Genomic DNA, 72089 nt, shown 5'->3' with positions numbered 1-72089 from the left:
GGTGTTCCTGGGCATAAATCAAAGTTGGTTCTAACCCGTATAGGAAAGATGAGTTTTCGCAAGGGCTAACTGAAAATCCTTGATAAAGCAAGTCACCATTTAATGAAAGTGAAGAATGAGTCACATATTCTTAATGTCAGTCCAGATTATCACATAGAGGATTTACTTAAATAGCACAATTAAAAAAGGTTAGAAAAGGACACTTTCTTCAATTAGTTACAATTTACATCAAAATAACCCATTTTGGTTCGTTTGCCTTTTTGTTTTAAATTATGGTATTTGGGAAATGAACAACCTTAATAAGTCGGAACTATTAATTAGTATCTCTACAGATGTTGAGACCGAGGCTCTGAGATACATTTATGGTTCTCAAATTGTAGTCTCTGCATCAGTGGTATTAGCATCACCTGGAAATTTATTAAAAATGCTAAATATTGGGTTCTATCTCACACCTACTTAGAAAATTTGAGAGTGGCCCAGTAATCTGTATTTTAACAAAGCTTCCAAGTGATTCAGATACACTGGAAAGTTTTAGAACAGTAGCACAAAACAAATAACTGAGCCAGGATTTGAACGTAGAGTATCTTACTTCCAGAGAGAGAAAATGGAGCATTTAACCAGCATGTTAAACTGACCCCCATCCCCCCATAAACAGAGTTTCTAGATAAAACAAACTAGAAAAATGTATTACACTTTTCATCATTATAAGAAAGAATACTAGGGGCACCTGGGTGGCACAGTTAAGCGCCCCATTCTTGGTTTCAGCTCAGATTGTGATCTCAGGTTTGTGAGATCGAGCCCCGTGTCAGGGTCTGCGCTCAGTGTAGAGTCTGCATGAGATTCTCTCTCCCTCCTCCCCTGCCCCTCCCCATTGTGTGCACTCTCTCTCTAAAATAAATTAAATCTTTAAAAAAGAAGAATACTTATATTGGGTAAGAAGTCAGTCTATGACAGAGCAAAGCACTACCATTTTTGTATCCATATTTCACTCTTGACTCTGTTGCCATGATAAATATGATCCATATGAATTAAGAAGGTGATGAATTATAGTCACCCATTTGGCCACACTGTGATCTGGGTGCACCAGCCTCACTTTCAGACATGGAATTGAGAGGTGTGGAGGACTGAGTTCCTAAGTGAAGCAGACCCTGGGTTTCAATTTACTGAAGTCCTTTTGGTAATTTCACATTCAAATGATCCGATACAGAATTAAATGAAAGAGATGAATCATGAGATGACTGTGGGTTACTTGAATAGATACTTTTATAATGATTACAGGCATACACAACACCACATTCTTGAAATTATATTGCCTTGTGTTACAAAGAGCTTATTCTTCCCATAATGGCATCTTGATAGAATGTGGGTGGGCTGAATAGCTCCCAGGGCATTAGCAAAGCAATGACATAAAATCATTGTTTTATTTTCTGTAGCTCCTCTGGATAGCTTGAGGGAAATTATGTGACTGCTCTACAAATGATGGGTAACTCTGAATTCCAGAGAAATGAGTCAAGGGATTGCATGACATCATCAATTCAGAATGGACAGAGTTTGGGTCCTATTTCATGCAATCAGGACCTTATAGTCTATTTTCTTTATCGTTTCCAGATAATTCCTTTGTGAGCTACGTAATTATTTTTGCCAAAGTTACATGCATCTTACTTTCTTTTCACTTTTTTTTCCCATTTTCACAGTAAAATTGTAAGAAGTAACCACTCTCGGGTTTTTTTTTTTTTTTTTTTTTAGAGAGGAGTCAGGAGGGGCAGAGGGAGTGGGAGTGAGAGAATCTTAAGCAGGCTCCACACCCAGCATGGAGCCCACTGCCAGGCTTGATCTCACAACCCTGAGATCATGACCTGAGCTAAGACCAAGAGTCGGGTGCTTAACCCACCCATGTGCCCACCACTCTCTCTTTTAATACTTATTACATGGAAATAATAGCAGAACAGCAAATTGAGGAATTTGTTGTATATACCAGCAAACTATTTAGGATTTTATTCCATTGTATGTCATCTATTTACTTGAAAATAAAACTGATGTCTGTTCAGCATGATGAACCACATCCTGGGCTTGACAGCTCCACATTTACTGTCTAGTGATCCAGAGTCAACTACATACCTTGTTTAAGCTTCAGTTGCCTGATCTATAAAATGGGGAGATGCTGGAGGGGAGAGGGGAGGGAGGGAGAGAAGGATGGGGTAACTGGGTGATGGACATTGAGGAAGGTATGTGTTGTAATGAGCACTGGGTATTATATAAGACTGATGAATCACAGACCTGTACCCCTGAAACAAATAATATATTATACGTTAATTAATTGAATTTCGATAAAAAATAAATAAATTGATTAAATAAAATAAAATGGGGATAATAATGTGACCAGATAGGAATATTTAAGGTTTGATAAGGTAATATATTTAAGTCACTGACCCCATGGCTGACTCTTGGATAGTAACCAGTATGTACTATTTTCATTCTTATTTCCTCATCCCTCATTATCATTATCATGGTAAAGATAATTTGAAAAATATATGAATGACTGCATTTTTTAGCAAGTTTGTACAAACGTTTTTCTGAGAATTTCTGTCACTTTTGTGAAATTCTCAGAGGAGTCTGACTTTTAACAGAAGTTGTAAGTCCCACAGCAGAAGTTGTATATTAATCACCATATCCCCAAAACATTGGTTATTACCAACATTAAACATGTTGAACAACTAAGCTAGCTTATCTAAAACTACTTGCTTTTGGGGAAATGTATGAGAATACTTCTTTTTCTATGTCTTAGTTAAATAAAGGTAGAATCACAGATTTTCTTTATAGTTGTAGATACAGATATTTCTTTTTGCCAAATGTTTTCTAAGCAAGGTATGTTAATTGCTTTTTTAAATCGTAGCATTTTGCAACACTTTCTGTTTTATGAAGACTTGAAATGTAAAACACCGCCAAGATAACATTGAAATTGCACACGCATTGTTATCTAGCATCCTGGCTGACTCTGGTTGTGCCTTCTGTGCCTGAATTGAGGCAGCTGGTTGTTTAGAACCAGGCTGAGATTGCAGAGTCGACTTGGTCTTATTAATCACCTCCCCTCCCCATGCATCCCACCCTTCACCTTAGGAGTAAATGAAGGAGGTGGGAGAGTCTGAGTGGCGCCATGACCACAGCTGAAATGCTGGTCCGAGAGTTTGTCACTCAAGAATCTTACCTTTGTGCACTTCAGGGCTGGACGTTTAAAAAATAAAACCAGGTTGTTTCCTTTGCTCAGAATAACTGGAGGGAAATGACAGGCATACCTCGTTTTATTGTGCTGCACTTTATTACACTTTGCAGATTTTTACAAATTGAAGGTTTCTGACAACCCTGCTTTGAGCAAGTCTACTAGCACCATTTTTCCAACAGCCCTTTCTCACTTCGTGTCTTTGTGTCACATTTTGGTCATTCTTGGAATATTTCAAACATTTGCATTATTATTGTATTTGTGACCTTTGATGTTACTGTGGTAATTATTTTGGGGCACCATGAATTGTGCCCATGTAAGACAGCAAACTTAACAAATGTTTATGTTCTCATTGCTTCACTGACTGGCCATTCCCCATCTTTCTTCCTCTCCTTGGCTTCCCTATTCCTTGAGACACAATAATGAAATTAGGCCAGGTGATAGCCCTACGATGGCCTCTAAGTGTTTAAGAAAAGCAAGAGCTGCGTGTTTGCCCCTTTAAAACAAAAGCTAGAAATGCTTGAGCTTAGTGAGAAAGGCATGTCGAAAGCCAAGAGGCCAGAAGTTAGGCCTGTTGCATCTAACAGGTGGCCAAGGTGTGAAGGCAAAAGAAAAGTTCCTGAAGGAAATTAAAAGTGCTGCTTATGAATACATAAATGGTAAGAAAGAGAACAGCCTTGTTGCTGATATGAAGAAAGTTTCAGTGGTCTGGTTAGAAGATCAAACCAGCCACAATATTTCCTAAAGCCAGAGCCTACTCCAGAGCGAGGCCTGAACTCTCTTCAATTCTATGAAGGTTGAGAGGTGAGGAGGCTACAGAAGAAAATTTTGAAGCTACAGAGGTTGGTTCATGAGGTTTAAGGAAAGAAACCATCTCCAAAATAGAAAGTGCAAGGGAGGGGTGCCTGGGTGGCTCAGTTGGTTAAGCTTCTGCCTTCTGCTCAAGTCATGAGCAGGGAGCCTGCTTCTCCCTCTGCCTCTGCCCACCGCTCCCCCTGCTTGTGCTCTTTCTCTCTCTGTCCAAAGAATAAATAAAATCTTTTTTTTAGAAAGTGCAAGGAGAAGCAGCAAGTGCTGATGTAGAAGCTGCAGCAAGTTATCCAGAAGATCTAGCAAAGATCACTCACGAAGATGGCTCCACCAAACAGCAGATTTTCAATGTAGATGAAACAGCCCTCTACTGGAAGAAGATGCCATCTAGGACTTTCATAGCTAGAGAGGAGAAGTCAGTGCCTGGCTTCAAAGTGTCAAAGGGCAGGGTGACTCTTGCTAGGGGCTAATGCAGCTGATGACTATTAAGCTGAAGCCAATGCTCACTGACCATTCTGAAAATCCTAGGGCCTTAAGAAATATGCTAAATCTATTCTGCCTGTGTTTTATAAATGGAATAACAAAACTGAGATAAAAGCACATCTGTTTACAACATGGTTTGTTGAATAGTTTAAGCCCACTGCTGAGACCTACCGCTCAGGTAAAAAAAGGTTCCTTTCCAAATATGACTGCTCTTTGACAATACACCTGGTCACCCAAGAATACTTGGGTGGATGGAAATGGGCAATGAGATTAATGTTATTTTCATGTCTGCTAACATAGCATCCATTCTACAGCCTGTGGGTTAAGGAGTCATTTCCACTTTTGAGTGTTATTGTTTAAGAAATACATTTCCTAAGGCTATGACTGCCATGGACAAGATTCCTCTGATGGCTCTGGGCAAAGTAAATTGAAAACCTCCTGGAAAAGAGTCCATCGTTCTAGATGCCATTAAGAACATTGGTGATTCATGGGAAAAGGTCAAAATATCAAGATGCACAGGAGTTGGAAGTTGATTCCATTTCTCATGGATGACTTTGAGGGGTTCAAGACTTCAGTGGAGGAAGTCAGGACTGATGTGGTGGAAACAGCAAGAGAACTAGAATTAGAAGTAGAGCCTGAAGATAGGACCAAGTTGCTGCAGTCTTCTAATAGAACTTGAATGAATAAAGAGTGGTTCTTATGGATGAGCAAAGAAAGTGGTTTCTTGACATAGAATCTACTCCTGGTGAAGATGATATGAAGATTGTTCAAATGACAACAAAAGATTTAGAATATGACATACACTTAGTTAATACAGCAGTAGCAGGGTTTGAGAGGACTAACTCCAATTCTGAAAGTTCAGCTGTGGGTAAATGTTACGTTGGTGTTCAACAGCACCAAATGCTACTGAGAAACCATTCGTGAAAGGAAGAGTAAATTGATGTGGCAAACCTAATTGTCGTCTCATCTTAAGAACTTACCACAAAAGCCACCCGCCCTTCAGCAACCACCACCCTGATCAATTAGCAGCCTTCCACATGGAGGAAGGCCTCTAGCAAAAAAATGACTCGCTGAAAGCGTAGATGATGGTTAGCAATTTTTAGTGATAAAGTATTTTTTAATTAAGGTATGTACATTGTGGGGTTTTTTTCTATAATGCCACTGCAGACTACAGTATAATGTAAACATAACTTTTATGTGAACTGGGAACCCAAAAGATTCATTTGACTCACTTTACTGTGATACTTGTGTTATTGGTTTGGAACCAAACCCACAGTATCTCTGAGGTATGCCTGGGTGTGTGAATGTTTAAAAATAGTAACTGTGAATTGTCAAGAAATATGCCAAGCACAGTTTCTGGGTGAAATGATTTTGTGAAGTCGTTGTCATTACACAACAATGATGAACACTAATCACCTCTACGCTGGATGGAGAACACCATGAGCTTATCTGTGATAGTTAAGCTAAGGTTCTTTAATTTTTTTGTAGGCATTCATTGGAATTCATTAGAATTAATTAAGTAAACTTAACAAGATGGGTGTGATGGCTAATTTTATGTTTCAACTTGACCTAGCCACAGGGTGCCCAGATATTTGGTTGTATGTTACTCTGAATGTGTCCGGGAGGGTGTTTCCAGATGAGGTTAGCATTTGAATCAGTAGACTGAGTAAAGATTACCCTCACCATTGTGGCTGGGCTTCATGCAATCCAGCCAGAGCCTAACTAGAACAGAACAGTGGAGGAAGGGATAATTCACTCTGTGCATGACTGTTAGGGCTGGGACTTCTAGTTTCTTCTGTCCTAGGTCTGGATATTACACCATTGGTTATCCTGGTCCTCAGGCCTTCAAACTTGGAATGGGACTAACCTACCTTCTTTCCCAGGTCTCCATCTTACAGACGTGAAACTTCTCAGCCTCCATAATCAAATAGACAATTCCTTATGATAAATATGTTGGTTCTGTTTCTCTGGAGATGACTAATACAATTGAGATATTTATTATGCATAATAATTCCAATTTTTAATTTCATCAACTGAGAAGGAATCTATATCCTTTTTAATTAATGACAGCTCACTGTGGTTTTCTTTTTTTTTTTAAGATATTTATTTATTTATTTATTTGAGAGAGAGTGCAGGAGCCGGGGGAGGGGGGGGAGCAAAGGGAGAGGGAGAAGCAGGATCTCCACCGAGCAGGGAGCCCAATGCAGGACTCAATCCCAGGACCCTGGAATCATGACCTGAGCTGAAGGCAGACGCTTAACTGACTGAGCCACCCAGACATCCTTGTGGTTTTCTTAATACATAAAATTCAGATTTATTGTATAAAAAGATAAAGTTGTCTAAATTAAGGCACAAAGACAAAGGTAAAAAATACCTGTCCTCCTACTGTCTAGAGATCATTAACACATTGCTTTTAAACTCATATGGATATATATATACATCTTTAATGTAAGTAGAATGTTACCTAGATGCTGTTTTTAGATTAATTCTACATACCTTTTTCATAGAAGTTTTATGTAAGTATTAACATGCATGCAAAAAGTACACAATTCAGAGTAAATATACTCATGGAGGCAACACCCATTTCTAGAAATAGAAGATGGCCAATATCCAAGAAGTTCCCTCATGCTCACTCTCAGTAACTACCCCCGCTAGGGTGATCTCAGCCTAACCTATAACATCCTGAATTACTTCTGTGTGTTTCTGTTTTCTGTATAATTAGAACCATACAGTACATATTCTTATGTACCTGACTTTTTTTGCTCAGTGTTCTGTTTGTGAGATTATCCATGTCTTCGTGTTTTTTATTTTTATTGCTATATAAGATTCTGTTGTTGTATCTCCTATTTTTAATTGAATTTTTAATTTAATGACAGCATTTCTATAGCAATCAATATTCAAAAAACATTTTCCAGCACTTATGTCCAGGGCTCTGTATTAGATATTTAAAACATCACTTTAAACGTCTGGAATTTTTTTCACTTTATGAATGGACTATTCACTTTGTTTTTAATGATCCTTAACCGCTGTGGGAGAAAAAACAATATCCTGGTTCCATGCTTAGAATTGTAGGAAGGAGTTTGTGCTTCATTGAAACATTCTGCACTGACTGGACTCTAAAGAATATTCCTCAGGGTTATCTAATTGTGATTCCACTGAAACAGTTTTACAGTTAAGTATAAATTGTGAATATCTTCCAGGAAAAAAGAAAGTAATTCTTATCTATAGACATAAAAATTATGTCCTGTAGAAAATAACTGACTTTCCCCTCCACACCTCCAAAACCAGTTTTTTTTTTTTTTTAAAGATTTTCTTTATATATATGACAGAGAGAGGCACAGTGAGAGAGGGAACGCAAGCAGGGGGAGTGGGAGAGGGAGAAGGAGGCTGCCCACCAAGCAGGGAGCCCAATGTGGGGCTCGATCCCAGGACCCTGGGATGATGACCCGAGCCAAAGGCAGACGCTTAACGACTGAGCCACCCAGGCGCCCCCAAAACCAGTTTTGTTCTGCATTTGTACATACATTGCAATATTTCTGATCTCTAAGTGTGTCTGTTCTTAAGTTTCTCTTTTGAGCCAATTATAAAATCTGCTTGGTTCCCTCATTAATTAATAAATAGAATTAAATTTTTAACACATTCCTTTTTATGTTTTTATGACAGTCATGATTTTACCTTTTTCTGAAAATTCGCTTTTTGCAGAATTTTACAGTTTTTTTTTTCCGTAACAAATAACCTAATTGATGCTACACAAAAGCCCGAAGTCTTTTTTTAATTATAAAGATAAAATAGCTGCCTGAGGTGGGCCACAGGGGATCTGTTTAACCTTGCTGACTTAAATATTTTTCCTATTTCATGGTCTATCATGGTTGGTTGAAATCAATTGAAATATCTTCCACCTATTACCTGCAGAATTCAAACAAGTCACACACTGAATTGTTCACTTCAGACATTTCACACATTCTTTCTTATTTCATGCACATTCCACTTCACATCATTGTATATTGATTACTCCCTGTGTCAGGAATTCAATCTTAGATCCTATCAGCCAGTCCCCATTACCATGAATGGGATGCCCTTGTTCTCCTTGGTTTCCCTCTGATGAGACTCATTCCAGTCATTTTAAGTTAGTTTATGACATCCTTCTCCTCATGTTTCATTCTCCTTTATATCTACCCCAGCACAGAGCTGGGCACACAGTAACTTATTTGTGAATGAATGAATAAGCAAATGTCAAAATTGCTACCAATCTGTTTTTCTGAAATAGAAATTATTAGATAGGGTTGTATCATGATTTCTAAAAAGCAGGAGTTGAGCTCTTGAGGGGATCCTAAAATAAATTTGTGAATGTTCAATTAACATAACAAATGCATGTAAAAATCAAAATATTGTTTACAGTGAAAGAAAAGCCTAACCATAGTCATTTTTAATTCAATATTAAAGAGTCTTAAAACCCAGGAAACTTACATTCTAAAACTCTAATAGAAAATATGGACATAGGGTTGGTTTTTCCTTTTCCTAAGTTTACTAGTTTAAGACTAGAAAAACCAAGGTGAGCCCAAAATCTTGCCCCTCATTTTCCTGAGAGTTTAGTCTCTAGACTGTAAGCTTCAAAAGAACATAAGTGTGAGAATCATTACAGTAGATTTATAATATCTCTAGCAGCATGCCTGTCATAAATGAATGAATCTAAACACTTCATTCATACTTGCATTTATATTTGTAAAAAATGTGTGTATGAGTGTGTGTGTGTGTGTGTGTGTGTGTATACCATACTGTGGATGAGTATAGCTGCAGGATTTCTTCTCTCTGAGGCTAAAGCATTGAAATAGGGGAATAATATTATGAATTCAACTCTGAGGGTGCCAGTATTTGGCCAAGGATGATGTTGACCCCTTACTCTCTGAATCAGTGACAAATCAAGAATTAAGTTTACTTCTTTAATACAGTGATCCTAGTCATCCTATTCATCCTTCTTTACTTTTTGTTTACATAGTAATTTTAGCTGCAGACATCTGTTACAGCCAGAAGGACTTAGCTGGAATCAGGAGGTGGATGTGTGGGGTAAACTGTATTTGGTTGCTCACGTTGAATTACACACCTAGAGAGGCATTGCCAAGTAAACTGTCACTCGGGTCAAAAAAAGTAAATCCAGGAGAATGCAACCAATGTATTGAAAGTGTTACTGAGCATGTCTAAGCAATCTGCAGGTGGAAGACTGTTCCATATATCACAAGTTCATAGGAAAGAAGCTTCCATAGGTATACTCTCTGCACAACAATTGGTGGCCTCCTGAAGGCAGTCAGAACAACTTGGCCTCCAGCTTCCACTCCCAATTGCAGGAGGATGGATGGTTTTTGTCTCCTCTTTCTCATTAACTAGCCGAACATCTTAATTCCCCCTGCACCTTCACAAAGTAAGGCCCAGGAGTGGCTTTAGAGGTCTGACTTGAAAATTAAATCATAACAAAGTCAAAAGAATGAGGGAGTCCATTCAGAGGGATTTCAGAACTTCTATTTGCTTCATTCTAATGTCTCTGTGTATAAATACATCTACTTAGAGATCCCTGTGTTCCCTTCCCATCAGGCCCGGCTTTAACCTAGGACCATGCCTTCTTCCTTGATTGCTTTCTCCTGTGTTGAGAGCTTGCGGTCTTTTGAGATAAAACCAGCAGGGAATTTAAAAATTGGTATGTAAATGTTCATACATATTCAAGTATAGAGCCAAAAAGTAAATATGGTTTTAGCTTTGCTGGCCATACAGCCCCTATCAGAGCTACTCAATTCGACCAGTGTAGAGTGAAAACAGCCATAAACAATGTCCGTGAATGAGCACGGCTGTGTTCCAAGAAAACTTAACTGACAAAAACAGTCAGGGGGCCAGAGTCGGCCTATGGGCCATGGGTTGCCAACTCCTGAGCAAGAAGGTTTTAGAAACTAAGAAATTTGGCTTAGTAGGTAGGCAGGTAAGTAGATAGGTAGACATATCATTATGTAAACATATAAAATATGTAGGGGGGATTGCACCCTGTTATAAACTGACATAGCCAGTTTAATAGACGTCAAGAGCTGCATGTGGTTACAGGGAATGAGGTCTCCCGCCCTCTGATCACAACCCCTCTCTGAGATTATAATGAAAGCTGGTCCCTGACAGAATTCAGCAACACTTAGATTTACTAGCAAGTAGACACAAAAAGTTATGCAATCTGAATAAAGTCCAATCTCTATGTCCTTTTTAGTACTGGAAAAAAAAAAATAAACATGAAACAAATGTGATCATTTGACAGCTGTCGGATGCAAATGATCATATATTAGAGTCTGGTGATCAAAATTTTCTAAATCTCCAGTGGGACACAGGATTAATTGACAATCAAGCTTGAGGTACCAATTGAGTTTTGAACTTGTATTCATGCCTGCATTGGGAAAGAGAGGGGGATGTGAAGGCATTTCTACAGTATCTTGGGTCCCACTAAATTTGCCAAAGAGAACCTGTTTCAGGGATCTCTTTTTGCTAATTAACAACCCACTAACTTCACCAATGAGAAGCAATTCTTAACTTTTATTATGCAAATATTCCTAAACCTCCAGTATAAATCAATTCTGAAGAGAGTTGAGGCTCTTAGAGAATCCACCTGTACCCAGTGAAACTTTTGATTAAATGCCACCTGACCACCGCTGTCCTGGGAACTCCTGATTAGAACATCTGACTACCTTTCAGATACAGATGGAAATTAACACGCACACATACCACCATCAGACACGAGAACTATCCAATTTTTTTTTAAGTGGCTTGTTCTGTATAGAGTACAACTAGCTGGGCTCTGTTGGAGTTTACCCCCGGGCAGGAAGTAAAAGTACTCCTCAAAGGGTAGGCTGGAATATGAAAGTGTTCCAGGGAGGAGAAGGTGGTAACCAGGGTAGCAAAAACTGCTAATAAGAGTCAGGCAGGTTTGGGAAGGGGACAAAGGGGGAATTCCAATTAGAAGACAGGAACATGGCTTCAGATACACAGAATGAAGATGATGAGGTGCCTGGTTATTCCCAGAAGTCTTTCCCAATAGGATGGATTTGACGGGAACTAATGGGCCAGTAGGCCCAGCAAATCAATCAGGTGGCTGCTTGAGAGACTCAGTGAGACAGGGCATAGCGATCCTGTGTGTTAAGAAGTAGAAGGAAGAGGGGTACCTGGGTGGCTCAGTCATGAAGCGTCTGCCATCAGCTCAGGTCTTGATCCCAGGATCCTGGGATTGAGCCCCACATCGGGCTCCCTGCTCAGCAGGGAGCCTGCTTCTCCCTCTCCCACTCCCCCTGCTTGTGTTCCCTCTCTCGCTGTATCTCTCTCTGTCAAATAAATAAATAAATACAATCTAAAAAAAAAAAAAGAAATAGAAGAAAAAGAAGCTGACACACACAAGGGGCAGGCACCTGTCCCCAGGTAAGAGCAGTGGTAAGAACTGAAAAAGAGGTCCTTGGTATTTGCTCCGTTGCTTTGTCACTGGGCTAGAAGAGCAAAGAAACTTGCTAGGGCCTTCAGTTTGATTTCTATGAGCTGGACTTTAACCAGATAGGTGTGCCAAGTTCAGAAAAAAATTGTCCAATGACTATAGACTTTAAGATAATTCATTGAATTAAGATTAAAAACTGAGGTTATGCCAGGTAAAATTGGGGTCTCAGTAGCTTTTCCTAGTTTACAAAGACATCTCCAAATCTCTTTTCCCCCCAGATTCCTTCAAATCTGTCTACGGTGTTTAGTATTCTGCTTAGCTCACAGTCAAGGTGAGTCCATGTCTGTAGTATTCTAAAGCTCCTTTCAAAGCGTGTCGACAGCTTCATGTCATTTTGCCAGTCTCAGAAGGGACTCGGTTGGTCATTTATGGATGGGAGTCCAAAGAGGCAGTTTTCCTTGCATAGGCTATAACTGGAACTAAGTGAACCCCAGTGTTCCACAAATATTGCAGTTCTAGAAAGGATCCCCAAAGCATTATACAATGCAGTAAAACTCAAGTGCAATGAAAAATTGTGGATATTTTGTTGCAAGTATTTGTAGCTCTCTCTGAAGTGAGTTTAATACAAGTGCCCAAACACACAGGAAGTGAAGAGATCATCACATGATGCATTCTTGAAGTGATGACTTCTTTAAATAAACCTTATCATTAAAAATCTCAAAAATCGACAAGAATAGAAATAATAGTACAATAAACTCCAATGTTCCCAGAACCCAGATCCAATCATTATTCTAGGGTTTGTCACATTTATTTTGTCCATTTTTTTTTTTTTTGCGGCAGCTGGTGACATATTCATGACTCCACAAGGGAAGTCAGTGTTTCTCATTATTTAGAATTAGTTTTCCATTTTTCTGAAGGCTTCTTCTAAGAAAGTATGTCAGTATTTTGATTTGTTCAACTACCTTGAATTTCTAGCAACAAGTATTGAACACCCTCTGTGTATCAGGCTCCATGTACTTGAACTTCTGCCTTCAGCTCTTAACGTGTCAAAGCAGTTCTGGAAATGTCAGACATCTTTCTAGATGTATTTATCTCCCTGCGTACATGGCTTCCCTGCGACAGAGATACAGAAAGTAATCTAGCCAAGTTGTGTAGATAATAATAGGCCAGTATATTGGTACTTAATTTCCGTTCAAGAGCATTTGCCTTCTACCACTTTCTTCCAAAGCAATATTGTGTTGTTTTAATATTGTTAAATTAGAATAATAAAAGATATTGCTAATTATTTTTTATTTTGTTTGCATATCATTATAACTGTGCCCCGTGCCTATAAAAAAGGAGCTAACAAATAGTTGGAAACTGCAAATGTAACCACAGTTTGGAATAAAATAATCCCCAGCTCCTTTTAACTGCTTAGGCCCTGGTCCAGGATACACGTCGCCGTCTCTGGTAGTTTGCTGCATTTTGAAAGTCATGGCGGCTGGTAGTGCTGGAGTTAAGAATCTGTCAGCATCTTCAGTCTGACCTCTTGATTCATGGGTTTATAACTCAGCTGTTTAAATTTGCCCTGAGCCAGAACTTAATATAAAGTTTTCACCTGAGGAACATATGCGTGTCTTTGAGTGTGTGCTAAAGTCCTATGTTATTTTTCCTCTTTACAGTAAGTTCATCAAAAATATATGTGCATGACCACTTAGCCATTTGGGGCTGTGTCGAATAATTGAAGAATTTGTTCTAAAGCTGATCGACTTTTACCTGCATAAATAATAGAATTTAAGAAAGCCTTTCCTTGAGAAAGGAGACTCTGCAATTCCTAAGGCCAGGAAATTGGAGACTTTTAAAAATAAAAAAATAAAATAGATTGAAAAAAAGAGAGAGAAAATGGAGCATTGGCTTCTTAGAACTTGAAAATGTGCTCCTACTCATCTAGTCTTTCCCTGTGTCTGTTTACCGTAGGAACATTTTGAAATTTGGTATAATGACATTAAATAACCACAATTGAGACAAACATTCTATAAGGGACTGTTATGGGTTGCCTCTAATGTGGTAATAGATGTCATTTTAGAAATGCAACTGTACTGTCTGGATGAAAGACAGTGACTCCTAACACATTGGTTACAGACAATTGAATATTACAGCCATCTTCCTCCTGACTTGATGTTATCATTTTATGGAATGTAACCAGTGTTGGATTGGCATGGAATTCTTATGGGATCAAAGAAAGCTCCCATTCAGAAAACTCTCATGTTCACTATGAAACAGGCAATAAATCTACAAGACTAAAGATGTGCTTGCCTTCAGTACCTTTACGAAAGAACCCTTATATACTCATTTCTGAAATCTGGTGAGTGTCCCCGAGTTCAAGAATGCACTCAACTTCTCTAAGTCCCAATGTCCTTTTCTGTGTAGTGGGGATTCTAATACCTCACAGAGTGATTATAAAAGGCACAAGGGTAGAAACATACAAGATGCACCTACTTCATTGTTTATTTCCTGCCTCCTAGAAATAGAACTCATTTGCCCCGAATTAAGTTCTCCCTTTGTACCTTGCACTGTTCTGGGCACTATAGAAGTAACATAAATTTTACCCTGCAATCTCCTGAATGTAATTACATTCAACTTACATGTTAATGTAAGATGAGTCAATATACTTCCATCATTTAACAACATCACTCGTCCAGTCCTGAGCTAAGATTTGGCTCCTCATCTATCCAGTTTTATTGTTATTATTATTTCTTAGAGTAGTTTTATCACTTTCTATACAGAAGTTGCACATATTTCTTTGAAAGGCAATCCCTGGAAGATCTATAGGTTTTATTTTTATGAACAATGAAATTTCTTTTTTGTCACTCTATGTTCTAACTACACAGTGTTTGGAAATATCTAGATATTTGTATATTCATCTTGTATTCAGGTGCTTTGCTGAGTCTTACAAACTATGAAGATTTTTCAGGAAATTATTTTGACACTTTTAGGTAATAATCCTCTTCTGAAGTACTTACACCATTTATTTTTATTGCATGTCTTATTATGTAGGTCACAACTTCCACAATATAACAAGGAATAATGATAATGGTCAGTGTTGTTATACTCCAGCCTAAAGAGATGTTTCAAGTGCTTAATTAAATATTGTATTAAGTATTGTGTTGGCTAGGGATTAGAAATATATTCTCACATTAAAGACAAATTCTGCTATTCTGTTACTTAAATTTGTGCCCAGACATCACCATTATATAAAACAAGGTATTCTTGAACCTCAGAATGCAGACCCGTAAGTGAATGCACCCCTGAAAGAAAAGTGGCCTACCTACCCCCCTCCCAAGAGGCCTTCCCATTTCCTGATTAAAAGAATTTTAAATCTTTTTAGAGGAAACTCTAATGTCTATTTCCACAGAGAGGATGAGATAGGCTTCCAAAGTCCCATATTCTCAAGTGCTAGAGTCTTCTATGCTGAATCACACCAGACATGGCACCCTGTCCAAGCAGGACTCTACCAAACCCATCCAGGAATCTCCTCACCTGTCTCTTCTCCAGGTGAGTGAAAAGCTCACATTCTTCACTGGATTGATGGATCCTCCCATATCTCCCCAAAACGGTCTATCATTTTTAGTGCAAGTCCAATTTAAATATGTATCTTAAAATAAAACAGCCCCTAAATTTGAAGATACACATATTTACGATACTAAAAATAACATTTCAAGGTTCATCTCTACTTTCAGGGTGATGGGCACGTCAAAACTTTTTTCAAGAACAGTATGAGAATCTATGTACCCATATCTACACCATGCCTTACAGCTCCCTCAGCCCTTCTCCCATTTACATATCCTTCTTCTCTTGGCAGATATCACCTTCTAACATACCACATCATTTCCATATTTATTCTGGCATTTTCCCTCTCCCCCATCAAGATGTGATCTCCACCGGGACAGGAATCTTGTCTGTCTTGTTCACTAATAGATCCCCAAATCTGGAACAATGCTCACCATAAAATAGTCATTCAATATTTTAAATCAGTGAGTGGAAAAAAAAAAAAAACCAGATGCTGATACTTTTGCTAAAACAAAGGAAAGCTTTTATGAAAGGGAATGGATGTTGTCATTTTTAGAAGCAGAAAATTAATAACACTTTTCAAATTATTTCTCTCCAACCTGGAAAGGTAAAATTTTATCTCTTCAGGCGCCATTTAAAAAAATATTATAGATGTTTGATGAAAAATACACAATAAGGGAAGTAGTGTTTAATAAAAAAAAAAAAAAAAAAAGAATCTAAATAAAAAGACAGAAGTATCAACACTAACCACCACATATGGTGATGAGATGACCGGGAGGCAGAAACCATTCTCACTGGCCCAGAATGATGGCAGCGATGTAATGAGCGCTTCACAAACGTTTACTGAATACACGAGTGAGCAAATAAATGAACAAATGAGTAGCACTCTAATGATGTAAAAAAGTAATGTGTGAGAATGTTCATGGGAATCCTGGAAAGCCAATGCCTTCCCACCAAGAGGTAAACCTTTCAAAGGTGGTTTAGGATCGGAGGTCAGGAGAAGACTTGGGATAATGAAATCGTTCTAGGAAATTCAAATTACCCTAGAGACCTACTAATCACACTCTGAGCCTGAATCCTAATGATGCCTAATGGAAGAAAGAGGCAAAACCAAATCCAGAGTTTCATACCCATTAAACAAACCAGCCATTCTGACAGTGCTCACTTTTCCTTCTTCACCTCCCCGCTCAGCAACCTTGAATTTGAATGTGACGTGTGTATGAGTCAAGGAACAAAACAAGTATTAACTGTGTACTGAGACATACCCGTTTATATGCAAGAGCCTCTATTCTTCCAGGCAAAAATCCCATCTCCTGCTCAGCGGCCATCACTGCCCACCCCCCATATTAGGGTGCCAAATGAAGGCTGTTTGGTGATTGTGATTTAGAATTCCTGGCATTTACTACCCAGCTAATTGTAGCTTCCAACTAGTCTTTCCTGAGAAGGAGATGCATTGCTTCCTCACCGATGTGATCTTGTGCTCTGCACAAATTGGTATGCAGAAACAGATTACAGCTTTGTGTTGCTGCAGCATTTTATTGAACTAAATCTGAAATTCAGAAGGGAATTTTCAGCCCTCGTTTTCCTAATATTGCTTCCACCTTAATTTTGCAATTACTACAAATCATGCTCATCGGGAAGGAGTATGAGTCTTCAGTGGGGTGCCCTCTGGTCAATTTTCCTGGGACTTTCCTAATGGCTTTGGTATTTCACAGGAATGCACATTTCATCAGATGTAGTCTTTGTGTCCTACACACAGATATATAGACTCCACAACAATTTTATAGCTCTTTCAATACACAGTTTCAAGGGCATTTAAGGTGGGAATCTTTGGGGCATGCGGCTGGCTCAGTCTGTAGAACATGACACTCTCAATTTCAGGGTCGTGAGTTCAAGCCCCACAATGGGCTTGGAGCCTACTTTAAAAAAGAGGGGGTGATCTTTTTAAGGGAAGAGGAGCTTCATGAGAGGTTTCCTCTTGTTAAGGGACACCAAAACTGTGGTTCTTGGAGTATGGTCCCCAGAAGAGAAGCTTCAGGATCACTTGAGAACTTGTTAATAATGCAAATTGTCAGGGGACATGGGTGGCTCAGTTCTTAAGTGTCTACCTTCAGCTCAGGTCATGATCCCAGGGTCCTGGGATCGAGCCCCACATCGGGCTCTCTGCTCAGTGGGAAGCCTGCTTCTCCCTCTCCCACTCCCCCTCCTCATGTTCCCTCTCTCTCTGTGTCTCTCTCTGTCAAATAAATAAATAAAATCTTAAAAAATAATAATAATGCAAATTGTCAGGCCACACACCAGGGGTCCTGAATCAGAAACTCGAAAAATGGACCTAGCAATCAGTGCCTTATAAGCCCTGTAGGTGATTCTGATACAAGGCCAAGTTTAAAAACCAAATGTTCAGGAGCGCCTGGGTGGCTCTGTTGGTTTAGCTTCCAGTTCGGTTTAGGCTCAGGTCATGATCTCAGGGTCCTAAGATGGAGCCCCACATATGCCCAATGCGGGGTCTGCTTGAGATTCTCTCTCTTCCTTTCCCTCTGCCGCTCCCCCACCTCTAAAATAAGCAAATAAATCCTAAAAAAAATAAAACCCAAACGTTCAAAGAGATTATTGAGGAGATGTTGTCAAAGACCAATGGTTCTCACACTTCAGTGCATGAGAATTTGGACACTTTGAGAAACCCTGCAGAAAATTTAATCTTTTACTTCCGTGCAATCTGTTGTAGTGTTACTTCATAGTGTACTTTCTGCGTAAAACAAACAAAGCCTAACAGAACCCTTGCACTCAGTAGGATTCCATGGTCTCAGAAAATTTTAAATTACAGAACTAAATGGAAAACGCCAAGAGTTTTTAAGAGGCCAGAGGGAGAGGAGACTTGCTTCTGTTGCTCTAGCTTTGAAAGAAATCTTGAGTAAATTAGATAATCTGGAAATGCACTAGAAGTTTGTATAGCACAGGACATAGATACTTACTTGGTTTTCTGTGAGGCAGTTTGGACTGGAGAGATATTTTCTATCCCTTATGGAGAATAACCATAGCACTAAGGAACTACAAAGAATAAAGAATCAGAGATTTAAAAGATGACCCTCACTACCATCCTGTGACTAACATTTATGGTGAACACATTTTTAACCTCCCAGAAATCTGTTTCTCCTCCATAAAATTAGTTTAACAAGTATGCATTGAATAGTCTGTGCAAAACACCAAACTTTATGTTGCTGAAGAGATGGAGATGAATTAGACATTTTCCCAGTGAAAGACATGCATGCAAATAGTTAAAGTAGATGGTAGAAAGTGACAGTGTCACTGAGGAATGCACCATAAATACTATGAAGTGATGGTTCCTGTCACTACATCTTAATGATTCTTCCATTATCTGGGCCCTGGGCTTGATCATCAGACTCATCTTCTCCTTCCTCCTTGATTTCTACTAGTGCCTCAGAGTTTTATTGATCTTCCCTTTGACATTTCTCTCAGCATGGTCTCCTCTCTCCTCCACAGCCTCGGGTCCTTCTCAGAACTTGTCACTTCCATCCACAATTTCTGCAGTAGCCCCACATCACTCTCGACGCCTGCCATCTTCTTTCTAAGACATCCCACGGCCCGTTACCAGAATCATCTCTAGCATGCTTTTATTCTCCTGCCTCAACTCTGCCTTTCTTTATCAGTTCCTGCTGAAACTGCTCTAGGCATTCAGGAATCCTCAGGAATCACCTCTCTCTCCCACGAGCCTCCATCTGCCTTTCTTTCCCAGCACTGCTCCTCAGGGTGTCTAGACCTGGTTCTCGCCTGTCTCACAAACATACTGCATGCATCAAAGCTGTGAGCCTTTACCAATGCTTCCCTAGTCTCTTGCAAGATCCTGTCCCACCTTCCACGTTTGGTCCATCCTTCCAGACCACCCCCACCCCAAGGGCTTTCTCAGTTCTCCAATCACAGAGTTTTCTCCTACTCGGAATTTCTGCCACCTGTATCAACAAGTTCATCACAGAGTCCTTGTTCTTTACTGTTTTTAGAGCCTACAGATGTCTCTCTTTGGAGCGGAGGGATTAGGTCTTTTACTTTTGAATTTCTTCCTTCCTGCTGTGCCCATTGCTCTGCTGTTAGTCATGCACACTCTTGGTTGCTCACACACAGAGTCAGTGCAAGGAGCACAGCAGAAACTCAGGAAATGTTTGGTGGATGAGTTAAGTAAAGCAATAGACATCTGTTGCTTTCTTTTTGCCAGACTGGCATGTATTCACCCTCCTGATTTCCTTATGGTTCTGGTGTTGCTAGGAAATGTGGCCCCGGCCTGGCTAATTGCAATTCTGGATTCACTGGCCAGCCGTACTCACTCATGGGTGATGAAGTGGCTCAAGTCAGGCCAAGGAGACTCAACAGACCAATGAGACTCAACTTAGAGCCTTTGTCATAACTGCAGGATTAAAGAAACTCTACCTGTTATTCTTGAAGATAATTGGATACTTATCTAGAAACACTGGCAGACATCTTCGTAGAGAAAGCCAGCCTCTGAAAAATATCAACCCGGAGGAAAGAGAAATGGAGAGATGGGGAAACTCTGTTTCCTAATGCCACGCTGCTCACCTGAGTTCAACTGTGCTGAAAGCCAGTGCCCTCAACTTTTCATAAGCCAGTAAAAACCTTGTTTTCCTTAAGCTAGTTTGATTTGGTTTCTATCGTTTACTGTCAAGAGAAATGGACAAATCTGAATAAAAATAATAAAAGCTGGCACACTGTGCTAAGTACTTAGAGTAAAAAATGAATTCAATCTTTTAATAAAAGATCTTTTCTAAATAATTGTGGTGAGTCAATAATGGTGGGTGATTTTTTTTTTTCTGGTTGAAATAAGATAACGATAGCAAACTTTGTATACCAGATAATATTACCTATCTCTCATGATAGATTTTCTAATCCTAAAATGTGTGGGAAAGTGTTGGAGAAAATGTCATAAACTACATCTGTAGCTACTGAGCTGTGTTTTAGAGCACTTGCAGCTGCCAATCACATCTTTACTCCATGTAATAAGACCATTTAATTCATAAAAGAGTTGTATGAGTATTCCTTATGGAATATGTATTTCCACAGTTCAATTTTTTTCTGAATATAATTAATCCATTAAGTATGTGACAGTTAATATATATTATCTTTTTAAAAGCAATGGAAATGGGGCACCTGGGTGGCTCAGTCTTTAAGCGTCTGCCTTCGGCTTAGGTCAAATGGGATCGAGCCCCACATCGGGCTCCCTGCTCAGTGGGAGCCTGCTTTTCCCTCAGCATGCCGCTCCCCTTGCTTGTGTGTGCACTCTCTCTCTCTCTGGCAAATAAAATCTTAAAAAAAAAAAAAAAGCATTAGAAATATTTGACAAAAAATATGTTTTCAAAATATAGTGGAACTAAAATAAGATTTTGGATATAAATATAGATTTAGGATCTTCTGATCTAAAAGCCAGAGTCAAGCATCTTTTATAAGAGATTGAACCTAGAACTAGTACATACACACAGATACAAATTTATAAGATTTAAAGATTTTATTTATTTATTTGAGAGAGAGAGAATGAGAGACAGAGAGCATGAGAGGGAGGAGGGTCAGCGGGAGAAGCAGACTCCCCGCTGAGCAGAGAGCCCGATGTGGGACTCGATCCTGGGACTCCAAGACCATGACCTGAGCCGAAGGCAGTTGCTTAACCAACTGAGCCACCCAGGTGCCCACAAACTTATAAGATTTATAAGGAGTGTTTTGGCTCACTGGAAGGCTTGGATTCCTGCTATATTTATTGCTATAATTACTTTTAGACTTGGGTTCTATGTGTAATCTCCTTAAATGTAATTACTTTATGCATGTGGACATGTGGTGTAAATGGGAACAAAGCAAAGCTATGGCTGGGATTTTAAGGTCATAAAATAAAGTATTTTTGCAGAAAAAAAGTATTGATAAAATGCCTTTAAGTCATACTCAGGGAACTACCAGAGTTTTGTTTTTTAGCTATTTTCAACAATGGCTTGCTAACTGAAAAAATTCCGTGTTTGTCTTATTACAACTATTTGGTTTGCCTACTGTCATCTTTTTGCCTACTGCAAACTTTTGTTTGCCTAGTGTCATCTACACCATTAAGTTTGAAACTTGGGGTCAGTTCACTTGTCCATTATTCAAGAAAAAAATGTATCTCCTCTGTTAGGACACAGTTTCTGATTCTTGAGGAAGTCTACGCCTGGGGAGCCCCATCTCAGCATGATGAGAGAAGCCCTCTTCCATCATCAACAGGTACCCATACCCAGACTTGTAAAAAGAACAAGAAAATAGAAACCAAAGAAGGGAGGGAAGAAAGGGCGAGGAGAGAGATGAGGAACGGAAAGCATTTTGCTGTGATACAATAGGGAGAGAACCCTGGCTGGCAAAGTCCTTCCCTGGGCTGATGGTGGGCTTGCATACCCTTGCCCGTCTGTGTTTCTCCCCTTCTCCCTGGCGACCAGTAGAAGCATCACTTGGTGGGGGGGGCGGAGCAAGATGGCAGAGGAGTAGGAGACCTGGGTTTCATCTGGTCTCAGGAATTCAGCTGGATAGGGATCAAACCATTCTGAACACCTACGAACTCAACAGGAGATCAAAGAAAAGAATAGCAACAATTCTCTGAACAGAAAAGCGACCACTTTCTGGAAGGTAGGACGTGCGGAGAAGTGAATCTGAGTCAATATTCGGGAAGCTAGACGGCAGGGGAGGGGGCCTCAGACAGCCATTTCTGGCAAGTGATAGAGCCCCGGAGCACAAAATCGGAAATTTTAGAGTCAGTTCCGCTGAGGGACATCACTCCAGTGGCTAAGTGGGGGGTGGAACCCTCATGGGGCAGTGTGGTCTCAGGACCCTCGAGGTCACAGAAAGACCGGGGGTGCCTGAGTGCGGCAGAGTTCCCAGATATTGGAGCGGGGAAGCCGGCTGCAGAGATGGAGCCGAGGCCCGGGCTCTCAGCTCGGGTTGCCATAAATGGTGATCCATGGCACAGTCGGGCCACTGCTCCTCCAGCAGGGACCCGACAAGCGGCAGATCCGGGGAGACTCATCTTCCTCCCCCAGGAGGAGCAGCGGCAAGTGAACTGCAGGGCCCTGCTGGGTTTGGGGACTCCACCCGGGGTCGGGGGCCAGAGATAGAAACGCGTGGTCACAGGCCGGGTGAGCACAGAGTGCGGCCGGAGGCCAGGGAGACGGGAGTGACTGACGGCTTTTCTCTGGGGGCTCACTGAGGAGTGGGGCCCCGAATTCTCGGCTCCTCCGGGCTGGAGATTGGGAGGCCGCCATTTTCACTCTCGTCCTCCAAAGCTGTACGGAAAGCTTGCAGGGAACAAAAGCTCCGGAGAGCAAAACAGAGCAGATTACTTAGCCCAGACCGGCAAGGGCGGGGCAATTCCACCTCCGGCAAAGACATTTGGAAACCATGGCAACAGGCCCCTCCCCCAGAAGATCAGCAAGAACCGCCAGCCAAGACCAAGTTTACCGATCAATGAGAACAGCAGAACTCCAGCGCTAGGGGAATACTGCACATAGAATTCATGGCTTTTTTACCATGATTCTTTAGTCTTTCAAAGTTAATTTTTTTTTTGAATTTTTCTTTTTCCCTTTTTCAACCAACATCTTATCAATCCCTTTTTTAAAAAACATTTTTATTTTTCATTTTTAGAGTCATGTTCTATCCCTTCATAGTAGTTACCCTTATTTTTGGCATATATATATATATATATATATATATATCTTTAAAATTTTGAGATACAGTTTCTTCTAACAGATCAAAATATACCCTAAATCTCTAGTGTATGGCTTTGTTCTAGTCTCCTGCCTAATCACATTCTCTCCCTTTTTTTTCTTTTTTTTTTAAATCCTCTTCTTTCTTTTTTCAATCAACTTCTTATCAGTTCCTTTTACAAAGTCTTTTATAATTATCATCTTTATAGTCATAGTCCATCCCTTCATTGTATTAACCCTTATTTTTGTACATATCTAAGTTTTTCTTACTTTAAAATTTTGGGAGGCACTTTCTTCTAACAGACAAAAATACACCCAAAATCTAGTGTGTGGCACTGATCTATGCACCAACCTGATCATATTCTGGGGTTTTTTTATTTGTTCTCTTTTTGTTTGTTTTTATCTTTTTCTTTTTCTTTTTTTCTCTTTTTCCTTTTCTTTCTTTCCCTTTCTTTTTCTCTGATTTCAGGTCTTTTCTGATTTGTTTAGAGTATATTTTCTGGGGACGTTGTTACCCTGTTAGCATTTTGTTCTCTCATTCATCTATTCTCCTCTGGACAAAATGACAAGATGGAAAAAAATCACCTTAACAAAAAGAACAAGAGGCAGTACTGACTGCCAGGGACCTACTCAATACGGACATTAGTACAATGTCAGAACTAGAGTTCAGAATGATGATTTTAAAGATACTAGCTGGGCTTAAAAAAAGCATGGAAGTCATTAGAGAAACACTTTCTGGAGAAATAAAAGAACTAAAATCTAACCAAGTGGAAATCAAAAAAGCTATTAATGAGATGCAATCAAAAATGGGGGCTCTGCTAGGATAAATGAGGCAGAAGAGAGAATTAGCAATACAGAAGACAAAATGATGGAAAATAAAGAAGCTGAGAAAAAGAGAGCTAAACAACTATTGGATCACGAGGGCTAGAATTTGAGAGATAAGTGATACCATAACACGAAACAACATTAAAATAATTGGGATCCCAGAAGAAGAAGAAGAGAGAGAGGGGCAGAAGGTATATTGGAGCAAATTACAGCAGAGAACTTCCCTAATTTGGAGAAGGAAATAGGCATCAAAATCCAGGAGGCACAGAGAACCCCTCTCAAAATCAATAAAAATAGGTCAACACCCCGACATCTAATAGTAAAACTTATGAGTCTCAGAGACAGAGAAAATCCTGAAAGAAGCTCAGGACAAGAGATATGTAACCTACAATGGAAGAAACATTAGATTGGCAACAGACCTATCCACAGAGACCTGGCAGGCCAGAAAGGACTGGCAGGATATATTCAGAGCACTAAATGGAAAAATATGCAGCCAAGAATACTCTATCCAGCTAGGCTGTCATTGAAAATAGAAGGAGAGATAAAAAGCTTCCAGGACAAACAAAAACTAAAGGAATTTGCAAACACGAAACCAGCCCTACAAGAAATATTGAAAGGGCTCCTCAAAGCAAAGAGAGAGCCTAAAAGCAACATAGACCAGAAAGGAACACAGACAATATACAGTAATAGTCACCTTACAGGCAATACAATAGTTATCCTGAATGTAAATGGGCTAAATGCCCCAATCAAAAGACACAGGCTATCAGATTGGATAAAAAACAAGACCCATCGATATGCTGTCTGCAAGAGACTCATTTTAGAACCAAACACCCCCAGATTGAAAGTGAGGGGGTTGAAAACCATTTACCATACTAATGGACACCAAAAGAAAGCTGGGATGGCAATCCTTATACCAGGCAAATTAGATTTTAAACCAAAGACTGTAATAAGAGATGAGGAAGGACACTATATCATACTTAAAGGGTCTATCCAACAAGAAGATCTAACAATTGTAAATATCTATGCCCCTAACATGGGAGTGGCCGATTATATAAGGCAATTAACAACAAAAGCAAAGAAACACATCGACAACAATACAATAATAGTGCAGGACTTGAATACCTCCCTCACTGAAATGGACAGATCATCTAAGCAAAAGATCAACAAGGAAATAAAGACTTTAAATGAGACACTGGACCAAATGGACTTCACAGATATATTCAGAACATTCCATCCCAAAGCAACAGAATACACATTCTTCTCTAGTGCCCATGGAACATTCTCCAGAATAGATCACATCCTAGGTCACAAATCAGGTCTCAACTGGTACCAAAAGATTGGGATCATTGCCTGCCTATTTTCAGACCACAGTGCTTTGAAACTAGAACTCAATCACAAGAGGAAAGTCAGAAAGAACTCAAATACATGGAGGCTAAAGAGCATCCTACCAAAGAATGAATGGGTCAACCAGGAAATTAAAGAAGAATTTAAAAAATTCATGGAAACCAATGAAAATGAAAACACAACTGTTCAAAGTCTTTGGGATGCAACAAAGGCAGTCCTAAGAGGAAAGTATATAGCAATACAAGCCTTTCTCAAGAAATAAGAAAGGTCTCAAATACGCAACCTAACCTCACACCTAGAGGAGCTGGAGAAAGAACAGCAAATAAAGCCTAAACCCAGCAGGAGAAGAGAAATAATAAAGATCAGAGCAGAAATCAATGAAATAGAAACCAAAAGAACAGTAGAACAGATCAACAAAACTAGGAGTTGGTTCTTTGAAAGAATGAACAGGATTGATAAACCCCTGGCCAGACTTATCAAAAAGAGAAATGACCCAAATAAATAAAATCATGAATGAAAGAGGAGAGATCACAATCAACACCCAAGAAATACAAACAATTATAAGAACATATTATGAACAGCTCTATGCCAGCAAATTCGATAACCTGGAAGAAATGGATGCATTCCTAGAGATGTATCAACTACCAAAACTGAACCAGGAAGAAATAGAAAACCTGAACAGACCTATAACCACTAAGGAAGTTGAAGCAGTCATCAAAAATCTCCCAACAAACAAAAGCCCAGGGCCAGATGGCTTCCCAGGGGAATTCTACCAAACATTTCAAGAAGAATTAATACCTATCCTTCTGAAACTGTTCCCAAAAATAGAAATGGAAGGAAAACTTCCAAACTCGTTTTATGAGGCCTCCATTACCTTGATCCCCAAACCAGACAAAGACCCCATCAAAAAGGAGAATTACAGACCAATATCCTTGATGAACACGGATGCAAAAATTCTCACCAACATACTAGGCAATAGGATCCAACAGTACATTAAAAGGATTATTCACCACGACCAAGTGGGATTTATCCCTGGGCTGCAAGGTTGGTTCAACATCCACAAATCAATCAATGCGATACAATACATTAATAAATGAAAGAACAAGAACCATATGATCCTCTCAATAGATGCAGAAAAAGCATGTGACAAAGTACAGCATCCTTTCTTGATCAAAACTCTTCAGAGTCTAGGGATAGAGGGTCCAGACCTCAACATCATAAAAGCCATCTATGAAAAACCCACAGCGAATATCATTCTCAATGGGGGGATACCAAGAGCTTTCCCCCTAAGGTCAGGAACACGGCAGGGATGTCCACTATCACCACTGCTATTCAACATAGTACTAGAAGTCCTAGCCACAGCAATCAGACAACAAAAAGAAATCAAAGGCATCCAAATCGGCAAAGAAGAAGTCAAACTGTCACTGTTTGCAGATGATATGATACTTTACGTGGAAAACCAAAAAGACTCCACCCCCAAACTGCTAGACCTCATACGGGAATTCAGTAAAGTGGCAGGCTATAAAATCAATACACAGAAATCAGTGGCATTTCTATACACCAACAACAAGACAGAAGAAAGAGAAATTAAGGAGTCGATCCCATTTACAACTGCACCCAAAACCATAAGATACTCAGGAATAAATCTAACCAAAGAGGCAAAGAATCTGTACTCAGAAAACTATAAAATACTCATGGAAGAAATTGAGGAAGACAAAGAGAAATGGAAAAACATTCCATGCTCATGGATTGGAAGAACAAATATTGTGAAGATGTCAATGCTACCTAGAGCAATCTACACATTCAATGCAATCCCCATCAAAATAACATCCATTTTTTTCAAAGAAATGGAACAAATGATCCTAAAATTTGTATGGAACCAGAAAAGACCCCGCATAGCCAGAGGAATGTTGAAAAAGAAAAGCAAAGCTGGTGGCATCACAATTCCGGACTTCCAACTCTATTACAAAGCTGTCATCATCAAGACAGTATGGTACTGGCACAAAAACAGACACGTAGGTCAATGGAACAGAATAGAGAGCCCAGAAATGGACCTCAGCTCTATGGCCAACTAATCTTTGACAAAGCAGGAAAGAATGTCCAATGGAAAAAAGACAGTCTCTTCAACAAACGGTGTTGGGAAAATTGGACAGCCACATGCAGGAGAATGAAACTGGACCATTTCCTTACACTACACACAAAAATAGACTCAAAATGGTTGAAAGACCTAAATGTGAGACAGGAGTCCATCAACATCCTAAAGGAGAACACAGGCAGCAACCTCTTCGACCTCAGCCGCAGCAACTTCTTCCTAGAAACATCGCCAAAGGCAAGGGAAGCAAGGGCAAAAATGAACTATTGGGACCTCATCAAGATAAAAGGCTTTTGCACAGCAAAAGAAACAGTCAACAAAACCCAAAGACAACCGACAGAATGGGAGACGATATTTGCAAATGACATAGCAGATAAAGGGCTAGTATCCAAAATGTATAAAGAACTTAGTGAACTCAACATTCAAAGAACAAATGATCCAATCAAGAAATGGGCAGAAGACATGAACAGACATTTTGCCAAAGAAGACATCCAAATGGCCAACAGACACATGAAAAAGTGCTCAACATCGCTCGGCATCAGGGAAATCCAAATCAAAACCTCAATGAGATATCACCTCACACCCATCAGAATGGCTAAAATTAACAAGTCAGGAAACGACAGATGTTGGTGGGGATGCAGAGAAAGGGGAACCCGCCTACAGTGTTGGTGGGAATGCAAGCTGGTGCAGCCACTCTGGAAAATAGTATGGAGTTTCCTCAAAAAGTTGAAAATAGAGGTACCATACGATCCAGGAATTGCACTACTGGGTATTTACCCCAAAGATACAAATGTAGGGATCCAAAGGGTTACGTGCACCCCGATGTTTATAGCAGCAGTGTCCACAATAGCCAAACTGTGGAAAGAGCCAAGATGTCCATCAACAGATGAATGGATAAAGTTGTGGTATGTATATACAATGGAATATTATGCAGCCATCAAAAAGAATGAAACCTTGCCATTTGCAACGACATGGATGGAACTGAAGGGTAATATGCTGAGCGACATAAGTCAATCAGAGAAAGACATGTATCATATGACCTCACTGATATGAGGAATTCTTAATCTCAGGAAACAAATGGAGGTTTGCTAGAGTGGTGGGGGGTGGGAGGGATGGGGTGACTGGGTGATAGGCATTGGGGAGGGTATGTGCTATGGTGAGCGCTGTGAAGTGTGCAAGACTGTTGAATCACAGATCTGTACCTCTGAAGCAAATAATACATTATATGTTTAAAAAAAAAAAAAGAAGAAGAAGAAGAAGATAGCAGGAGGGGAAGAATGAAGGGGGGAAATCAGAAGGGGAGACGAACCATGAGAGACTATGGACTCTGAAAAACAAACTGAGGGTTCTAGAGGGGAGGGGGGTGGGAGGATGTGTTAGCCTGGTGATGGGTATTAAAGAGGGCATGTTCTGCATGGAGCACTGGGTGTTATATGCAAACAAGGAATCATGGAACACTACATCAAAAGCTAATGATGTGATGTATGGGGATTAACATAACATAAAAAAAAGAGGGGGGGAGAAAAGAAGCATCACTTGTGTTCAGAACAAAGACCTCTGAAAGACCAGGCTGTTCTGCAGCTGAGATTAACAAACCTGAGACCAAACATAACTTTAAATTCCTTCACTTTTAGAAAAGGAAAAGAACCTTATGATCATGATATAAAGTCATACTAGGGAAATCTGAAAAACATTTGATTCCCAAATGCTTCCAAACGCGCCAAATTTCTTCAGTGTAGGCGGCAAGCCGGGAAGAAACGATGAAATCTATTCTCAATCAGGATCAGGCTCTGGCTGTGAATGTAATATTAGAGCAAGCCACAACGAAATAATCAGGGACCTGTTTGCGGTAAGGATCAGTCACTGAAAACTCTAAAAGACTCAAAATGCAAGATGACATTAGTTCGCAGGCCATTCCGGACATGGCAGATCACTCTGCAGTGTGGAAGCAGCAGAATTTGGATCCACTAGCTGAGCCACGCGGAGGTCCAAACGGGTGGCTGTCTTTTGTCCGAGCCAGGAAAATAATGGCAAAAGAAACCCACAGTCAGAGGTCAGAGAATAGCAGCTTCAGGAAGCGGACCCCTAGGAGGGAGCCAGAGCCTATACCTGCCCTAAAGAGGGTCCACCTCTGAAAGAACCCGGCAGGTGTTTGAAACTCGAGAATGTACAATGAGGGATATCTTGTTCAGTGGTCCTGTAGCTGAAGACGGGGGCGTTTTTCCTGACATTGATCATCAGAATGGAAATAAAGAGGTTGCGCTGGAACTTGACTCAAGAAAAAAAAAAAAATGTTGTAATCTCTGAGTCCAGCTAGAACTTACAAATATTTATTTGTATTGTGTCATGTCTCGAATTATCATTGTGCTGGAATAGAATAAACGATAGAACGCTGGGGATAACCAGCCCTGCAATGTGCACAGAGTTTAGAGCCGTAGCAAACATGCCAAGTCTGGCTAAGGCAAGGACTAGGATTTTCATTTATTTTTCAAATTAAAAAAAAAATCTGAATTAAAAATGTCAAGGGATCTGATGGCAATAAAAGGACTTGCCAAACAGGCTTATTTAAATTTTATTGAGTATGTTTTGCATCGTGCTAGAAAACCATGGGGACAAAAGGAAATCAAAGAGCTTGATTTTTCTGGGGATACAAGATGCACACGACAGGTAACAGTTACGCAATCATTCAAAGCCATGATTGAAGTGATGTCACAAAACTGAAATTGGTGCTAAGGGGCCTCAAGTCACTGTTGGAGAGTTCCGTCCCTTTACCGTCACTGTACCATAATGGGTCCCCACTTTATTTGAATATGTGACCTTTTATCAGCCATGAAACTCCCCTGATTCTCAAGGTTTGCATTTTTAAGATGTTGGACTTTTTAAGGTGTTGGACTTGAGACTCCCCTCCCCTCAAATCTCTGTGGATCTTGGATGATTTTCAAAAACCTGTATGGACACTTCCTTCTTCTCCAGACTTTCTTCTTTTCCTCTTTTCTTTTCCAAGTAGGAAACCAACTAAAGTTGAAATACTGAAGATCTAAGAGGAAACCAGGGGTGGTAAAAGTAAAGGAGCCAAATGAACCTTCCTTTAACACAGTATCTATTTATGCTTGATCAACCAGTGTCCCTAGTCTCACAAGTGAGAATTAAATGTTTAGAATCTAGTCAGTCCACCTCTGGCCTTTTAACCTTAGAATCTCTATAAGTCATTAAGGGTTTAATATTTGAACCGGAAGGTGAAATAAAGAAATATAATTCCTGATTAAATAAAACAGAAAATATAGAAATTGTTTCAAATAAAAAAGATATAATATAAAAAATAAAAACTTCACTTATTTAATATGGTTTTTGCTCCACCCCTTTGATTTGAAATGGTATGAATGATTATTGTCAATGGCAACTGATGTAGATCTTAAACAATACTCTGTCATTCAAGAATAAAAACTAGAGCATTGTTATTCAGCAGTTGTAATCCTGTTAGGCTAGTTTTGGGGGTTTCATTTAGGACTGATTCCATGGCATTTAATATTGAGCTAATTCCTTCAAATTATCATACTGACTCCACTAGAGTAGTATCTTTTTTTTCCACCTTAACTAATAGATTTGATAAAGTTGGGGTGTCTATTTCCTTTCTCCCACTTGCACTGACAAGAGTAGTAATCATATTACATGTGTAATGCTATGGGAGGAGATGTTCATATTTTTTTATATTGCACTATCTCTCTTGAGTTATTGTGCTAGGCAAGAGCCAATGGTAGAATGATAGGCATAACCAGCCCATGACATGTGCACAGAGAGTTTTTATTGTAGTATATACAAGAGAAAACTAGGGTGCAGAAAATTAAGGAGACTTAACAAAGTGACTCTGTCAGTCTTATTTTCTAGGCTGTTGCTGTAAATATAGGAACATGTGAGCTTTGGAATAACAAAGCACACTATCAGAATCTAGTTTCATCCTGTAACTTTCTACACACCAGTGCTTTGGCAAATAATTTACGAATAGACACATGACTGTAACTCTAAGGTATAGAACTCTCTTTTTTCATACCAATCATTCACTTCTTAGTGTAACCTCTCTTTTATTATTGGAGCATTTTCAGCTGTAGTCCTTCCATTGATGAGGCTAATCCCGAAGTGCATTTGTATCTCAGAAATTCACTCTGGCATTTTGATGTGATGTTGAAGAATTAGAATGTGCTTATAACTAAAGTAATTGAGCACAACTTCCACTTTAAGAGTTTCACAGGGAGGAAGGGAGGAAGAATTTGTAGCCAAGTAAAAAGAAAGTGAAATATCTTAGCTTCTTCGACCATAGCTAACAATTTTCTCAAAATTATTAGATTATGTTAGAACATTTTTCGAAGTCGGCTGATTGTATCTTCTTACTCATCTTTGTGGCTTTATGTAATACCCATAAGCGTTTCTGCAGTAATTTTAAGTAGCACATGTGAAGTGTGTCTTTGAGAATTTATGGGTGCTATTTATTGGAGTCACTGGGTTGTCTCCATGAGATTTCCAACAACTATAAGCTCACAAATGATCTACAAGGATCTCAGCTGCTAGAATTCTGAAAGTTACAGTGAAACTAAACTATTCAAAATCAGTAGGGTTAGATGTATATTTGGCTATAGAAAGGTAATGGTTAAGTTTTGTCAACTTGACAGGGCCATGGGATGCCCAGATATCTGTTTAAACGTTATTTCTAGGTGTTTCCAAATGAGATTAGTGTTTGAATTGATAAACTTAGTAAAGCAGATGGCTCTCTCCAGTGAGGGTGGTGCATCATCCAAGCCACTGAGAGCCTGAAGAAAACAAAAAGGTAGAGGAAGGTTGATGTCATTCTCAGCCTGACAGTTTGACCTGGACTTTGAGCTTCTCCTGCCCTTTGTGTTTCTGGTTCTCAGGCTTTCGGATTGGAACTAGAATATACACCATTGACTCTCTAGTTCTCAGCCCTTTGAACTTCTCTTCCCTGCATCGCTACTTTGAAGATGGCAGATCACGGGACATCTCAACCTCCAAAATCATGTGAGTCAATTCCTTTTTATATATATATCCTATTGGTTCAGTTTCTCCGGAGAACCCTGGCTAATACAAGAGGAAAGAGGAATCTAGGTAATTCAAAGGTTTGTCGTAGAGCTCCCTGATTTGCCTAGAGATGAAACTCTTAGGTCTTCTATGGTGGAAGAGTATTCTGCTTCCTAATAGCTAGAGGCCTCCCCTCCTCCCTCTACAAACTAAATGCATGTAGTTTGTACTTTCAGTAAGCTTACTGTTGAAAATCTACTGGGCATCATGCTAGTCCCTAATGATAACAAAAAAAAAAAAAAAAAGAGTGGCTCTCTTTAGGAACCTACTGTCAGAGTTCTAAGATGACTCATTCTCTTCCTTAATTGAAGGTGATAGAGGAAGTATGCATTCATGCCATCATTTGAGGATTAATTAGCTACCTAATATCTTAAAGGCTCTGTGCTATGTGATGTGTATAGACTAGTGTACAAGGCAGATTTGGCTTTTGCTCTCCTAGTTTTTGCTAAGGGAAGATAGACAAGCAGATGTTTCATCACTATCATTACATGTGTGCAAAGAGAAGGGGTGAACAGAGAGGATGTGAGAAAGCCGACACCTGGTGGGTTGGGAAGGGGAGGTGGAGGTGAATGCTGAACCATCTAAACGATAAGTTTAAAGGTCACTCAGGGAAATGGAGAGGGATTTGTGAAAGAACATTTGCAATAGCCAGCCGTGAGGCAGAAACAGAAAGGTCAAGGTGATGATATGGTAAAGAGAGGAAGAGGGGAGTTCTATGAGGTGAAGACAGAGAAATGAGGCCAGCTATCACAGGGCCCCACAGGCCATGCACAGGATTTCTGTCTTGGCCTAACAGTCTTAGATCTGAAGCAGACCGATGGGATCCGATGTTTGCATTACTAACAAATTTTCCTGCCTAGTCTGTGGAGAATGGATTAGAGGTCAGAGGTACAAAACTACTGTTAGAAGTCCAGGTAATAGTGATGGAGGAGGTGGAGTAAAAAAAAAAAAAGCACATATTCAGGAGCTATTTAGGAAGAAAAATAGAAATGAGTAAAAGATTGAACATGGGAGATAAGGAAAAGTCTGATAACCAAGGCTGACTTCCAGGCTCCTGGCTTGGGCACAGAATGGTTGGTACAACCTTTCACTAGAATGGAGGAAAATGGGGGAAAATTAAGATTGGGACAAGGTGAGCTATGGCAGATCAGAAGGAGGATGATATTAAGGGTGACTCAGGAACGTGCATCTAGGCAACTGGTACATGTAGTGAAAGTAAAGACTACATGAATGTGTGTTTAAGCCTTTTGAGGGAGGGTGCATGTTTAATCATTGTCAAGGATCACAATACCATTTAAAAATTTGTGTGCATTCATGACTCTCTACCATAGATCAAGGATTTAAATAACTTAATGTGTAGCATGGCAATATTTGTCACTCGGTTATTAATACAGCATTGTTTATTTAATCTCTCTTCCCTCCTCTCCCTGGTTTACTTCCCCACAATCTCTGTCCTCTGTTGATCCAGATGATGGTATTGAAAGAGATGGTCAGTGGGGTCAGATTCCATAATTCAAATCCTGATATTCCTTCTTGCTAGTTGTAGGATTCTGGCAAATTGGCCAAACTCTCCATACATGTTATATTATATTATATTACATCACGTTACATTACATTATATAGGTTACTTATATTATGATATTATTCACCTATAATACTACTGCAGGAGATTTGTGACATTTTAATAGGAAAATCTATCTAAAAGGTCTGGTACACTACTTAGTCTATGGCAGATGCTCAAAAAAATAAAATGACCACTGCCCTATAGTATCAGAATGCCCTTGTTTCTATCCTGACACTCTCTCACCTGGCAAACCAAGGTGGTAGGTGGGTTCTCCTACTCCACCCTTTGGTGAGAATAGAAGATGGGTATCATTCTCAGTTTAGCTTAATATCTGTGTCACCATCACAGGGAAGCCTCCCCACTTCCCTCTCCCGCTGCTTGGCTTGACCCTCTCCAAAGAGCAAGAGGGCCTACCCCTCAAGACTACCACTGAGGCCAAGAATTTCCTCCTTACGTTTCTGCTATTTCCACTTACTCACCTTCAAAAACAAAAGGTGAGGAGTTCTTTTCATATACACGGGGGCACATTAAAGTTTCCTCAGGTTCCATCTGTGTGGGTTGGAGGTAGCCTCCTGCCTGCGCAGCTTTCCCTTTTAGCAGTACACAGACCCAGAAATAATGTCCTGGCCTTGGGTGCCCAACATGCTTTTGACGGAAACATTTGAGTAGTTGTTTATGTGGACATAGTGCTAGTTTCAGCTGCCAATTTTAGGATGAAATGGCTTATATTACTACAAAATGTTAGCAGAACATGTTTTCCAAAATAAATATCATTAAATCTACACTCCCACCAACTGATTAGAGACTTGAACTCAGAAAATATGGCAAAAACAGCACAACAGCAAAAGCAAGAAAAACACACGCTCACTTCATATGGTAAAAATGACCCCTCCCATCGTCTCTGGGAAGCACATCCACTCGGTGGATGAGAACAGTGAATTCGGCTCCCTCCGCACATAGGGAAATCCTACAAGGTTCCTGTCTGTCTCTTTCTAGCTCACAGTGCATTAAATGTTTTACTGAATTTACATTTTCGTGACTTGAGTTTACACTTTTAAATTAACACCAACTCTTTATTTTTTATTTATAATTTAAAAATAAACCTGATCAGAAATCCCTGAAGAACAGTTTTGGTTAGTCTGAGGAGCAGTATGCCTGAGGAAAGTTTCACTAAGAGCCTCAAATATACTTAAGTATTGTCTTCTGGAGCTCAGGGTCCTACCTATCTTCAGAGAAGTTATCTTTATAGTTCTGAGAGTTAATGAGCCATGAAGGGATCATTTAAGCGCTGAAGTCACAGCGGTGGCCATATGAGTTTGTCATTGTGATGACACTTTTTAGAAAATCATCTCAATTTGTACCCTGTACTTTGAGAAGAGGGAAAAAAAAATTATACCTTATTCTTACCCATTACCTCCATCTGGGATACAAGCAATGTCGGATTAAACATATGGCATATAAACAGTAATTTAATTAAATGTGAACAAAGCCTTTTCATGCACCATATTTAAATTTTGAAATGTTGCCCAGTTTTCTTTCTATTTGAAATACATGAAACAACAGCAAAAAAAAAAAAAAAAAAGAAAGAAAGAAAAAAGTCACATACTTAATGACAGATGTGATGTTGACATGTAAAGTACTCTTGCTATGTGATAGGGCTTGACTCTGTCAATAAAAGGTAAGCTATGTGAAGTATGCTCCACCTTGGCACTCAATAGGACTGAGTGTTTTTGTCCCATCCAACCTATCATTTTAATAAAATTGCTAGCATAACTTCCTTGTGATTTTATCCAATTGTAGCACCAGAAATATTTTGATTTAAATCATGCTAGTGTGTTTTAAATAAAGTCCATTCACAAGCTAGTCAGGAAGCACTTATATAAACTTATAGGTTGTCTTAGAAGTTCCCGGGCACATCAGGAAATAAATACAGGTTTAAAAAAAGATGAGTTTGTGAATACTGCCTGTACAGAAGATTTGAAATTTGTTTAGTTAGCGGCGCCTGGGTGGCTCAGTTAGTTAAGCGTCTGCCTTTGGGTAGGGTCATGATCCCAGAGTCCTGGGATGGACTCCCACATCGGGATCCTTGCTCAGCCGGGAGCCTGCTTCTCCCTGTTCTTCTTCCCCTCCCCCTTTCTCATGCTCTCACTCTCTCTCTCTCTCTCAAATAAATAAATTAAAAATCTTTTAAAAAATTTATTTAGCTAATTATGGAGTGATTCCTACAACAAAACCAAAGAATTTGACTAAAGACTCCCATAATATTAGTAAAATAATTACCAAATATCCTCCATGATATTAATAGAATAATTATTAATAGAAGAATGAATAAAATAATAGAACAGAATCCATCAAGTTGGCCAAAAAGGCAAAAATGAAAACAGATTATGAGATCCTCAAATATTTATTTTTCTTGATGGAAATCATCAGAATTCTACAAAGATCCTACCTCTTACTGCACAAAGTAAAATGTCTGAGGCAGATAAAATGGTATATATGAAAGATCATCCAATAGACTGCTTTTGGAAAGCCTTCACATTTTTTTTTTAAAGATTTATTTATTTGACAGATAGAGACACAGCGAGAGAGGGAACACAAGCAGTGGGAGTAGGAGAGGCAGAAGCAGGCTTCCTGTGGGGCAGGGAGCCCGATGCAGGGCTCGATCCCGGGACTCTGGGATCATGACCTGAGCCGCAGGCAGACGCTTAACGGCTGAGCCACCCGGGCACCCCAAGCCTTCACATTTTAAACAAAGTCATTTATTATCTCTTGTATTCTAATTGCCCAATTACTACCTTTATTCAAGCATTACACTACTTATGAAATGGATTCCTCACAGCCCCATCCCTGATTCTCGTACAATAAGTTCAGATAAAAATCTGCCTGGAAACTTGTGTTAGTAATATAATTAAGTCAACCAGTGGAAGTATAACAAGGCTTTCAGAAAGAGAGCTCTGGGGCTGGATGTTCCTACTCCTCCATCTGACAGTGTCATGTGCTATACACACGTTTTAAAACTCATGATGGCTTTCGATTCAGTTGTCTTCACATTCTTCAGCTTCCATCTTCTAGAGGAAAAAAGACCAATAAAGTTCAAAACGTGTTGTGCCGAGCACGTTTTTCCATTAATTTTTAAAACCAGGCATCTGGCGAGGAAATAAAATCCGAGTGTTGCCGACTCATTTACACTTAACTCACCAAAATGTTCCTTTTGAGAAGAGAAGTGACATCCAACAAGTCTTCTGAACCTTTTTCTTCTTTTACATATTAGTCCCATCATGTCAACTCCCAGTTCCCAAGGTTCAAGGTTGGTTCACAGCTTTGAACCCATTTGCTGAGAATGAGCATGGAACCTCACAAAACAAACACACGTTGCTGTGACCCCCTTGGGGAACACTTCCACTTGAGCTTTAGGTGTGACATTTTGTCACTGCTACTTCAATCTCAAGTTACACTGGGAATGAATGAGGCAAGTGGGGGGAAAAAAAGAAACTTTAAAAAGAAGAAGGGAAACTGGAAATGACTAACTCACTTGGATGTGGTGCAGGGACAGGACGCTGAGCAGGAAGTAGATAGAGGCCCCACAGTCGCTCTGCCCAGCTCCGACACTAGCTGGGGCATAGACAGGGCAAACCAATGCCCATCTAGTCTGAGCAGTGAAATCCACAATTATAAAAATGAGAGTGTTAGAATTGATAAAGTTGAATGAGATGATTATTGTGTTCCCTTCTGCCCCTGATACTTGTACTATTTTATGAATTTATCCCTGAAGAGGGAAGCAAGCCAGACCACTTCATGAGTTCATGATCATGATCGTGCCCCAAACTGGCCCTTCCCCTCCTGCTGTATCTGTCTGTGCCCTCTCCACTCCCCAAACTGCTCCCAGAACATTCCCCAGTCCCTTGGCTGCTCCCATCCCTCTAGCGTCAGGTTCCTATTGATCCACTTCTATTTCATGTTCCTATTGATTCATTTCTAGTTCATGTTCCTATGGATCTACTTCTCTGAATCTTGAATCTTCTGCTTCCTTCTGTGGCCATTCTTGGACATGACTTGGTTCCTCTCATACTTACATGGGATTTGGCCTCAGAACACCTTCCATGGTTTGCAGTCGGGTCTCTGAACCCCTTGCTGTCTTCAGTCACAAAAGGCCAGCTTCCTGCATCAGACAGCTCTCAGAATGTGTGTGTATCATGAGAATTGTTCTAGATTTGACTGAAGCTTTCGTCAGGTGTAAGAGCAGACAATCAAACATTAATCTGTGACAACTTACTCAAGTGCTCTGGTCTAGAAACATATTCAAGTTGGGGGGAAAGAAAAAATATTTCCAGCCTACCTCTGTGAAGACAGAGGAGCTGTTTCATGGATATGCGTTTAATACATTTTACTGAAAAGGAAAGGAGGTCATTGGGTCATCAGAAGTCCTGAAAAGTTTCCTCGGTCCTTTCTCGTAGAAAAATTAACGTATTGACTTCTACACAGTGTTTAGTACACATGGACTAATGTGGGGCTGTTTGTGCTGACCTCAAAGTTCTTTTATTTGAGGAACATTATACAAATTAATGATGATCTATATTAATATGACGTACATTGCAAGTCCCCTAACTAAACATCTTCACGTTCTAAAAATTCCCATTTTGCTTGTGATGATTTTGATGTTTTTTGCTCACTTCTTGTGTTTTTCCCTTTAAAGATCTTGTCACCATGTTTGTGGGGGTTAGTTTTCCGAGTTTCAAACTCCTTGGACTCTCCTCAGTTCTCCATTCAGAATCAGGCTTAAGCTCTTCCAGGTTCTGTTTACTGCTAGCTGATGATGACTTCCTTATCCAAATGGGGAAAAGACTTTTGAACATATATTAAAATGTGTGTATGATTTCTGAGACATCACATAGCTGGAATGACAAGTCAACATTTTGAGGAGTTAAGTGTAAATTAACTCAAAACACATGTAGTAAATTCTCCTTGAAGCACAGATGGTTTGAGAAACCTACAAGTGCTTGGGAAAAATATGGCTTTTATTTTTGTGACCCCCCCCCAAGTTGGAAAAGTAATTGGAGGTTAATTTCCATCTCTTTCCAGTTGTTGCTTTACGTTTTTAGTGGATTATATCCTTTTCTTTTGTTTTTAACCTGAATAATCTGAGGAATGAAAGTCCTTTCTTTTTCCCTCTTCTTTTTCTTTCCTACTTAAGGATGAGTGGGCATCAGGGGCAAGAAACCCATCTTCCAAGGGTAGAGAGTGCTAATCTGATAAATATCAAGACACTGGTCAGCCATGTTTTCTTATGGAGGAAACCTTGGAAGTACATACAGATAAACCTATTTGGGGCTCTGCTTTACCCCTTTTTCCTTTGTTTTGGCAGAGGTATCTTTTTTACTATTACATGGCTAGGTGTTGATCTTCTAGTGTAGACGTAGAAATGTAGCATGGCCTGTCTTCATCCTGCTTCATTTCTGGGCCCTAGGTTTCCATTGGATCAAGCGAAAAGAAGGCCGTGGGTGGTGAGGTGAGTTCAGGGTTGCAGAACTGGTGTTGAGGCTGATGCCCAGTTAATAATCAAGTGATATTTTCTTTAGCCTTCTTCGAACACATCTCTCCTGAACGAATCTTCTAAAAAGAAAGAATAGTGAAACCAAAGCAAGATGCCAGCTCTCTAGACCAAAGAAATAAAATGAAATAAAGGCAGAATATTATCGAGCATCATCTAACACCACTCCATTATTACTACTTCTGATGCTTAGAATATTGATATTGTACCAATATTCAGAGTACCTCCTCCTAAAGTCATTAAACTTTATATGACAATAGTAAGGTATTTTCTATAACACTTGTTCATCCAATCATTTATTTTTTCCATTTTAGTGTGTTTTATTCACTTTTTTAAATTATAAAAGTAATATATACATGTTTACCATGGTGTATAAATTCTAAAGGAAAACATGATCATATCACCAAATCATATCACTACTAATAATCACATCCCTACTCATGGAAGCATTTTTACTAGGCTGATGTATTATCTCAAGCCCGTTTTCATGTTTGTGCATGTGTGTGAGTAGTTTTTGATGTTTTTCACAGAAAAAAAATAAGTCCACACTATACCACATTATTTCTCAACTTGGTATCTTCATTCAAAAGCCCATTCCGAAAGTCTGTCTAGTTCAAACACATCTTTTTAAATAAGAGCTTAATCTTCTATATCATTGTTACCTGTGATATGTTCAGTCATTTCATAACTGACAGACTTTTGGGTCGTTTCCAGTTTCTCACCACACTGAAGAGTTTTGCTCTACAAATCCTTGCACATATGTCCTTGCATTCTGGGGTTTTGATCTATGCAGTATTGGTGCTCAAAAAAGGGATTGCTCAGCCAACTAGTATGGATATGTTTAATTTATAAAAGATATAACTACATTATTGAGAAGGAAGGGAAAAATGAAGGGGGGGAAATTGGAGGGGGAGACGAACCATGAGAGACTATGGACTCCGAGAAACAAACTGAGGGTTTTAGAGGGGAGAGAGTGGGGGGATGGGTTAGCCCGGTGATGGGTATTAAAGAGGCCACGTTCTGCATGGAGCACTGGGTGTTATATGCAAACAATGAATCGTGGAACACTACATCAAAAACTAATGACGTACTGTATGGTGACTAACATAACATAATAATAATAAAAAAAAGAAATGTAGAAATGTTGAGAACATCCACTTCTCTATATACTCTTTTTATTTTTGTATATTTGATGAATAAAAATCGTTTCTTTGTTTTTCTGAGTTACTTTCTAATCCATTAATTTCAGTTTTGTATTGCTGAATTTTTTATCAGTGTTTATTTCTGTAATTTAACATAATAATGATAATAAATTCCATAAAGAGAACATTGCTAATGCAAAAATTTAACACAAATCAAAAAAGAATGAGTGAGACCACGTGTTAACATGGGAAGATGTCCACCACAAACTAAGTAATAAAATCAAGATGCAAAACAAAATGAGTAATATAAATATTACTATATAAAGCAAAACAAAACATCCCTCTTAGACTAATTTTGAAACAGTGCTCACCAAAATGATAACTGTACTGCTTCTGAGTACTCTCTTTGGAGAGAAAAACTTCCAAATTTTACTCTGAAGACACATTTCTACTGTGTACATTTGCATGTGTGTATATTATTTTGTACCTAAAAAATGACATAAAACCTTTAGTTGATAAAAAGTAGCTGATTGCAGTATGACCTATAATGATATGCTGCTTTCTCTGGGCCATAACACCTCCATTTTCTCCCCATGGTCGCTATTAATATGTTGTACTGAATTTGACCTTGTCTCCTAAAAACTGTCAGGCTCAAGCTGGTATTCTCCAGATAGGATTAATGTCGGTGCGAAATTCTTCTGGCTCTGTAGTCCCAACACAATCTAATTAAGAGCAGCGAGTGTAGGTCACATTATTCAGGTAAGAAAATCAACATCAAGATCACACTTCCAAGTGGAAATGTTGTACCTGTTAAAACACTATCTCAATTGCTAAGTTGCAGTTCTCTTAAACTTCATCTAGATGTTGGTATTTGTCAGACCCTTCTGACAACTTTTGACATGAACCATGCTCAATATTTAGCAATGACATATATACGAGAGTAATTTCCAAGTTGGTTCTGTGGCATAATTTTCTTCTTTGAGGATATTACTGTCATTTGTAATTTTTCATTCTGGGTGAAGTATGACCTGCTCTAGTTAATTAGGTGTTTTAATCACTTAAGTTCAAAATGCAGTAACATGAACAAAAAGCCAACTCTCTTCTTTCTTTAGTTAATTACTGAAATATTTAAAGTTGTATTGTACTGGTAAATGATTATACAAAATGATCAGTAAAATGAATAGAAATTCCAGAAATAAACATTATATTTTAAATTATATTATATCATGTATTTCTATTTGATATTATATAATATCATAAAATTCACATCTCAAATAAGTGGGAAAAATGCATTATTGAATAAGTGGTCACCATCTGGGAAAAATTTAATTTCTACCTTGTACATTATACTAAAACAAATTCCAAATGGATCAAACATTTCAACATAAATGAAACCATAGAATTACTAATAGCATGGGAGAATTATTTTTATAATCTCAGAGTAGAGTAGGCTTTGCTAATATGCCATAAAACTAAAAATTAAAAAATGATTAATTAGATAACAATAAATTTCTATGTATCAAAGTACACCATACACAGGCCAAAAGACAAATAACAAACAAATAAAATATAATATCAAAATAGCATATCCCAAATTAAGAGCTAATCCTCTTAATTCGTGAAAAGCCCCTGAAAATCAGTAAGACCAACAAATTGAGACAAAAATGGAAAAACAGGATAAAACCAAACAAAAATTTAGAAGACTCTTAAAAACTTACACAGGACTCAATTTCACTTATAAGAACAGAAATGCAAATTAAAGCTTTGAAACACCGTTTTTTACTTCCCACCGTCAAAGATCAAGTTTATACAATCTGCTGGGAAAGGCAACAGGAAGCAGACATTCCTATTTATATTGATAAGACTCTAAGAGCCATTCTGTTGCAAAGAATTTGGCCATATCTATCCTAATGAAAAATTATATTTGATACAGCAATTGCACTTTGAAGAATTTATTCCACAGATTAACCTGGGCATGTTCAAAGTAAGGCATATGGCAAGATAGTCATTATAGCATTGTTTGCAAGAAAAAAAAAAAAAATACTGAAACAACCAAAAGAGGTCAGGAGGGCCTGGTTAAATGAATTGTGTTACTTTGTTATATTTGAATAGTATGCAGCCATGAAGAAGAGTAAGACAGCTGTCTGGGTAGTGATATGAACTGATAAAGGGATTTTAAGTAAAAAAAAAAAAAAAAAAATGAAAGGTACAGAACAGTGTGCCTAATATGCTACAAATTGTTTTTAGAAGGAAAGAAACTACATATACCTACATGGTTAGGCATAGAAACCTTAGAATATAGATATGACCCTGGAGACAGTGATTATCTCTGTAGCTGAGTGCCCAAGGGACACTTAGGGTAGAATAAAGACTTATCTTTTACCATTTACCTTCTTACATCTTGAACTGCATCCTTTCCCCGGTATTCCAAATGTTGGAAGTCTTCCAAGAAGGGTCCTTTTTCCTATTTAAGGGTACCACCTCCCCCTCCTACTTCCCAAATTACTGATTGGATGCAGAGGAATGAGCTTTTCAAAGCACTAAAACATTCCCTCCACTTACTCAGGACTAAACCTGGGAAACTGAGATCATCAGGTTTTATGGTCATCCATATCATAGAGGTAATGGGAGAATGTGAAGTAGGGAGAATTCCTATAAGACAGGAAGCAAAAAGAGAAGCACATTCTGGGGCTTGGGAAAAAGCCAAGGAGAAGAGAATAAAGAGTGAGAGTGTGGTCATGGGGTCAAAACCCCAAGAGAATGGATAGAAACATCCAGATGCCATCGGGGAAATTCCAGATTACCAAATTCCAAATTCCTTGGTTCTGGTTTGTTTTTTGTTTTGATTCAGTTTGGTTTTGGTTCATTGGGCTTGGCCTGAGAAATTTCTATGCCTCTTAGAGAGATCCCATGGTCATTATAGTACCTCAACCACAGGGAGCTATCTGAGCAGGTGGGCTTGTAATATAACAACACAGCTTCCTCTGGCCCATTTGTAGCAAGTTGAGGATCCACATCTTCCCCTATTCTCCACTGGGAGGACAGTAAAGTTGAAAGTAAACTCATAAACCTGAAGTTGACTGAGGTAGTGCAAAGGAGGGTACAGGGATCCTAGGACCAGACTCAGGGAAGGGACCGTGAACTCAGAAGTCGATGCTAAGGCCAGGCCAAAGGGACCCAGCAGGACCAGTCATTTGCAGGGAACACCAGCTCAGGAAACCCAGCACAAGACCTGATCAACCACTCTGCCATGGGGAGCACTGGGGAGCCAGCTAACACTTCATAACATAGACCTTCCTCCTGCGTTCATGAGAACACCTGCGAAATCCGGCCTTTAAGAGTACGGACTGAAAAGTATATGTTGACACTCTGTGATAAACTGTGTCTTCTGTGTTGTAGGTGAGATCTGTCCTCACCATAAAGGAAAGAATGCCTTGATACAATGGATAGGGAGTCTCCAGGCATGTGGGGATTGTAAAATACGTTGATTTGGTACATCATTCCTCTTACATCAGTGTAGTATTGGTTTATTTGTTTGTCTGCTGTAAATCACCTAAAGTTCTGTTAGTCGTAAGTAAATATATGGATATATTCTGAATGTAATGTTATAAAAATCAATAGTTTTGGTCAAGAGCTAACAAATATTGCATATTTGCAAATGAGAATTATATTTTCCCCTAAATATTTATTTGGTAGGCGGAAATGGCATAGGAAACATCTGTACTTGCTCTTTGTTGGGATCCACTTCTCTCTGACCTTGAACATGCTGCCAAGACTCTAGTAAAATCTCCATTTTTAGCTTCAACTGCTCTGAAAGCATCAACAAGTCATTTATCCAAAGCAGGGACAAAGTGTGTGTGTGTGTGTGTGTGTGTGTGTGTGTGTAAGTTATATATCTAAAGCCGCAAAAAAAGTCTTCAGGTAAAGCAGCAATCAACTATTTATAATCTTTCAAATCTATTTCCAAATGTACTATGAATATTCTTGGAAGCCCCCAAAGTATTTCTTGACTTGTATATTCATCAAAGTGCTGGAAAATTACATGAGAGCAATCAGATAAGGCAGTTAATATGGCTGGCACCAATATGACTGCTTAACTCCTCCCTCTATGATTAATTACAACTAAATTGATGTTACCAGCAATGATTAATTTACATCTTAAGTGCAAAGTAAATGAACTAAGCAAATTGGAATTGGCACTAACAATTTCTCGAGCCTCAGCGAAGCACCCAAATCATGGTAAGCTATTATGCACAGACTAATTTCTCCCCCCAAAATGGTTAAAAGGCGTAGGTACAGACTTTCTTTTTGTATGTAGGTGTATTTTCATATGTCTTTTGAAGCAAAGTTTAAATATAAAAAATAACCTTAGATTTTATTTTTGGTTTGGATATACAGCATATATATGCATGGTGAGGCAAATGTCTCAGGTCTCATTTACGCAAAATAAATGCAAAATGGTTTCTTCCATCCTGATCTTTTAGTATTCAGTTTTCAGAGCTCAGATTGGGTTATATGCAGACACAAACCGACACCTGGCCCAGTTGTGTGTATCCAGTTTTCTCTTACTAAATATGAAGAGAACTATAACTATTTTACAAAGCTCTTAAATGGAATAATAGCTGAGATGCCCTGGTACACAGCAGGCTTCTTATAAGATGGCCCCGTAGTTTCCAGTATGTTCTCCTGAACAGAGTAGAGGCAGTCTCCTAGAGGCTTCCACACCCTGCCAATGCACCTGCATATTTACTTACAGATCCAAGTGCAGAGGAGAATAAAAGCCTAAGGGAGGCTTTTTCTTCCAAGTGAACTGAGATAACAGGAACATGTATGGAAGATGACTTTGTACCGAAATGGCATTGAGACAGAGCATGCAAATATATAATCTCTTCGCAGAGGGAGGATGTATTTCCAATCAATCAGATATTTTGAAGAAACAGAGCAACATAGTTATTAGAGTCATTAACATTCATCTGAGTGTAACACATGGTTTTACTGTAAGAACCCTGGGAGAAATTGACTGAAGCATAGAGGGGCAGACTAGGAGCCAGAACTAGGCTCTGGCTTGGAAAGTGCTCTCTGGTTTATATAAAATCAATAATGTGCGTTCTCAGCCTGCAGAATTTACAAAATTCCCAGATAATACCACTTAACCCCGTGGAATACCTTTTTTTGTTTCAAGCCAGATTTCTTCCAAAGACATGTAACTCAACTGAATTAAATGGGATAATCAGATAAGCTTCCCAAAGCTTTTTGCTCGTCATTCCTTAGAGCAAAGACCATATTTTAGTAATTTATTCATTTCAAGCACTTAGAATAGTGCCACTTGGCATGGAGGAGTTGCTTGACAATTCTTTGTGAAATCAATACATGTTTTATTCTTTTAAGATTCAGAATTGTTGGGCAATTGATGGTTGCAAATAATGAATTTTTAAAAAGGGACTATGACAACCATCTTTATCATTTTAAATTAACCTTTGACCAAATTTTTTTTCACTACCGTGTCACGTGTACATCTTAAATAAGGGACATAAAATATTGTTAATGTCCATTATATTTCTTTTAGGCACCTACAATTCTTTTTTTTTTTTTATGTTGTGTCAATCACCATACATTATTAGTTTTTGATGTAGTGTTCTGTGATTCATTGTTTGCGTATAACACCCAGTGCTCCATGCAGTACGTGCCCTCCTCAATACCCATCACCAGGCTAACCCATCCTCCCACCCCCTCCTCTCTAGAACCCTCAGTTTGTTTTTCAGAGTCCATCGTCTCTCATGGTTCGTCTCCCCCTCCGATTCCCCCCCATTCATTCTTCCCCTCCTGCTATCTTCTTTTTTTTTTTTAACATATAATGTATTATTTGTTTCAGAGGTACAGATCTGTGATTCAACAGTCTTACACAATTCACAGCACTCACCATAGCACATACCCTCCCCAATGTCTATAACCCAGCCACCCCATCCCTCCCACCCCCCACCACTCCAGCAACCCTCAGTTTGTTTCCTGAGATGAAAAATTCCTCATATCAGTGAAGTCATGTGATACATGTCTTTCTCTGATTGACTTATTTCGCTCAGCATAATACCCTCCAGTTACATCCACGTCATTGCAAATGGCAAGATCTCATTCCTTTTGATGGCTGCATAAAATTCCATTGTGTATATGTACCACATCTTTTTTTTTTTAGATTTTTTTTTATTTATTTGACAGAGAGAGCACAAGCAGAGGGAGAGAGAGAGAGAAGCAGGCTCCCGGCTGAGCAAGGAGCCCGATGTGGGACTCGATCCCAGGACCCTGGGATCATGACCCAGGCCGAAGGCAGCCACTTAACCGACTGAGCCACCCAGGCATCCCTACCACATCTTCTTTATCCATTCATCTGTCGATGGACGTCTTGGCTCTTTCCACAGTTTGGCTATTGTGGACATTGCTGCTTTAAACATCGGGGTGCACATACCCCTTTGGATCCCTACATTTGTATCTTTGGGGTAAATACCCAGTAGTGCAATTGCTGGATCGTATGGTAGCTCTATTTTCAACTTTTTGAGGAAACTCCATACTGTTTTCCTGAGTGGCTGCACCAGCTTGCATTCCCACCAACACTGTAGGCGGGTTCCCCTTTCTCTGCATCCCCACCAACATCTGTCGTTTCCTGACTTGTTAATTTTAGCCATTCTGATGGGTGTGAGGTGGTATCTCATTGAGGTTTTGATTTGGATTTCCCTGATGCTGAGCGATGTTGAGCACTTTTTCATGTGTCTGTTGGCCATTTGGATGTCTTCTTTGGCAAAATGTCTGTTCATGTCTTCTGCCCATTTCTTGATTGGATCATTTGTTCTTTGAATGTTGAGTTCACTAAGTTCTTTATACATTTTGGATACTAGCCCTTTATCTGCTATGTCATTTGCAAATATCGTCTCCCATTCTGTCAGTTCTCTTTTGGTTTTATTGACTGTTTCTTTTGTTGTGCAAAAGCCTTTTATCTTGATGAGGTCCCAATAGTTCATTTTTGCCCTTGCTTCCCTTGCCTTTGGCGATGTTTCTAGGAAGAAGTTGCTGCGGCTGAGGTCGAAGAGGTTGCTGCCTCTGTTCTCCTTTAGGATGTTGATGGACTCCTGTCTCACATGTAGGTCTTTCATCCATTTTGAGTCTACTTTTGTGTGTAGTGTAAGGAAATGGTCCAGTTTCATTCTTCTGCATGTGGCTATCCAATTTTCCCAACACCATTTGTTGAAGAGACTGTCTTTGTTCCATTGGACATTCTTTCCTGCTTTGTCAAAGATGAGTTGACCATAGAGTTGAGGGTCCATTTCTGGGCTCTCTATTCTGTTCCATTGATCTGTGTGTCTGTTTTTGTGCCAGTACCATACTGTCTTGATGATGACAGCTTTGTAATAGAGCTGGAAGTCCGGAATTGTGATGCTGCCAGCTTTGCTTTTCTTTTTCAACATTCTTCTGGCTATTCGGGGTCTTTTCTGGTTCCATACAAATTTTAGGATTATTTGTTCCATTTCTTTGAAAAAAGTGGATGGTATTTTGATGGGGATTGCATTGAATGTGTAGATTGCTCTAGGTAGCATTGACATCTTCACAATATTTGTTCTACCAGTCCATGAGCATGGAACGTTTTTCCATTTCTCTGTGTCTTCCTCAATTTCTTTCATGAGTATTTTATAGTTTTCTGAGTACAGATTCTTTGCCTCTTTGGTTAGATTTATTCCTGAGTATCTTATGGTTTTGGGTGCAGTTGTAAATGGGATCAACTCCTTAATTTCTCTTTCTTCTGTCTTGTTGTTGGTGTATAGGAATTCCACTGATTTCTGTGCATTGATTTTATAGCCTGCCACTTTACTGAATTCCTGTATGAAGTCTAGCAGTTTGGGGGTGGAGTCTTTTTGGTTTTCCACGTAAAGTATCATATCATCTGCAAAGAGTGAGAGTTTGACTTCTTCTTTGCTGATTTGGATGCCTTTGATTTCTTTTTGTTGTCTGATTGCTGTGGCTAGGACTTCTAATACTATGTTGAATAGCAGTGGTGATAGTGGACATCCCTGCCGTGTTCCCGACCTTAGGCAGAAAGCTCTCGGTTTTTCCCCATTGGGAATGATATTCGCTGTGGGTTTTTCATAGATGGCTTTTATGATGTTGAGGTCTGGACCCTCTATCCCTAGACTCTGAAGAGTTTTGATCAAGAAAGGATGCTGTACTTTGTCACATGCTTTTTCTGCATCTATTGAGAGGATCATATGGTTCTTGTTCATTCTTTTATTAATGTATTGTATTGCATTGATTGATTTGTGGATGTTGAACCAACCTTGCAGCCCAGGGATAAATCCCACTTGGTCGTGGTGAATAATCCTTTTAATGTACTGTTGGATCCTATTGCCTAGTATGTTGGTGAGAATTTTTGCATCCGTGTTCATCAAGGATATTGGTCTGTAATTCTCCTTTTTGATGGGGTCTTTGTCTGGTTTGGGGATCAAGGTAATGGTGGCCTCATAAAACGAGTTTGGAAGTTTTCCTTCCATTTCTATTTTTGGGAACAGTTTCAGAAGGATAGGTATTAATTCTTCTTGAAATGTTTGGTAGAATTCCCCTGGGAAGCCATCTGGCCCTGGGCTTTTGTTTGTTGGGAGATTTTTGATGACTGCTTCAACTTCCTTAGTGGTTATAGGTCTGTTCAGGTTTTCTATTTCTTCCTGGTTCAGTTTTGGTAGTTGATACATCTCTAGGAATGCATCCATTTCTTCCAGGTTATCGAATTTGCTGGCATAGGGTTGTTCATAATATGTTCTTATAATTGTTTGTATTTCTTGGGTGTTGATTGTGATCTCTCCTCTTTCATTCATGATTTTATTTATTTGGATCATTTCTCTTTTTGATAAGTCTGGCCAGGGGTTTATCAATCCTGTTCATTCTTTCAAAGAACCAACTCCTAGTTTTGTTGATCTGTTCTACTGTTCTTTTGGTTTCTATTTCATTGATTTCTGCTCTGATCTTTATGATTTCTCTTCTCCTGCTGGGTTTAGGCTTTATTTGCTGTTCTTTCTCCAGCTCCTCTAGGTGTGAGGTTAGGTTGCGTATTTGAGACCTTTCTTGTTTCTTGAGAAAGGCTTGTATTGCTATATACTTTCCTCTTAGGACTGCCTTTGCTGCATCCCAAAGATTTTGAACAGTTGTGTTTTCATTTTCATTGGTTTCCATGAATTTTTTTAATTCTTCTTTAATTTCCTGGTTGACCCATTCATTCTTTAGTAGGATGCTCTTTAGCCTCCATGTATTTGAGTTCTTTCTGACTTTCCTCTTGTGATTGAGTTCTAGTTTCAAAGCACTGTGGTCTGAAAATAGGCAGGCAATGATCCCAATCTTTTGGTACCAGTTGAGACCTGATTTGTGACCTAGGATGTGATCTATTCTGGAGAATGTTCCATGGGCACTAGAGAAGAATGTGTATTCTGTTGCTTTGGGATGGAATGTTCTGAATATATCTGTGAAGTCCATTTGGTCCAGTGTCTCATTTAAAGTCTATTTCCTTATTGATCTTTTGCTTAGATGATCTGTCCATTTCAGTGAGGGGGGTGTTAAAGTCCCCCACTATTATTGTATTGTTGTTGATGTGTTTCTTTGCTTCTGTTATTAATTGCCTTATATAATTGGCTGCTCTCATGTTAGGGGCATAGATATTTACAATTGTTAGATCTTCTTATTGGATAGACCCTTTAAGTATGATATAGTGTCCTTCCTCATCTCTTATTACAGTCTTTGGTTTAAAATCTAATTTGTCTGATATAAGGATTAGGCACCTACAATGCTTATGGGTTTTTTTCAGGTGGTACCTTTTATTCACTTGAAAAGATATATTTTGATAATTTTAAAGAAAATTACTAGGTGGGCTCTAAAGCTTAGGCTTGATCCTAAAACACCAGAAATGAGCCAATGAGAGGTGAGGTTAATTAACTAAAATTTCTTATAAGAAATTTATTGCAGTGGTGGGGGGGGTTACTCAGGGGAAAGGTGAGCAAAGATAAAAGAAAAGCAGATCAGCCACAAAATGTGAAAATATTAATACATTAAATATCTTATGTCACTGAAACAAATCTAGTCTTGACAAGGATGGAATGATAATAAACCTGACCTTAATGTTTGCACTGTACAGAGGAGTCTCTTGTCTCTGTTTCTCCTTCCACATTTTGCCCATCGGAGGGGCTCGTCTCTTGCCTACTCCCTCACATACAGTATATTAGGGGCTTGGAGCACTCTTCACCAGCTCTTTCTGGAAACTTTTTTTTTTTTAATTCAAAGCAAATATAGGAGCTTTACTTCAGTGGTTGGGCTATACCTTTATTAAAGTCTCCTGCTTCAGTTAAAGAAAAAACTTTCTGAACAAGATGGGTCTCATTTCTTTTGTCTTATACCACCAAGACTTTCTCCTTTTTTTTTTTTTTTTTTTTTGAGACCTGCTCCTACATGACCACATATGTGTGGCTCTGTCCTCAAGAAATACAAAATTGAACAAGAGTTACTGAGTACCTTTAGGGAATTAAAAATCTGATGAAGAACCATATATATATATGGTTATATATCCATGAGAATATATATATATGAATAGGAAGATATAACAAGCCCCATGTTAGATGCTTTTTTTTTTTTTTAATGAGTTGGTTCTTTGTGTCATTTAGGTGGTAAACCAAGTAAGTCACAGATCCAAAAGTTGAAAATCTAGCTCCTAATCTGGTATTTAATTCTGAAATGGGTTGAAAACATTCTTATTTATCATGTTTTTGTTATTTACACAGCATGGTAGGTAACACATTTTTAAGGATATTGAGAAAGAATTAAAGAAGGAAAATAGCACACAAATCAAATGCCCTAAGTCAGTGGTACATTTTAGACCTTTTAAGCAATATGATTGAGGAGAGAATGGGTTTTACGTTTTAAATCTGTTTTATGGTGTGTGTGTGGCTGTATTTATGCAAAACCACTATCTTGGGGTGTTTAGTTTTTTTTCTAAGTCACTCATATAATTCTAGGAATCAGGTGAAGCTGAAAAGTAAATGAACCAACTGAAAACTTCTTTCCCTTTCCATAAATACTAGTGTGATAATATTATTTTTGATATGAAATTCATTAAATTTTAACAATGTTTACAGTTCAGTGGTAAATGCTTCATGTCGGGAAAAAGTCAAAGTTCTTAGTCTTATCAAGGCAATGAGATTGACACCATTCTTTCCTTTAAATCTCTCATAACATATGCATCTCTTATATCACTGCCAGGCTTAGGTGGATGTTTTTGTAGGTGAACTTGAGCTTTCTGACATTTTAAACCCCCAAGACTAGTGTGAACTTCCAGAGCAAATTTCCATAAGTTTACCGAAATATTCCCTACAATCAAAATATAAAACTGTGCACACAGGTTAATTTACTCATTGTACTTAGTCACTTACCAGTTATCTAGAAAACTTCAAAGTGCTACATTATTTATTAATATATGTTGGTTATTTCTTATAGTTCTTCACTTGCAGTTCATTTTTATATAATCAACCTATTTTTGATCATAAAGTTAATATTTTCTTAAATGGAATTGAGAGACAGGACTTTAGAAATAAGAAAGAAAGAAGTGTCTGTGCTCTCCTTCCTTCTCTTATTAATCTGCAGGAGAGTCTGTATTTAGGATCCTAGTATTTAGGATCTTGGTTTTAACTATAGATAGTTTTGATGTTTAAGTTCTCTTGTCCCGATTGCCTCATCTGGCCTTTCACATGTAACAGTAAATTGGCCCCACTTCCACCCATTAATGATCCACAAGTGGATTTGACTCATTTCTTCGAAGAAACTTATCAGTAAACAATTATATTTTCCTTTGGCAATGAAGAACAAATCCCATCTTCTTATTCAATCCAGAAGCTTTCACTCTTCCGTCCAAAAAAAAAAAAAAAAAAAACCACTTTCATGGACAAGTTTTGTTTTGAATACCAAACTCCTTCTGCCCCAGAAACCAGGAAATAGTTACAACAGCCTTCTGGGTACTGGACTTCTTTTTTTTTTTTTTTTTTTTTTGGGTACTGGACTTCTAAAGTAGAGTGACTAACTCATACATTCACTGACTTGCTATGTTCTTTTTCAACTCCTGCTCACAACTCTTATGGAGAAGGAACAGCAATTTCAAAAGCCCTAGTGCTAGAAAAAAACCTGACTGACTCTTGGCAGAGTGCTTCTTGGAATGGGAAGTGATATAATAGCAGGTTTAGAGAAGCCATTTTTGGAACAGACAAAGCTAGCCTTCAAAGAGGGAAAGAAGACTCCACTTCATAAAGAGAGATGGTTTTGTCATTTTCCCGGGTGTCTGACAGATTTTATGCTTCCCAACTGTAGTGCCTCATGTGGCTCAATTTTTATTTCCTTCAGATTTAGTGAGACAACTTGTTGGTATACCCCTCTTCTCTGAGGAGGAGCCCTATGAGCACCATACAGCCTTTGTCTTCCAACATTCTGTTCCTTTTCTGGGGGGAGAAGACAGAAGACATAATGATGTGTTCAGGGTACCCAAGACAGTCTATTCCTTAGTCTTAAGAAAAAAATACCTCTGCCCCCTTATCTCCTCTGTCTTCACTCTCTCCTCAATGGCACCAACCTTGCCCTTCCCTTCCTACCCTAGGTCACCCTAGCATAATAAGAGTTTAGGCTCTCTAAACAAACAGAAGAAACCAAGAAGAGAATTGATTCAGGCTCTTTCTGCTTTGACCTTGCAACTCAACCATCCTAAGGCAGAGGAAGGCAAAAGTCCAACTACCTTCTTTTAGAATTGGCAAAGGACAGATGCGAAGAAGACATGATGTGAATTAATATAGGAACAAACTATATCACCTTGATAGTTTAAGTATATGTCTGTGACTTGCAAATAAAAAATTATTAACTAAGGAAAAGATTATTGAAAATAACAAATGGTTCTTACCACTACATCATTACCAGAGCCAAGTCTGATGAATAAGGTGGTGTTCAAGATGGGTAATTCAGTTTGGGATCCAAAATGAGCTGTAACTATAGAGTAATTAAGTTGACATTATTAATGACTTGCAAGCTGCCTCTTAAATCAATTCCAAACCATGGAAGAAAACTATATAGCTACCCAAAATTACTATGATCGACAGCTTTTATTTGCATATAAAATTGCTAGTGATGTATTTCTTTACTTTTCAATAATATCAATGTGTCAGAATTCATTATTCAACAAATATTTTGTGAATCCCAATGTGCCAGGAACTGTTCTAGGCACTAGGGATACTTTGGTGAATAAAACAAATAAGTTAAAAACCATGCTTGCCTGAATGAAACTTATGTTCTCATCAATGGAACACACAGTAAGCAAAATAAGTCAATTATATATCATGTTGCATGGTGAGAAGTGTTATAGAGAAAAATAATTCAGAGGGAGGAGCAGGGCTGTAAGAGTGGGGACCAGGGATGGAGTTCTCAGTATGGTGGTCAGAGGATGTTGCACCAACGTGACATTTGAGCAAAGACTTAAAAGAGGTGAGGATACAAACCATGAAAGAAGAGTGTTTTAGGAAGAGACCAGTAAGAGTGAACCCAAGGCATGTTTAGGATCCAAAAAAAGGCCAGGTGGCTGGTGTCAAGAGGGCAAGACACAGAATAGCAGGGAAGGAAGATAGAAAGCTAACGAAGGGTTGGGTCATATAAGCCCTTAGAGATCATGGTTAAGAATTGGGGCTTTTGCTCTGGTGAGACAGGAAGCATTTGTAGGGTTTGGCATGATCTCATTTGTGTTTTCATAGGACCATTATGACTGCTGTGTTGAAAATAGACAAAAGGATGTGAGAAATAGGAATCAGGGAGATCACCTAGAAGTGCAGTACAATAATCTGGAAAAGAGGCGATAATGTATTGCACCAACCCTTTAGCAAGGAGAGCAATGGGAACTGGCCAAATTCAGGATGAAATTAAGAGATAGAACCCAGGAGGATTTGCTGTTACAGTGGATGTGAAATGGGAGAGAAGGAGAGAAGCCACAGATGAGCAATGGAAAGAATCAATAGGCCACTTAAAGCTGGGTACAAGTATAGCTCGAACATGTTTGGAGCAAGAAGTTGGAATTTCAATTCTGGATGTATTAATAGTGTTTCCCTGCTTATTAGATAGCTGAGTAGTACTAACCTAAAGATCAGGGCTGAGATACAGGCTGGACATCAAATGTTGGGAGCCTTGATTCTAGAGTGTGTTAAGATTTTAACTTTGATTTAAGGCCCCAGAAATTATGTGCTACTTTATAGAAGTTTGTCTGGTAGCAATACACATAATTTCTGTCCAATGGACAACTATGGTTTTTTGTTTTTGTTTTTATCCTGTAAGACATTAATCTGTTTTGTATCTAGTCCTGAAACCTTGTCTTAGCAGGGCAGTTCTGACTCTACTTGAGTTATCGCAGACTTCACAGGCTGAGGGCTCGGTGCTCCACAAGACTCCCCTCACTTCAGACACCAGCTGCAGGGTCCAGGGTTCCCACACTCATGACCAGCTGGCTACAAACTTGTAGGTTCCCACTATGTTCTCATACATGATAATTTGCCAGAGCAATTCACAAAACTCAGGGTAGCACTCTATTTACATTTAAGTTTTATTATGAAGAATATAAATCAGGACTAGCCAGGTGCAGAGACACATAGGGTGTCCTATATGCAAAGCTCCCCTGTCCTCAGGATGTGTCACCCTGCCATCATATCCATGTATATCACTAACCAGAAAAGCTTCCCCAAGTTTGGGTTTTCAGAGTTTTTGCTACACAGATGTGATTAATCAAATCATTGACCATAAACTCCGTCTTCAGCTGCCTCCCTTTCCCTGGAGCTCAGGCTGTTATCATCCAGCTCAAACCCCAACATTCAGGAATGGCCAGCCTCCATCTTAGAATTACCCAGCAGCCCACCTGGAGTCACTTCATTAGCATAAACTCAGGTGTGGCTCACCATCAGTAACAAAAGGTTTCCTGTAACTCAGAAGATTCCAAGGGTTAAAAGCTTTTTCTCTGGACCCAGAACTGAAGACCAGACAAATTCTTTATTATACAACACATTCCTTTCCTAAATTGCCAGTAGTTACTCAAATGTTCTTTGAACTAGTTTTACTATCTTACTGGCTCCCTCATTAAATAATGAGTAGAATAAAATATTAGACATATGCCTTATATATTTGCATGAAAGTCATGAATTTACCTTTTTTGAAAATTAAACATTAGCAATGGTATTAAATGAGATAACCAACAAGTAAATCAAGAAAGAAGGTCCATGAAAGAACCCCCACTAAGCACTCCCTGTTAAGGTTTAGGAGATAGAAAGCAATCCGTAAAGGATTCACAGAAATGCCTAGAGACCCAAGAAGCAAACCAGGAAAGTGTTTTACCCTAGAGCCCTAGCAAAGATTTTAGTTCAACGCGAAGAGTGTCAACTATGTCAAAGTTGCTGATAAATCTAGTTAAATAAACAGAAACTTCAGGGTGCCTGCCTGGCTCAGTTGGAAGAGCATGTGACTCTTGATCTCGGGGTCATGAGTTCGAGCCCCATGTTGGGTGTAGAGATTACTTAAATAAATAAAACCTAAAAAAAAGAAAAGAAAAACAAACTTCATCATTGGATTTAACAACGTAGTGGTCACTGGTGACCTTGACAAGAGCACTTTTGAAAATGGTGAGATAAAAAGCATTTAGAGTGGGTTTAAGAGAATGACTTAACAGTGGAGCATTATTCAACCATAAAAAGGAATGAAGTACTGATCCCTGCTACAGTGTAGATAAGCCTGGAAAACCTTATGCTGAGTGAAAGAAGTCAGACATTTAAAAAGTCACATTTTATATGATTCCATTTACATGAAATAACCAGAATAGGTAAATGCATAGAAACAGAAATGAACACCAGGGGCTAGGGGAAGGGGGGAAATGGGGAAAAACTTCTTCATGGGTTCAGGGTTTCCTTTGGGACTGGAAAAGGCTTTTGGAACTATATAGAGGTGGTAGCTACACAAATTCTGAATGTACTCAACACCGCTGAGTTGTTCACCTTACAGTGGTTCCCTTTGTTATGTGGATTTTGCTTTAGTGACAAAGAGAGGGAAAGAATCGGTGATGAGAAGTTGCCAAGAGTGAGTATAGACGCATCTTCTATAAGGGACTTGCTGGGAAGGAGAACAAAAAAAATAGAACCTGTAGCTAGAGGAGGATGTGTGACCAAATGAAGCTTTTGTTTATTTTATATAATATATATATATTATGTATATATTTATAATATTACATATTTATATTATAAATATAGTATATTTATATTTTATATGTATATGTGTGGTTTTTTAATGAATTTAAGTAGAAATATATTTGTAAGCTGATGGAAATGGCCCCATGGAGGGGAAAAATGGATGATGCAGAAGAGAGAGGGGACATAGAAAAGCTATTTACTCTTCATACATTTTGCTTTCATTAAAATGCAAAAAAAAGAAAAACAAAAAACCAGCTTTCACAATCCACTCATGTAATCCTAAACCGGATACTCCTGGTGTCTAACATTAGCTCTGCTGCTATCTTGTTCTGTGTTCATGAAATCTCCTAAATCCTCACAACTTAAGTTTTCCCATCTGGACAATGAAACAACTGAACCAGATTATCCCTGAGCATCCTCTCAGTCCCAGAGTTCTCTGATTCTCTGATACTCGTGGATTTGTTTTATTAGGAGACCCAAGAATATCTTTACGATGTCTATACTCTCTCCACATTCATATCATTGGATTGCCTCAGACTTCCTTTAAAAAAAATTCAAAGCTACGCTGATTTATAGCAGATTACATGAGCGGAACACACAAGATGAGCAAAGAACTTAAGATGAGCTAACTGCAATCAGAGACATCTGGGTGGATTTAACACCACAGCTTTAAAACATCTGGGTGATGTTAGGACTCCAGTTCTGGAAATGCTACATTCCGAAGTCTGACAGTACTTTGGATGAGCGACTTGCTTCCTTAAGCTGCAAATGCCTCATTTTGGCAAGAAGACCTGATAAGCACAGGAAAGTGCACAAAGGAAAATAAACATCAGAACATTTCTAGCATGCAAGGATGCACTATCCTAAGGCAAAAAGGCTGAAATCTAAATATAAATAATGTGTTTTTTATTTACAGACCACAGGTATTTGATAACCCCCAACACATCAAATTCAACATGCCTGAACCCTAGATACTGCATTTCTCGCAATCCTGTCCCATGGATTGGCCAGCGTTCATGGTTGCTTACGCCAGTAGCCAGGTTCAAATCTTAAGCATCAGTTTTGACTCTCTTCCTCTTTGGGCCCCTTTCGTACATCTAGTCACTTGCTGAGGCCTGTAGATGTCTATGTTGTCTTGTTCCGGGTCCACTTCTCACAGTATTGCCACCATTCTCCTCGTTTTTCTCCAGGATTACTATTGACTCCAGGTTACCGGGGGCCTCGACTCTGCAAGGCTTTCCCAGCATTTCCGTGTGTCCCGCATATTCCAATTCATGCCACATAAGCAGTTAGCCCTTTCAGGAGGCAAGACCAACTTTGTTAGACCAACTGAGCTCAACCAGCCCCAATATTTGCTCCCAGTGGGACTCAGGCCACAGGTGAATGGACTACCAATGCACAGGCCTAGACGACAAGTCTTGCAGCGTGGCCCCATCCTTATTTCTAGTACTGTGGAGCCCCTTACCCTCCTGCCAGGGAGCCTTCTCATATCTCAGCGTATTTGATGATAATAGTTTGTAAGACGCCTTTCTTTTTCATATGTCGGTGTCTTTATTTATTGAGGCAGAAATGCCAAGAGAGTCTCCGCTCAGTTTTGAAGTCAGAGGAAGGCCACCAAGTGCGGAGACCTGGGATGGGAAAGTCTGGCAGGTCCTTGCTGTGTGTCCTTAGCACACAGGACCAACATGACATCATTCCCCCCGTCCAAATTCCACCCCCTGCTCACGTGGTAAATGAGACTGAAGAACAGGACTCCATTCAGAGGAAGTGTTATAATTTGTTGGAAGTAAGAATATACCAAGGCCCCTGAGCAGACAAGTAAGATTGACAAATGGCAGCTCTGGAAACAGAAGGTAGCAGCATGGCCTGTTAGGGAGGTTGGTTTGTTACCTGTGGGCCTTGGTTTTGCTCTGTGGGATCTGCCCTGCAGAATCTCAACTCAACTCCATATTGACGAGTAATGATCGTGGAGCATTTTGGCTTTTTTAAAGGTCTTTGAGAAGCTGGTAAAGGTAGTGTCAGTGTTGTCATACAGAGAAATCAGCTCTGTTCTCTTTGGACAGTGATACGATTAATTGGGCTTCTGGACTTTGTCCTTGAAAGAAAGGAAACAGCAGACTTCTAGAAGATCATGATGGCATATCAATTGTGTTTCATTGTTTAGTGTTGTTTTGTAAATGAGCTAGAAAAAAATGGCCTCTTCTGAGTGAAATACTGAGATTTGGTAAATACTATTAGAAACATTTAAAAAAAACCGTAAGTCTCTTTAGTCAAAGTGGCTGAAAAGTCCTAATGGTCCAAATGTCGATAAAACACATTCGGGGACGGGGTGGGGTGGGGGGAGGACAGTGAGACCCATACACAAGACCAGAAAAATAAAATGTATCATCATAAAATACTATCATTTTAAGCATTTTTACACTCTTAGTTGAGTAGGTGTTAAAAATCTTAAAATAACAAAAGAGTATAGATCCAAAACTGCAAAAGTCAGTGGTATTCAGCAAACTGGCTATAATCCTACTGGCTTAGTACTAGTAATTCAAAACAATTGAGCTAATCTGAGCTTGAAAAAAATAATTTGAAAAAAAATTGTGAGGTCTAAATTGTGTTCCTAACTCCTACTACCAATGTAATACTTATTAAATGAGAGTTTTACGATATTTGTGATCCTAAGCTCCTCCAATATATTGATCCTTTATAATATATTAAGATCCTTAAGCTTTACAATATATTTGTTCCTTAGCTCCATGAGCTAAGGAAGATATTATCGGCCTCATTTGATAAATGAAGTAGAAAGCAAGAGAGGAAGCTGGTGTCCCTCTGAAGGGGCCAAGCCCATGATCATTGAGCTGGGAATGTGGACACAGGCCTGCTCCATTCTCAGGTGTGAATGATTGCATTTGCTTATCTAGAAGGATTAAATTAATCAAATAATTTCTTTCTTGTCACTACTCTTCAATTGAGAGCCAAGAAGACAAAATTTGGGAAAGATGTTTTTCAAGAGATTTTTATTTTCAGTGTAATCTGGTAAATGGTAAACTATCTGCAAGAATTACTGACCAAGTCAAGGCCGCTGACGGCTAACATGACAGGCAGCATCATTCAGGATCATTTGGTGGTGGGATTTTTTTTTCTTAGTTCGAAATTGCGGTGATAAGATGGATAAGGTCACTTAAAGATGGTGACATGTGGTATCCGTTAACAAATGCTGAGTCGTATTTAAAACATGCTGAGAGTAGCACAGAGGCAGGGACAAAATGTTCTCCGTGTTTCCAGCCTAATATCTCTTCCACTGTATAGATTTCCATCAACTGGTTCTATTAGGTAAATTACATCTGACCTTTATATCCCAGTAAAGGTAAATGTAATTTAAGAGTTTATGAGCCTGGCAGTAGGGAAAATGGAAAGAGTCCACTGGGCAAAGGAGAGATTTTGAAATAATGATGCAGAAGGCTCCAGATAGATACACCCTGTGTGTACTTCTGGTCATTTCCACTGGGGCAGCCCAAGAGAGTAGTAGTTTTGTTCTTTGTTGCTTTGCTTGGTTTTTTGTGGTTTTGGATTTTTTTTTTTTTTTCATCCTTTAACCTAAATCTCAGAGCTGGTACCTAATGCCTTCTTTTGGTCCAAGTTGTCCTTAGGGAATCATCCATTTTCCAATCAATATGTATTGATAAACACACACAGGTTGAATACACTGTACTGTAGGTAACCCGCACAGGTTTCAGGAGGAAAATTTCCTGTGTTGTTTTTTCCCCCAAAGGCCTTGAAAATATTCATCAGCTTCATCAGTGTTTCTACTTTTAAGAATTTACCCAACAGAAATAAGAGATGTACACCATGATTGCTATGAAACACTTCTTTTTTTTTTTTTTAAAGATTTTATTTATTTGTCAGAGAGAGACAGAGAGAGCGAGTACAAGCAGGGGGAGAGGAAGAGGGAGAAGCAGGCTCCCTACTGAGCAGAGAGCCCGACGCGGGACTCGATCCCAGGATCCCGGGATCGTGACCCGAGCCGAAGGCAGACGCTTAACCGACTGAGCCACCCAGGCGTCCCGCTATGAAGCACTTCTTATAATAACAATTGGAAACAGTTAATGTCCCATAACAGGAAGATAGATAAATTATGATCAACCTTTATAATGAAATAAAATACAGCCATTACACTCAGGTTTTCCAGAAGGCTCCCACTTTAAACAAGATATATATCTGGACTGAGAGAGAAAAAAAAGAATATAAGATATTCTCTAGAAAGTTAGCAGGTCTGGCTGAGTGATGGGACTGTGGGTGATTTTCTAAACATTGCAAAGTAAGTATATATTATTATTGTACTTCCTGTAAAAGCAATATTTTAAAAATCATCTTCAGAGAATGAAATTTAGTGTTTTATTTATTTATGTTTATTATATATATGCTTTAATATGAAAAGAACAAGGAATGAAAAGAAACAAAATGTGAACAGTGTCTGGATTAATTACTGGTAATATTTATTACTTCATATTTTCCTATATTTTCAAAAATTCCTAGAAGTAATTTTAATCAAACTAATATGTACATATAGAAAAAAATCAACTAGTACAGAAAACTTCTTTTAACCATTTCTATGTTTTATGCTTTTTTTTTTAAGATTTTATTTATTTGTCAGAGAGAGAGAGAGAGAGCACAAGCAGGGAGCCCAATGCTGGACTCAATCCCAGGACTCTGGGATCATGACCTGAGCCGAAGGCAGATGCTTAACCGACTGAGCCACCCAGGCACTCTGTTTTATACTTTTGATACTTATTCCATACCCTCTAAATAATAGGCTCATACCTCTTGTGGCGGCCAGCTCCCAAGGTGGCCCTCTATAATCCTCACTTCCTGATATTCATGCACTGGTGAGGCCCACTTCTAGAAAGAATAAACTATGTGGCCAATAGAATATTGCAAAAGTGACAGCATGTGATTTTGGGGACTAAGTAATACAGCTGATCCTTGACCAACGTGGAGGTTAGAGGCGCCGACTCCCTGCATAGTAGAAAATCCAGGTATAATTGTTGACTCCCCCAAAACTCACTACTAATAGCCTACTGTTAACCAGAAGCCTTATGGATAACATAAACATTTGATTAAGTCATATTCAGTATGTTATATGTATTTTGTACTGTTTTCTTACAATAAATTAAGCTAGAGAAAAGAAAAGGTTATTAAGAAAATCACAGGGAAGAGCAAATACTTCACAGTCGTGTATGGTATTTATCAAAAAAAATCTCAAAAACAATGAAGCGTGGATCACTACATCAAAAACTAATGATGTATTGTATGGTGACTAACATAACATAATAAAATAAAATAAAATAAAATCTGCATATAAGTGGACCCACACAATTCAAACCCATGTTGTTCAAGCGTCAACTTTTATTGGTTTCTTGAATCACTCGGTCAGGAGGAAGCTGCTGTTGTATCATGAGGACACTAAAGCAACCCTATGGAGAGAAGCCGAGGCCTCCTTCCATCCTGGGAGTGAATTTTACCACCCCAGTCAAGTCTTAGGATGATGGCAACCTCATGAGAAACTGACCAGGACAGTCCCGTCAAGCTGCTCAAATTCCTGATGCACAGAGATAATAAATGTCTATTATTTTAAGCTGCTGAGTTATGGGGTAATTCCTTATGCGGCCATTAATAGCAAATACAATTCTGTTTCCTAATGTATCAATTTGGAACATTTCCTATGAATGCTCTACCATGACACATGAGAATTAGCTCACTTTCACATCTACAATCCTCTCCTCCTCTTTTTCCCAATATTTGGTATTTGTGTCCTTTGGTGGGTGAGGGGATTCTATCCATTATAGTTGGGAATGTAAATGATAGGCCTAAAACTCAGTATCGCTTCCCATGAAACTGCAACAAGACCTCTTAATCTCAACATATAAGGTGCGGGTTCTGTGACTCTCCCCTCCTCCCTTGCATCCCCATCTGCTGTCAGCTATAACTTTGCTTTAAGGTGATAATACCTGCTTATTTTTAGGCTCTGTTCCACATTGCAAGTAGTTCCTCAATGCTCTATTAATAGGTTGATATTGATATTTGAAAATATGGTTAGTATTATGACAGTGTAAACATATTCTGCTCCAGAAAAGCCATGTCTTATGGTAGGATTTTGTTTCCACTTCTCTTGATCCAATGTGATGGATTCTAGGGGACCTGAAGGAATATGTTTCTGTGATAAGATCAAATGGATCCTTCTTTTAGGGTCCATCAATATCTCAAAATCATGCTTCATCTCAGTTTGCATGTCATTTGGCCATGTCTTCCTTGACACCTTTTCCCCTACATCAGTATTGCCATATATATTCCTCAGTTTTTTTCAGTAAGATCCTCCAGCTATTTGCAGCAATTGAGTGAATCTATTTCCTTCTTCCTGATGTCAACCTTGGAGTCAATGTTGTACTAGTTAGAACTCACTGTTTTCTGTGCTCCCCAGCTAACATTCTGGAATTTCTTTCCCTTATATGCTTAGGTTAATTCCACCATGTCTTTTATTAATGCCTTCCTATTACTTTTTTTTTTTCCCCGCTCTTTTCTCTAGAGCATACTATCAAGTATATTTTTCAGGTTGGCTGTGTGACCTTGAGGAAGCCTTCTGTGACCTTGTCTAAAATGTCTTCATTTATACCTCCTACTAAACCAAAATGTTGGCTAGATATATAGTTCCAGCTTTAAAAATATACTCATTCTTATTAAAGAGAAATTTGATACCAATATGTTTAGTGTCAAACTTCACAGGACTTTTTTCTTCTTTGGAAGCTTTGAGAGTCTTGTCACTAAGTTGGTTTACTGAAATTTCATGACATAATGTACAGAACAATTCTGTACATTAACCAGTGCTGATAACGATACGTATATTCTTAATCCCCTCCATTTCTTTCACCTATCCACCTACCAACTTCCGCTCTGGTAACCATTAGTTTGTTCTCTATAATTAAAAGTCTACTAAAAAAATAAGAATAAATGGAAGTTTTTTTATTTGTCTCTTTTTTATTTGTTCATTGTTTTGTTACTCAAATTCCACATATAAGTGAAATCATATGGTATTTGTCTTTCTCTGACTTATTTTGCTTAGCATTATACCCTCTATATCCATCCATGTTGCAGATGGCAAGATTCTGTTTTCTATGGCTGAGTAATATTCCATTGTGTGTGTGTGTGTGTGTATATATATATATATATATAAAACTTACATTTACCCATTCTTTACCCATTCATCTATCAATGGATAAGGGTTGCTTCCATAAGTTGTTGCAAATAATGCTGCAATAAACATAGGGGTGCATATATCCCTTCGAATTAGTGCTTTTGTATCCTTTGGGTAAATACACATTAGCGGAATTACTAGACCATACAGTAATTCTATTTGCAATGTTTTGAGGAATTTCCATACTGTTTGCCACAGTGGCTGCACCAATTTGCCCTCCCACCAACAGTGCACAAGGGTTCCTTTTTCTCCACATCCTCGCCCACACTTCTTTCTTAAGTTTTCTATTTTAGCCATTCTTTTTTTATTCTTTTTTAAATTTTATTATGTTATGTTAGTCACCATACAATACATCATTAGTTTTTGATGTAGTGTTCCACGATTCATTGTTCTCATATAACACCCAGTGCTCCATGCAACATGTGCCCTCCTTAATACCCATCACCAGGCTAACCCATCCCCCCACCCCTACCCCCAAACCCTCAGATTGTTTCTCAGAGTCCATAGTCTCTCATGGTTCATCTCTCCTTCCGAATTCCGCCCCTTCATTTTTCCCTTCCTTCTCCTGATGTCCTCCATGCTATTCCTTATGTTCCACAAATAAGTGAAATCATATGATAATTGACTTTCTCTGCTTGACTTATTTCACTTAGCATGATCTCCTCCAGTCCCATCCATGTTGATGTAAAAGTTGGGTATTCATCCTTTCTGATGGCTGAGTAATATTCCATTGTATATATGGACCACATCTTTATCCATTCATCTGTTCTGACAGGTGTAAGGTGTTATCTCATTGTGGTTTTGATTTCCATTTCCCTGATGATGAGTGATGTGGAGCATCTTTTCATGTGTCTGTTGGCCATCTGTATGTCTTCTTTGAGAAATGTCTGTTCATGTCTCCTGCCCATTTTTAATTGGATTATTTGGGTTTTGGTGTTGGGTTGTATAAATTCTTTATATATTTTGGATGCTAACCCCTTATCAGATCTGTCATTTGCAAATATCTTCTCTCATTCAGTAGGTTGTCTTTTAGTTTTGTTGTTTCCTTCATTGTGCAGAAGCTTTTTATTTTGATGTAGCTTATTTTTGCTTTTATTTCCCTTGCCTCAGGAGACAAGGGAAATTTGTGCCTGTGATCTCTTCTAGGATCCTTATGGTTTCAGATCTCTCGTTTTGGTCTTTTTTTTTTTAAAGATTTTATTTATTTATTTGACAAAGAGAGACACAGCGAGAGAGGGAACACAAGCAGGGGGAGTGGGAGAGGGAGAAGCAGGCTTCCCACCGAGCAGGTAGCCCGATGTGGGGCTCAATCCCAGGACCCTGAGATCATGACCTGAACCGAAGGCAGACGCTTAACGGCTGAGCCACCCAGGCACCCCTCTCATTTTGGTCTTTAATCCATTTTGAGTTTTTTGGGGTCTATGCTTGGTATAAGAAAGTAGCCAGTTGCATTCTTTTTCATGTTACTGACCAGTTTTCCTACTGCCATTTTGTTGAAGAGACTATCTTTTTCCATTGTATATTCTTTTCTCCTTTGTCATAGATTAATTGATCATATAATCATGGGTTTATCTCCGGCTTTCTATTCTGTTCTATTGATCTATGTGTCTGTTTTTGTGCCAGTATCCTACTTTCTTGATTACTACAGCTTTGTAGTATATCTTGAAATCTAGGATTGTGATACCTCCAGTTTTGTTCTTTTTTTTCAAGATTGCTTTGGCTATTTGGAGTCTTTTGTGGTTCCATACAAATTTGGGGACTTTTTTTGTCCTAGTTCAGTGAAAAATGCTGTCGGTATTCTGATAGGGATTGCCTTAAACCTGTAGATTGCTTTGGGTAGAGTAGACATTTTAACAATATATTTCTCCCCATTCATGAACATGGAATATCTTTCCAAACAAATATCTTTGTTTGTGTCATTTTCAATTTCTTTCACTGATATTTTATAGTTTTCAGAGTACAGGTCTTTCACCTCCTTGGTTAAGTTTATTTCTAGGTATTGTATTATTTTTGGTGTAATTGTAAATGGAATTGTTTTCTTAATTTCTTTCTGCCACTTCACTGTTAAGGTATAGAAATGCAACACATTTCTATATATTAAGTTTGTATCCTGTAACCTTGCTGAAGTCATTTATTAGTTCCAGTGGTCTTTTGGTGGAATTTTTAGGGTTTTATGTATATGTATGGTGTCATCTGCAAATACTGAAAGTTTTACTTCTTCCTTACCAATCTGGATGCCCTTTATTACTTTGTCTTGTCTGACTGCTGTGGCTAGGACTTCCAGTACTATGTTGAATGGGTTTGAAATTTTTAATAGAGGGATCAAAGAAAATCTCAGTGAAAAAGAGACTGTAGAGCAAAAGGCCCAAAAATATCAAACCAGAAAATTAAACTTTACATTTTCACCCAGATCACTTTGGCCCAATTTAAACAAGTCTTTTTAGCAAGGGTCAGGGGTATATAAGGATCAAATGTTCTCACGACAGTAATCAAAATTAGAAGACAGCTGGCCCATCCCAGGCCCTCTTGGGGATATCAAGTCAAGTAAAATTTTTGTAGAAAGGGGCAGGAACCTTTAATGTTTTGGTGACCACATGTACTTTTGGAGAATCTTCTGTCCCCTCTGTCTAGAGCTTCTATTGAATCATCGCAACTAGCCTCTTTGCTTTCTTACAAGGAACGCTAACATCAACTCAATTTTCACGTAAGTAAAAAAACAAACAAAAACACCTATACTTTCTTCCACATAAAGTCATAGAAAAGAACCGTGTATATGAATATAAACTAAACACAAGTCAAAGTGAGGAGATTCTTTTTCAATGTACCTTTTCACTCCATATCTGTGAATAGTGAACTGTAAGGTAAACTGTGGAGTGATTATGATGTGTCAATATAGGTTCATCATTTGTAACAAATGTATCCCTCTGATGGCAGATGTTGATAATGGAAGAGGCTGAGCATGTCCGGGACAGACAGTATACGGAAAATAGCTGTACTCCTTTCCTCTCCATTTTGCTGTGAACCTTATGCTGCTCTAAAACAATAAAATCTTGATTTAAAAAAAATAAATGAAATTGAGGGGAAAAGATCCAGTCAATCAATCCTCTGCATTAGCTAAAATCTACTTTGTAGGGAATGGCCCTTTTTAAGACTGTTGAATTGAAGAAATTCTTCATGTTTACCTGCCTTAAGTCGAAAACTGTTCCACTACAGGAGTCTGATACAGAACATGGCCATATTCACCTGCTCCACCAGGATGCAGGATCTGTCTTGATGATGGCACTCACCACTTTTGATAGGAATCACATGTGTCCTTGCCTACTTTCCTAACAAGGCTGTGAGATCCTCTCAGTCAGTGACCACATCTCAGCCTTTGCACGGTACCCACCAGCCAATTGGTCCTTAATAAATGTTGACCGCATGTGACTGTTCCCAGTTGAACTGATCACAAGAACCATACCATCAGCTAGCATTTGCTGAACACCCACTATTCTGGCATCATTATCCGTAATCCTTACAGCAACCAGAAAAATGAGGTCCTCTGCCAGTTTTACAGATGAGAAAACTGAGGCTCGAAAGATATAAGTAACTAGTCTAACTGTACACAATCAGCAAAAATGGAAAGATGAGGAAACTGCCCCAGGCATGTGTGACCCCCAACTACACTTTTGGTTACATCCTCTGCATGTCTTGAAGATAATTGGATGAGGCATCTCCAAAGGAACAAGGAGGAGGGAGGCCATTTGTCTCTACTTACTGTTCCCAGCAAGTCCAAAAGAACACGGTGGGGACATCTCACACACAGTCACGTAGGATTTGCCCGCCACAGTTCTCCCTTCAAGAACTGTGATGCATCAGAGACACAGTGGCCACTGCCCATTTATCTCCATTCTAGCCCACATTTAGAAAGAGGTGAAATTGAAGTAGAATGAGGTTAAATGGGTTCTCATAATAGGACCCACAATCTGTTACTATTAGAGCAATTGAAAGGCCCTATTCTTCCTCTATTTCCCTTTTAGAGAATTACCAAAAAAAAAAAAAAAAAAAAAAGGTCAGCAAACCACATGGCTAGACTAATGAGAAGAATGGATAAAGGAAATATTTTGCCATGTTGCAGGCCCTCATGCTGCTCGTATTTACAGACGTCTTACCAAGAGAGCAGGTCCTGCAGAACATGCCGGAATTAGGGATGTTGAATTTTCAGTAAGTCTTGGCTATTGCTAGCTGTGCTTTGAATTTGACCCGGGCAGGTCTCACAGAGTGCTGACATGTGGTTTCCCCTACTTTGTTCAGGCTCTGGCATGTTATCTCTCAGCTAGCAGAACGATCTTATGGTTTATTTGGCTTGGGGTACATAAGGGCCCGAGTTATGTAAGGCTATTAAATCACAACCTGCCTGGGTGTCTTTGGAAGGCTGTAGCCTAGTTCATTCTGGGCAAATACAATCAAGGTCCTGGCTATTATTTACAGCAAATACCAGTGAAAATAACCTCCAGCTCCTGTGTTGATTAACACTGATGCTGAGGGGAAGGGGGAGGATCAGCGTGGAACGTGTTCAGTGTCGCGGCTTGCACTGATTAAAACCCTACTTGTCATATTCTATATCGTTGTAGTGTAGTTATAGTAAATGTTCCTTGTAATGCATTTTCAAGTACAAAAATTGCTTCAGAAAAGAGCATTTAGAAAACTAATTCTATTGAAACCAATGAAGTGTTGACACATTGCCTGATGCAGATTTGTTTAAAGAGGCTTGTTTTAAGTTATAAAAGTACAGTCCTGGAGGCAGAAGTCAGTGACTCCTCAGTCTAGCGACTGAGAGAACAGTAGAGCAGTATGTTCAGCCAGCACTCCCTCATTAATCCTTTCCCATAATTCTACCCTAGTCACCTTCCCCCTTGCCTGACTCTATAGAATTTCAAACCTGCTGCCAGCTCAGGAACTTGCTCAGAAACCATTCATTACTCAGGCAAGGCATTTAGAATGTTTGCTGATGTGTCGGTGAATAAGAACACAGTGTAAATCTGGACTGAAGGGTGCTCTTTTTGTCATCTAAATGGCTCCTATGCAATGTGTTCCACAAGCGTTAGAAATCATCGGGGGTTTTGACATGCTCATCTTTCTGAAAGTAGCATTTCACTGTGCCCAACCTTAGGAAGAAAAAAGGATTCAGGCTGTTTGCGGCTGAAAAGAGAGAGATGGCATTAAGTAAAAAGCTTATTATTTACCTCCAACTAGGCCACTGGCTCCCACAGAAACCCTTCCGTGCCTGCAGCCCCTGCTAAAATCAAACATAAAGGTAGGCATCTCTTGCATGTTAGATAGGTCCCTAATGTAATCTAATTAAGTCATTGAGTGATGAGAGAATGTCCAGGGAATGAAGGGAGTGGTCGGTAAAGAAAGCTGGTCCAGTTTCTAGGGGATAAACTGTGTCTGGGGAGAAACATGTCACAGTCATTGTTCAGTGGTAACTTCAGATTTCATAGCTGCTTTACCCTGGGATGATATTTTGGGTTATGTGTAAAAAAAACATGTGGACACAGGGGGTTCTGGTAGGGTAGATGGTGGTACTCTTTCTTTTGTTCACTTGGGTTGATGAATTCATCAATTTGTTATGGCTACTTGTATCCGTGAACATCTGTCTAGAAACCTGAGTCCTTGTTTCTTCCAGATTAGCTTTCTGGTATACCCAGGACATTCCACAGATCTTAGATTTTTTTTTTTATTGAGGTGAGGTTTATAGAACATAAAATTAATCTTCCAGGAGCATTTAGTGCATCCACAGTGTTGTATAACCACCACCTCTGTCTGGTACCAAAACATTTCTATCTCCCCAAAAAGAAAATCCCATACCCGTTAAGCAGCTATTTCCCCCATTCTTCTCTCTTCTTAACCCCTGGTAACCAATCATCTGTATTCTGTCTCTGTGGATTTACCAACTATGGATATTTCTTATAAAATGAAAGTACAGAAGATCAGGCCTTTTGTGTCTGGCTCCTTCCACTTAGCATAATGTTTCCAAGATTCATCTGCATAATAGCATTCCTTTTTTATGACTGAATAATGTTCCATTGTAAGGACATACCACATTGTCCATTTATATGTTAATGGACTTTGGGGATGTTTCCACCTTTTGGATATTGTGAATAGTGCTGCTACAAATATGTGTGCGCATGTATTTGTTTGAGTACCTGTTTTCAATTCTTATGGGGTATATACTTAGAGGTAGAACTGTTGGGTCATATGGTAATTCTACACTTAACATTTTCAGGAAACTCCAGACTGTTTTCTGCAGCAGTGGTTCATGTTACATTCCCATCTGCCATGTGCAGGGCTTTCAATTTCCCCCCATCCCTACTAACACTTGCAATTTTCTTCTCGACTTATTATATGCATCAGAGTGGATGCAACATGGTACCTCACTATGGTTCTGGGTTGCATTTCCCTGGGGACTAAGGATGTTGAACATCTTTTTAACCATTTGTATACCTTATTTAGAGAAGTACCTATTCAAGTCCTTGTCCACTTTTTAATTGGGTTATTTGCCTTTTTGTTGTTGAGTTGTATGCCATCAGGCTTTAGATCTTTAAATTGCATAAAACCATATCTACCTGCTCTAAGGAATAAAGGAAAAACATAATTAGAACCTGCGATCATTAGGAATATCAAGTTTTCAATTATAGAAGACTACTCAGGTATAAATAGTAAAATGAGAAAAAGCCTAAGTTTTGGAGACAGAAAGTTGTGCTCCACCACTTCCTGCCTGTGTGACCTTAAACAATATCACTTACCCTCTCTCAACCTCAACTTTCTAATCTGTAAAATGGGTCTAAAAAATGCCTACTTCATAAGGTAGTTATGAAGAATAAATTAAGTAAACATAAAATATGTGGCCCCTCAAAGCCACTCTACAAATATGATTTTTGTTCCTCTATGTAATTAATATGGCCACATGGATATTTCCATGAACACCGCAAGTCACATTTTAAATCTTTAAAACATTTGCTTCTTTTTTTTTTTAAGATTTTATTTATTTATTTGAGAGAGAGAGAGAGACAGAGGGAGGAGGGGCAGAGGGGGAGGGAGAAAGAGATTCCCTGCTGAGCAGGGACCCCCACACCAGGCTCTTTCCAGGACCCTGAGATCATGACCTGAGCCCAAGGCAGACACTTAACCAACTGAGCCACCCAGACACCCCTAAGACATTTGCTTCTTAAGAGGATTTTATTGTGAAGTCATTCCTGCATAGAAGTGTTCTTTTATAATTAACCTTCGGTTTTTCTGTTACGTAAATCCTTATTCTCATGTACACTATACATTAAGTTTTTGTTTTTTTTTTTTTCAAAAATTGTAAGTCAATATTGAACTTAGAACTTGTTCTCCATTGGAGTAACTGAAACAGTGGTTTGATTCCCAGCCTGGCCCACAGCGCCTCTGTAACATGTAATAGTCTGAGCCATAGAAATGTCTGTATTGCCCTCATTCTGGATCCTGGTCCCAGGGCTTATGTACAGCTGGGAGGAAGAAGAGAGCATAGACTGGTCTGGGGCAGAATTTGAAATAAAGTGTGGTTTTGTCATTTCCCATGTTCTTCCTATAGACCTTTCCTACTACCTAATGCCGTCTTCTTCCTGCCATCGATGCCCACCATACTCTGGACTTTGTTAAGCACCCACTCTCCTCTTTCCCCTCATCCATCCCAGCCAACCATCCAGTCTTTCAAAGGACTCTATCCTCTGAAGATACTGCAC

This window comes from Mirounga angustirostris, unplaced genomic scaffold (assembly GCF_029215605.1).
Source record: "Mirounga angustirostris isolate CCGP_5_RB_7025 unplaced genomic scaffold, mMirAng1.0.hap1 SCAF_7, whole genome shotgun sequence".
NCBI lineage: Eukaryota > Metazoa > Chordata > Mammalia > Carnivora > Phocidae > Mirounga > Mirounga angustirostris.
The sequence above is the reverse complement of the archived record's forward strand: the minus strand, read 5'-3'. Positions refer to the sequence as shown.